This window comes from Megalops cyprinoides, chromosome 7 (assembly GCF_013368585.1).
Source record: "Megalops cyprinoides isolate fMegCyp1 chromosome 7, fMegCyp1.pri, whole genome shotgun sequence".
NCBI classification, from domain to species: domain Eukaryota; kingdom Metazoa; phylum Chordata; class Actinopteri; order Elopiformes; family Megalopidae; genus Megalops; species Megalops cyprinoides.
The window spans coordinates 37333754-37405842 of NC_050589.1; the positions used below are offsets into that span (position 1 = coordinate 37333754).

General features: G+C 44.0%; 2 protein-coding genes across 4 annotated transcripts in view; both read left to right on the top strand.

Annotated features, from left to right (window-relative positions):
* The first annotated feature begins 8923 nt into the window (after nt 1-8923).
* Nucleotides 8924-26198, top strand: zgc:153867 (uncharacterized protein LOC337226 homolog). 3 transcript variants are annotated; one of them, XM_036532476.1, is made up of 7 exons: nt 8924-9006; nt 13575-13819; nt 16459-16486; nt 20192-20335; nt 20561-20734; nt 21239-21316; nt 25593-26198. In XM_036532476.1, exons 1-7 carry the CDS (start codon nt 8961-8963, stop codon nt 25619-25621), a joined length of 744 nt encoding a protein of 247 aa, XP_036388369.1. In that variant the 5' UTR covers nt 8924-8960; the 3' UTR covers nt 25622-26198. The 3 variants fall into 3 exon arrangements, with proteins under 3 accessions (XP_036388369.1, XP_036388367.1, XP_036388368.1); XM_036532474.1 differs by lacking the exons at nt 8924-9006; nt 13575-13819 and adding exons at nt 15633-15742; nt 23443-23477; XM_036532475.1 differs by lacking the exons at nt 8924-9006; nt 13575-13819 and adding an exon at nt 15633-15742.
* Nucleotides 26199-43936: 17738 nt separating this feature from the next.
* The window catches only part of LOC118780847 (deleted in malignant brain tumors 1 protein-like), a 28498-nt gene continuing 345 nt past the window's right edge, over nt 43937-72089 (top strand). Inside the window, exons 1-13 of the mRNA XM_036533567.1 lie at nt 43937-44098; nt 44417-44764; nt 55926-56238; nt 57208-57529; nt 58135-58445; nt 60742-61065; nt 61960-62262; nt 62958-63002; nt 63148-63465; nt 64351-64668; nt 64951-65274; nt 66154-66471; nt 66754-66812. Coding sequence (XP_036389460.1) covers nt 43937-44098; nt 44417-44764; nt 55926-56238; nt 57208-57529; nt 58135-58445; nt 60742-61065; nt 61960-62262; nt 62958-63002; nt 63148-63465; nt 64351-64668; nt 64951-65274; nt 66154-66471; nt 66754-66812 — 3465 coding nt within the window. The remainder of the gene's footprint in view (nt 44099-44416; nt 44765-55925; nt 56239-57207; nt 57530-58134; nt 58446-60741; nt 61066-61959; nt 62263-62957; nt 63003-63147; nt 63466-64350; nt 64669-64950; nt 65275-66153; nt 66472-66753; nt 66813-72089) is intronic.

The following is a 72089-nucleotide window of genomic DNA, read 5'->3' on the forward strand; positions in this document are numbered from 1 at the left end:
TTAGACATTTATCGTTGAAAGACACTGGAAATAATTAAAAGTCAATAGCTGTACCAAATTAAAGAAAAACGTGGCCTATGGTTAAGGTGGTCTGTTTCCCCATTGTGTATATTGGGCTGGCGTACATCTGAAGATAAATTTATATTATCCCTGCAGAACGAGGTACCTGCCAAAGGTAGAGCACTCGCGCTGTGTTCAAGATTGGGATCAAAGCAAAGAGAGACATCCTACAGTCTCCTGCAAATAAAGCTGGAAGCAAATGACTTAATGGTCCACTTCAACTGCATGTCCATCCAGTATGTCACACCAAGAGAACTAGTCCAGTAACAGGAAAAGTAGTTAATTTCTATGCCGCTAAAAGAGGTATATTTCACGTTCTGAAGTGTATATGGATTTCTCTTCCAAATATTTTATTAAGTTTACTCCATGGTTCGTTTCTTTACCAATAACCAATAGGCCTTACCCTTTTTGATTTTTTACAGTTTGAACAAAATATCGTTTTAATGCAGCTCGGGTAAATTTGACTTAGGTTTGCGACAGAGTCAAATTTTGTAGTTCACTTTTGGGCAATTATTGCCTGAGCAATCCTGACATCTAGTGGTGTAAATTAAAATGGCCATATTTACACGAATGACGTCAGAAAGTGATGGGGGTGTTGTTGCACGACTACACCTATGTGCGATTCGAATGATGGAACAAGGACTGGTGTTGACATCAGAATGCCTCTGGTGTTATGTTCTGCCGTGAGCCGAAGCAGCACCGTCTAGCCAGCTACAGTTTGATTTCTTGTGGAGTATTTCGATTTAAAATCTACAGCCACCGTTGACAAGTTCATGTATTACAGTTTTCTTTCAATTGCTTAAGCACAATTTTGAAAACAGGGCCCGGTTTTTCAAAACACTTCACACAATTAGCACAACACTACACCCAAGTAGCACAACACCTCAGATCATTTGCAAAATGGAACCCTATTTTCTTGTCATAACATAAACACATCCATCATATGGTCTGCATGCCTGGCTGACATCTCCAAATGGATGACATCCCACCACCTGAAGCTGAACCTCAGTAAAACGGATCTCCTCTTCATCCCAGCCGGCCCTTCCCCCCTGCATGACCTTTCCATCACCTTCGATGGCACCACAATACCATCCTCTCGGACAGCAAAGAGCTTGGGCATCACCCTTGACAGTAACCTGGACTTCAAGGAGTACATTGCTCGCACGTCACGGACCTGCCGATTCCTCCTCCACAACATCAGGAGGATTCGCCCGTTCCTAACCACATACGCGACGCAGCTCCTTATCCAGGCCACAGTTCTCCCTCGACTGGACTACTGCAACGCTCTCCTTGCAGGCCTCCCAGCATGCACCACCCACCCTCTCCAGCTCATCCAGAATGCAGCTGCCCGACTGATCTTCAACCTCCCCAAATTCTCCCATGTTACTCCCCTGCTGAAATCCCTCCACTGGCTTCCTGTCGCTGCCAGGATCAGATTCAAGACCCTGACCCTCGCCTGCTCTGCAGTCAACAGGACAGCCCCTGCCTACCTCCAAGAACTCATCCAGCCCTACACACCAGCCCGACCCCTACGCTCAGCAGCAACTGGACGCCTTGCTCCCTGCATGGTCAAGGCAGGAGGTGCTCGTTCTGCCAGACATCGGCGTTTCGCCTACATCGCTCCCCAGTGGTGGAACGAACTCCCGGTCTCGCTACGGACAGCTCCTTCACCCCAGTCCTTCAGACGGGGCCTGAAGACGCACCTCTTCAGACTCTACCTGGACTGACCCAGCACACAATTGCTGCCCCCCCCCGCCCATCAGTGCTGTCGTAAATTGCTGTGCTTTTTAAACTGTGCTTTTAAATTTTGTCTCTTGTTGCCGCCTTTACCCTGACGCTCATTGTGCCGTTTGAAGTTGTTGAAGTTTGCCGTTCGAAAGTATATTGTACTAATTGCCCTTTAGGCTGTAATTGTAAAAATCTGATAGTACTGCGTCCTCAAACAGACCTTGCTCTCAGCTGAGAACTGTCTCATTGTGGAACTGTACACATCCTGTCCCCGTACTGTCGCTCTACCTACTGTATGCACTTTTGTAAGTCGCTTTGGATAAAAGCGTCTGCTAAATAAATAAATGTAAATGTAAATGTCTGATTCTGTTTGAATCAGTTAAACACTCCTGTTCTCAACCTTTTAGCATTATTTTAGCACTTTTAACATTTACACAGAGAAAGTGTAAAAATAAATTCAACACTACATGACACCAGTTGTGCAGACCAATGAAAATATTTATTTCTTTTCATATACTCAAGTCAGTCAATACTGAACATTTCTACGAAACATTCATAAAACATTTTCCAGTATTCATACAGTATTACTGAACATACCATTGTACTGTAAGCTTACAGTAGTACTGTAACAAATTACATATCCAGTTCAGTACTGACAAAAAAAGAAAACTAAACATCATCTCTCCGCCTAGCTGGATCTGGCCACAGGGCCTTGTCAACATCACAGGGTATATTTTCATTTGCAAGGCAACGTGGGAAGAATCTTCTGGAGTGACGAATCCACCCTTGTATTGATGCTGCATCAATTTGATCACATGCTTCCTCCATAGCTTGAATGAGGGGCATCTGAACATAGGGCTGGAGATCATAAACCTTCCACCGCCATGCTGAGAAGAACTCCTCGATGGGGTTTAGGAAAGGGGAGTATGGTGGAAGGTATTGAACTGTAAATTGTGGGTGTTGATGAAACCAGTTTTGGACCAGAGCAGAACGATGGAAGGATACATTGTCCCAGACGACAATGTATTACATCTGGTCCCTTTGGTTTGCTGCTGTGATAATATCGTGTAATCTGTCTAAAAATGTAAGAATGAGGCCAGTGTTGTAAGGACCCAAGTTGGCATGGCGGTAGAGGACCCTATGGCAGCAATGGCAGCACAAAGGGTAATGTTACCCCCACGTTGCCCTGGTACATTGGCAATAGCCCTGTGGCCAATGATGTTTCTTCCCCTTCTCACTGTTGTCAGGTTAAATCCAGCCTAATCAATGTATATAAACTCATGCAGGACTTCCTCCTCTTCCATTTGCAAAACTCTGAAATACAGCAAAAGATCACATTGTGTAGATCAATATACTGTAGGTCTGCTATACAGTAAAATTGCATGCACAGTAAAAAGCTTGTGTGCGCAGTACACAATACTACAGTCAGTGAACAAAACTAACCTTCACATATTCATGCCGCAGGACTTTCACCCTGTCTGAATTTCTTTCAAATGGCACTCTATACAGTTGTTTCATCAGAACTTGATGTTTTTTAAGGATACAGAGACCTGTTGGACATTACTGAAAATTGTGTGATCATTGACAATATGGGTTTGAATTTCTCTAAGTCTGATTGCATTATTGGGCAAAACGAGGTTTATGATCTCTCTTTTGCTCCTGTGTGAATATGGGGCCCCTCCCTCCTTGGTGTTCTGGACGTTCAATCCTATGTAACCCAAACAAAATACATGTAGCTTACTGTAAAATGATACAGGAATAGATACCAAAACTGTTGATATAGTACATGCAGTAAGCTATGGATTTTCTGTTGACAGAAGATAAGTTTCTCACCTGTGCTCTTGATGAAATGGCCAAACTATTGATGCCACCGTGTACCTGCTTAGGTTAGGCTGTACTCTCCAGCCTCCCTCAGTGTTAGTCCGTGGTTTATTACATGGTCCACAAGTGTAGCACGAATTTCATTCGACAGATTTGGTTGTCTTCTTCTTTGTGCACATCCTAGCCCTCCTCCAGGTCTTCCTCTCCCTCTACCTCTTCCTCTTCCTCTTCCTCTACCTTGGCCTCTTCCTCCACCTTGTTTTCTCCGGATTCCCCCTCTCATCTGCACTCTCCCTCTTCCTCTGACACCGTCCATTTGACAGGTGAACTTACCTGTTGCCTTTTTATAGTGCTTAAAGCTGACCGGTGTGTCTACAATTAAGCACCTGTGTGTGTGCAAACCTGGTGGCTGTGTTTAACCAATTTGTTCATGGGTGTGTTCATTTGAAAGCCTTTGCTTTGAAATTGCAAGGAAATGGCATCATGATAAATTTCTGTGTCAAATGTATACAAGTGTGTTTAGTGTTTTGCAAATCACTGTGTGTAGTGTTTTGCAAAAGTGTGAAGCTGACAATGTGCTTACAGTTGTGCAAATCTGGGCCAGTGTTTTGCTCCTTGAGTGTAAGGTTTTGCTAATTGTGGGAAAGTTTTCATTTTAGTGTGTAAGCAATCGTAAAAAAACATATTTGCTGTTCTGCAAGATCCATCTTACCGTGTTTTGTGACTTTTTTATATTTCCAATGCCACGACAACATGGACATTTAAAGTAACACTTCCAGATCACACCTGTGGTGACATTTTAGAAGCAATGCGAGCGAAGGCCAGCAGGGGAGTGGGGAGAGGGGAAAATCGTGCTCGGGCACGGTACACTACCCTATCTGTTATTCTTATTCGATGTCTCATTCTGTGCATAAAACGTTCCATGAAATTAGTTGTTTTTATTTTATATGAGAGACACATAACATCTTGTCATTGTTTACGAAAGGCGGCTTAGTTGTAACGCCGTGTAACAACTAACCCCGCAGTATGGAGGCTGTACTTAAGCCTAGCTAGCACTTGCTGTGAGCTCGTCACATGTTTCAAAACGGTGCTACGTTGTAGGCTATGGAGGACAAAAAAATGATATATGCATAAATAAATAAATAAATTGTGGGAATGGAAAAGGCAATTTCTGTATTTTTACATTTATTTATTCATGCATTTCTACATTTATTTATTTATTTCGGTATTTCTACATTTATAGAGTACCGAGGTGGGTACGTCATCACTGGTTCTTCGCTGGTGTCAGAACTAAATTCCCAATGGAAAATTAAAATGGGCTTCGCACACTATCCATCTTTTCTCAAGTTCGGATTCATTTCAGGAGCTGACTATTTCCTGAATTAACCTGTTCGGTGTGAGGATATATTTGGACTCATCAAATGTTTCAATATTTTCCGAAAATGTTCAGATTTAAGACTTGTAGTTCGAGTTGTAGTCCACTTTTCGAACGACATATCCAATGGAGCAATGCGGGGGGGAATGTCCTGACAAACCGTTGGCTCTGAACCCAGCTAGGTTAGCTTGTGGACGACGACCACATGCATCTGCAACAAAAGTTGTATGTTTAATATAAACAAAACTAGCTTTACATTATGGAAGCCGTGAAGGTTATCTCTGTAAGCACACCATCAGAGAGACGTCTATCAAATGTAGCTAACTGAATGTGCATTTTCACTCAAATCGAGTAACCAAATCTACACAGTAAAAATATCCAGCTGTATAAATGGATAACATTGTAAAGAACTGTAACCTATGTAAGTCGCTTTGGATAAAAGCGTCTGCTAAATGAATAAATGTAAATGTACACGTACAAGCAGAATTATCTTTTGCTCAAACATCAAGGTGTTTCTGACTCTGTAGATATGTCTCAAAGGCTTCCGGCGTTTTTCATCATTCAAAATCGTGGGCTAACAATCGGTCCACTTAGCAAGCTCGATGGGTGAGGATGTGGTAACCTGACTTTGCTAGCTAGCTAGCTGGTTAGCTATGCTACCTAACGTTACACTGGCCTACACTCACCGACACCCTGTTGGTCTTATCCCTCATGCTCACCCTGACCAAACCGGTGATATGCCCCTCAGAACAACTAAATTCTTCCACATGCCCTGATTTATAATGATTTTCGCCCCGCTGAAAACTTCGGGTCTCATCCTTGAAGAAGAGGAGAATATGGCTAAGAGGCACCATTGCTGCTAACGACGGGCTTGCTGATAGCGATGACTTCTAAGGACGAGCTTGCAAGTTAGCCGCTACAGCGATAGCTGATAGCGATGATTAGCCACACTCTAGCTAGCAAGGCCGGAGAGCGGGAACGAGAACGCTCCGTGGCTTCACGGGACGTGTAGTTTTTAGCCCGTGGTTGTACTATCATATAAGACAAAAAAATTAAATTACGTAAACTTTAGCTCGAAACAATTAAAATAAACGATATAAACCGCAAGTTCGGATCACAATATATGATCCGGAAATCGATGGCAAGCCATAAATCACTAGAAGTACTTTAAAGGTGCGTTTTAAAAAAAGTCTATGATAAAATGAATGGGGAATTTTACTTCCGACACCAGTGTGACGTAGTCACCTCGGTACTCTATTCATTTTTGCATTTCTACATTTATTTATTTATTTCTGTTTTTCTACATTTATTTATTTATGTATTTCTACATTTCCACATTTATTTGTTTCTGTATTTCTGTGTCCGTATGTTAATTGAGTGGGTGGTCCTATAGACATTAAGCTTTTTCCTTTATAATGGGCGTCAATGGAGAGGAAAACGCTTAACGTGAGATAACGACCATACTCCTAGGATTTCAGTTTTGATTTTTTGACAGGTGGAAGTGTTTAGGCCTATGACAAGAAATGTTCAAGAGAAATTTGGCGATCATTGATCGCTGTTTTGGAACATTAAGCCACGTTAAGCCGTTTCACGTAGGCCTAAGCGTTTTAGAATGTTGGCAAAAGCCTTGACGCTTGGTCGTAGGCTAGCCTGCTTCAAGGCGGGATTTGTTGGCGAAATTAAAGTGATGAGAACACCAATGGATATTCTGGTTGTATGTGGTTTGTACAAATATTTTTTTTATTTGATTACAACTTTTATTTGGAAAGCTGTAAGCTACACGTTTCGGTGCTTGGATTCCAGTGGTTTCTGCGAATTGCAGCGATCCATTTGCTTCCCTTTTCTATAGCTTTCGGCAGTCTGTAAAAAGATATCTCCGATTTCTTGTTGAATATATTTGTACAGTCAATCGCACAACAGCTCTTTCCCATATTGGATGTGTTTTTTGTTTTCGCAGCATTCAAGCTGAACGGTAACGCTGCCACTCAGTGGGTGGAAGCCGCAGTGACTCCGCGTACTGTGAGGTCACGTGCATAACCCCAGTCAAGTAAAGGCAGTAGCAGTAGATCCAATCGCACCGCTACAATCCGGCTTTAGACTGAGGTATAGGACCACCCACTCAATTAACATACGGACACAGAAATACAGAAATAAATAAATGTGGAAATGTAGAAATATAGAAATAAATAAATGTAGCAATGTAGAAAAACAGAAATAAATAAATGAATAAATGTAGAAATACAGAAATAAACAAATAAATAAATGCATAAATAAATACGTAAAAATAGAGAAATAGTCTTTTTCACTCCCAAAATGTATTTATTTTTCATTTATTTATGTATTTATTTATTTATGCTTATGTCATTTTTTTTTTTGTCCTCCATAGTAGGCAACAAGATGGTGATTAAAGTAATATAAGGTTGGATTTTGTGATTTACACACACAGCTCAGTAACTGAAAAATACATGTGATGGAAAAAAAAATACTTCCATGCCCTGAAAACACTCTTTGGCACAGATTTCTTCAAAACGCTTACGAATCTTTCTGAATTTTCGTGTGAGACCGTGGCTAGGAACTGTGGTAATGTGGCCAGAAGCACACGCTGCTTGACCTTGTATAACAACATAAAACGTCCGTGTTAAATTTTTTGCCTCGCGTGAAGTTGGCACCCCAAGTATTTAAAAAGTTCGAAATGGTATTACTGTTCGTTTGTGCCGGTTTGTGCCGTAAAATTTTTCGTTTGTGCTGCTTTGGTTTTTTAGATATAAACATTGCATCTTTTGGCGATGACGTCACCCAGCACCCCAACCTTGTCCGAATTGCTCCAAAATGGTCTCGTTCGTTAGTGCTACGTTTGTGCCGGTTTGTGTCGTAAAAATTTTCGTTTGTGCTGCTATGGATTTGTAGATATAAACATTATATTTTTGGGCGATGAGGTCACCCAGCACCCCAACCTTGTCCGAATTGCTCCTAAATGGTTACGTTAGTTTCTGCTACGTTTGTGCTGGTTTGTGCCATGATAACTTTCGTTCGTGTGGTCATGCTTTGGATAAACACTGTACTTCATCGCAAAAATTCTGTAACAACTTCCAGAACCCTGCTTTCTCCATAACGAAGAAAGTGGCTTCTACTGTGCAACGTTTTGCTGGTTGGTGCCCTGAAAAACGTACATTACATTATTTCCTGATAGGCCTATGTTAGATACAGGATATTTCATGTCATGTAATATTTAATATGTATAATAAACATAAGCCATACGTGTGTGGTCCTGCAAGTATACAGGTAATAGTAATAAGTTATCATGGCACAAACCATGGGGTGCTGGGTGACCTCATCGCCCAAAAATATAATGTTTATATCTACAAATCCATAGCAGCACAAACGAAAATTTTTACGGCACAAACGTAGCACTAACGAACGAGACCATTTTGGAGCAATTCGGAGAAGCTTGGGGTGCTGGGTGACGTCACAGCACATACAATATAATTTGTTATATCTAAAAAACCATAGCAGCACAAACGATTTTTTTACGGCACAAACGTAGCACAAACGAACAGTAATACCATTTCGAACTTTTTAAATACTTGGGGCGCCAACTTCACGCAGGTCCGTGTTGCTGGTCCGAACTCGAGTGCGATTATTCCCCCCTACCCCTGCCCCCGCTGGTCTCCTTTCTCATTAGCCTACATATTTTGGTTGCGAACCCTGGTCCGTTTACGTCATCAACACGTGAGGAACGTGCAGCTTTTATTTGCCAATGTCGCTAGGCAACGACGCAAAAGGGAGGCAAAATGGAAAGCCACACTATATTTTTTATATATATACTTATTCATTCTTTTGTTAATATGGTGTCAATGTCAGCACCAAAATAACCGTTTTCGGCATTTTCACTATGTTAAAAATGCGTCCCGCTGTCTGAGAGTGATGCGAGCTGCTCAGATAAGGAGCTTTTTGCGGAGACAGGCGGCAATGCGAAATGAATTTGCAGCTTTGCTTGCAGAGCATACACGCATACCCTCAAGGTGAGCGAACAGTGTGGCTACCTGCAATTATTTCCCGACTAGTTTTAGATGCGACAAGCGTGAATTGCCACGTAGCTGTCCTCTAGTCAATATTTTTGTCATCAGTAGCATTTACTTCCTGGTTTTAGATCGAATAGCTGTCACACTAATTGCGAACCGCACTGGAGTTCTGGTGGACCGCACCCCAGACCCCTGTTTTCTGGAGGACTCTGGGTACGGTCCCTGGTGCGCACCCAAGTTCGGAAAACAGCGCTCACGTCAACAAAACGAATCGAACTAACGGCTCACGCGGACTCCGGTCCGCACCAAAAGCTAGTGTGAGTGTAACGGGTGGTCTCTTGCGTTGTGTTTTAATGTGATGTTACGTGGGTCGGCGAACGAGCGAGTTTCGAACTGAGGTTCTTACTACTCGCTGCCAACCCCTTAAAGCCAGCGTCGTTGCCAGTTGAGCTAAAGGCAAATTGCCGTTAGCCTGTCGGCGACAACGCTACTTAACCAGGTCTCAGGGGGAGTGACGTAGCCGCTGCAACCACTCGGCTACCTGCTACCCACTACCTAAGGCTTTACGCAGGACTCACACGAGCTAATCACTTCAGCTCTGCTACATGAGCACCCTGAGAAACTGTCGTTGTATGTAAGACAGCACTTTTTTGTAGACAAAAAGGCCTGCCGACACATTGAAAGCTTTGAGTGCAAAGTTTTACATATAATACATTGTCAGAGAAGACCTCGCTTAGCGCAGCTTTTGTTCACTTTTTGCACTGTGACACGTGAATAATTGGTTTAAAACACTTTTATTGTAGTACTTAAGTGCGCGTACTTACGTCTCGGTAAACTCCGCCGGTTGTGTACGAAGGGGGATACAGAGTATACCATATGGTATTTCTGTATTGGTTGCCGCGGTGGTGACCATCTTGCCAGCTGGCAATAGGGGAAGAAATGTGACAGTGGCATGCGTTGCATGGCGGTTACTGTGAGGTACCCTATTTTTTACTTTTGTTGTTTGTTTTGGTATATTTTGTTATATTGTCTTTTGTTGTAATTTGTGTTATTGTCTAGCTTATTGATTTATTATCTGTTGGATGTTCCAGGGGGATGTTCTATAGCTATTGTATGGCTGGGATAGAGCATCTCAGGGAGTGCTGGAAGGGAAGACTTGTGTTTGTTGTATGTTTAGGACCCAAGACAGAGCATAGCATATATCCAGGCATGTGCCACATAAGATAATGTTTTATCTAGACTCTAGAGTGTCATGACTACAGACTAAAATGTGACGACATAGATGGGTATCCCTGTCACGATTTCTGGAACCTGTATTTTGAGGAATTTTACCTGTTCATCAAGAAAAAAATATAATGATAAAAAAGAATCAGCATTGAAGAAAATAAACATAAAAGTATATGAAGTATACTTTTATGAAGTAAAAACTTCATAAAAGTATCTTGACATAACTAATTTAGAGTTATTAGCAATGATATTTCAGAATGAGATTGTATTGAGCATTACAACAGCCCAGACTGTGAATGTGACCTGTATGCCGCACCTACCCTACTTATATTTGTTGATTAAGATAGTTGGGCATCACATTTTGAAAACAATTCTGGTAGAATTGAAACTTATCAATTTATTTTTCAGCTATATGTAACTCGACAGCAAACAATTAAAATACAATATCTCGTAGTATAGTTTACAATGTGTTTTAAGACAATATCATCACTCACTTGCAGTAAGTAACCAATTTCATTCTACCACACCACATGCAGCTTGCTAGTCACATGTTAGGTAAACGCCTGTGCACGACTTAGCTACTGTGTAGTCAGGTAACACAATCAATAGTTAAAGGGAGGATGCATCCTAGCTTGGTTATAGGGTCTCTCACTAGTAAGGTCTACATGTTGTGGCTGCCATTACAAGCATGAGCTAATATAAAGCAACGTTACTTTGGCCAATCAGCTTAGCTACGTTAAAAGCACTTTGAAATGGAGGGATTCTTGCCTACTCAGTGATCAACTAATGTTAAGGGGTAATGGGACACCACCAGCAGCTAAAGAGCAATAAGGACAAGAATGGCTGACTGAACAATGATTGATAACATTCACCCAAATACATTGGTCAATCATCTCCTTCCTGTAATAGAATTTACATTTGCCTACACTACTTTAATGTGTAATAAATGTATTGATAAATCTAAGGACAACAAAAACGATCATCAACCCATCTGTGTCAAGCACTGTATCTCACAATGCCGATTGGGGTAGGTTATGCCGGGTTCAGACTACACGAATTTTTTGTCTTTCACGACGGTAACCATGTCAGACTAGGTATTCATAATGCCATGAAATCTTGCCTCGTCTTGGTCGGGAGACTGGCAACACTACAAGTTTGACCCCGACCAACCATCCTTCACGTCCTTGCATGTCGTCGGGGAGGTGGGTCAAGAAAGTGTCAAACATGGCTACAGAAGCGTTATGTGTGTTCGCGCATTAACGTTACACCGGAGAATTTGCTATCAGCTCCTAAATCGCAGATACAGAATGTGCCTCGTTGTCTCTAGTACACGATTTCTACAACTAGTGTAAGTGTAGTTGTAAGTTTAACAAACATGATAATAATAATACTGATTACTGTAACTCCATGCAACTGACAGTTACTGTAACCCTTTATGTGTAAACACAATTAAAATAATATTACCCACGTTTAATAATAATACACTGTTACTATTCCTAATTTCCATGTTTGTAGAGAGCACGCTGTCATCCTATTGATCAACTTCGGAACACGTCGTGGGAGATTCTCAAAAAAATCCGACATGCTAGACTTTTCGTCGGGGTGTCGTGGGGCGTCCGAGACGCCACATCGCTGTTCGTCGATTATGTCACATTACAAGACCCGTTCGTCGTTCGGCGTCGTTTCCGATGTTCACATTCGGGCCCGACGCTGGAAATTTGTCAGCTACGACAAAATCGGGCTGAAATCGTGTAGTCTGGACCCGGCATTAAGAAACAACAACAAAAAAAACATGGTAGGGGTGTACAGTATAGGTGCCATTCCGTTTCTGAGCAGGCCTACCTGGCTATTATGCTGTGTTGATAGAGAATACCTATTTTATTTTTTACATTGCAATGGAAAGAGCAGGCATGATGGCACCAATTTTAACCCATTTTCATTTCAAACCTGTGTATGGTTAGAAACAGGGATCAAGACAGGAGAGAAAAACAGCGAGAAAATTGGTATTGGTATCTTTAAAATGAAACAAAAACACCTTGCAATAGAAGGGTCATTGCCTGTGCGTTGTTGTCTAAAAATCTAGGGACCAAGATATGACAGTTTGATGATGAATGCATAAGGACAGAAATTTTCTCTGTATTAATTATCGTCATGGCCGTTGCCCTCATTTTTTTCGTATTGACAGGGGACTTGAGGTTCCATTTGAATCAGCTGCATTGTAATAGGTTGAGTAGAGTGATCTGTGATGTCTTTATTAAATTTGGACGCTTGCCTGTTCTAGAATTTAGATGACACCCCTACATATCGCCGTGGTCTATAAGTGCAGCTCTGCTGTTATAATTTGGTAACAAACTAGGGTTCTCTCTCCAGGACAATGTTAGGGTGAATGAATTACGATTGCTCCTAGTGCACCAGGGCTGAAATTATACTTTTATTAATCAACACTTTTTTTGCGTGTGACACTTTTATGCAATGGAAGTGCCTCTTTCAGCCAAAATACAACCCTGCCATTTTACAGACAGTAAAAATTTTCAGATGATGTTTAGGCTAGATATCACTATGACTCATCTAAGGAGGATAAGCTTTGACATTCACAGCACAAAAAGTCAGGATCATCTAAATTTTATTGAGGAGAGCTGTTTCTTCTGACATGGTCTGACCCATACAGATACACCCACTTAATGGTCTGCAGTCGTCTGTTGTGTGTGCATCCATGTGTGCTTTTAACCTATCATATAAAATGCGCCTGCAAAAATGACTTTCATAAGATGTTATTCCAACATTGTTTTATAGTGCAATGATAAAAAAGCAAATTTATGAACAACTTAATGAACAGGCCTCTGTGTGTGTGTGTATGTGTGTATGCATGATTAGACCTCAGAATCAGCACAGGAGACACAGAGCAACGAGGGAAAGAACATCTACTACGCCAGAAACAAAAATAGAAAAACCTATATTTAGTCATCAGCTAACCATCCCAGCTCCCTCTTCCCTCTCACTCTCTCTTTATTTCTCTCTCCCCCACACACACATACACACATACTCCTGACCCACATGCAAATGCATGGTAGGTGTCATGTAATCTGGCTGTCTTTCAGTACCCCCCAGCCCTCACTCTTCTTTCTTTTATCTCCCCTCCTACACACCCTCGCATGATCCTGTACCTCCTCCATCTCCACCTGCCTATTTCTGAGGCAGTTCTATTTCAGCAGCCCCCTCTCTGAGGGCTCCCATCACCATTTCCCTCTCCGCTTTCTCTCTCCCTCTCTTCACTTTCTCTCTCTCCGCGTAGATCTGACACACTTTCTCTCACAGTTTTGCTTCACATTTGCTGTGTGCAGCGACAGAGTCAGTCAGTTCTCCATCACGGGAGGCAGCAAGAGAGTGGAAGACATTCTGTGCCGAAATCATGGCGCCCAAACGAGAGCCATCACTCAAGAAGTCGCCGTCGACTGGAACTACACCCAGGCTGGGTCCGCCCTTCCCCTCACTTCCACCAGCCCCTGCACCCCCAAGGTCTGTTCCAGAGTTAAAGCCTCGAATGCTTCGTCCTTCTGATGGACCCTTTGACCCCAGCACAGTGGAGGTGAGTGGACATGTCCCAGCATGCAGCTGCAGTGATGGGTCTATTGTGGGATGCTCCTTAAACTGCAACAGTTAAGTATATATTTTTCCAGTATTTTTACCCTACTGGACGGTAATTGTCAGACAATTGTAAGGCTAAGAAACAGAGATATATTTGAAATTACAGATGACCCCTCTTAAGAGTGATAAGGAATTGTGCTGAGTCTCAGTCATATGGTGTCACTGTATACAGTTGTTATATACCTTGTTACAGCATGATCATTACTTGCAATATAAGCTGTACTTCACACATTAAATTGTCCAGCATTCATACAAAGTGTCTATTTTCAGTAATTTAAATTCAGTATGTTATGGTTTGCCTGCTGATGGAGAGGAAGCGATAGACCACAGAGTAGAGATGTCATGAATATCAGTAACAAAGCCCATGGTGCCCCCTTAATTTGCTTTTCCAGTAGAAAGTATATCCAACATTTAACGAGAGAAAGATAGACATAGATAAAATGGAGTCATTCTATATATTATAACCAATAGGAAAAAAATCTAGTTCTGTGCATTGGCATATTTGGTCAGCATGGGTGTACCTGACAGCAGTGCTATGGGCCCCCTCTGTGGTCTGCTTGAACTAAAAAAACGGCCCCACTAGGGAGTTCAGGGGGTCAGCAGTGGACCAGATTTGGGGGGAGGCATAGAATATAAGGCCACATGGGGTCAGAGATTTGTTTTGGAGAGGTTAAACTCTTCATTGGTGATATTTTTTATGTATTGTTGTATTTTTGTATGGCCATTTCTGTATCATAGCTATTTGCTTGATCTGAGACTCCCACACTAGGCTTGACACTGTAATTTTCTTATTCACAGCTGTGCTTTCATAGTCACTGTGGAAGTCCCTCATTAATTAATTCATGGACAGACTCATTCAGCTCACAAGAAAATGCATCTACATGCTTGCAGAATACGTTGTGATTGCTGTGATGTGCTTTGTATGACAGATGTTGAACTGCATATTGTTCTGTAAGGATCTCACAGTCCTTTTAGTTAAACTTGTTCTTATGTAGCCAAAATGATTTTCCTAATCTAAAAGTTCCCTTTCAACGGAATTTCGGGTATGCACCAAAGCCAGTGAATATAACTGTCAGTCTCTCACTGTCTTGACCCGTTGATGGCAATTAAAGTTGTCAATGGCGAGATTGCATGTTTACCGTTACCGTCTTTCTCGACGAATTTGGTCCTTTCTCCTTCTTGTTGCCAATGTATGCCACAAGGAGGCGCTCGATCGTTAGCAATATCTGTACCAGAGGGCATTTTGCAATATGGATCTCATGTTCGAGAATCTCCCCGCACGATTGTTGGGGCCGCGCTCAACTGCATTACCGTAATGTTAGGGGTGGAGAGTCATCACTACGATACAAAAATAGGATACTGTCATAGTATGGATTGTCGGACGCAGTAGCTAGTGACTTGTTTTAATTATAGTATTCATAACTGCAGTGTGTACCCATGTTATATGCTGCAACAGAAATCTAGTAAATTATAAAATATTGTTTTAATAATTTACAAATAAGCTCCATTCGATCAGTCCGATAACTACAGCCTTCTACAGCAGCATTTTTTTAGTTGAATGAAGAATTCTAGAACCAGGGGAACCTATGAAGAATGAAGAATGTATATCAGTGGTAATCACCACTTTGAGAACAAATCGGAGGTCTGTGATGCTAGTTTGGAATGTAAGTGCGCATCACCTTCGCTATATACGGTGAGGCAAAGTGAGCAGACGCCCTAAAAGGGCTTGCCGCGTCCTTCCTCTGTGAAAAAGGGTGACGTTATACAGTGAGTGTTCCATCGTTCCTGGTAGATTGTTCGACAGTCTTCACATTCCTGCCGCTGATCCTGATCGCATAGGATATACACAACAGGGGTAGACATGGTAGGTCGATGACTGTATTTATTTTCGTCAGCGTTATTCGGTATTAAGACTACAGAAATGACTTTGTCGCCGATTTGGTTAAAATAACGAAGCTGGTTAACTGTATAATCGCAACAGAATAACTGTTCCGTAGTGATCACACTGCGGTAGCCACCTATCGTGGCTAAAAAAGAAACTAATTATTTGTATAGCAAGTTAACGGGCCTTGTTGCAAATGATAGCTGTCTTTCAATCTGGCATGCCTAGAGACTGAATGTTGTAATGCAAGCCTCGGCCCAGATCTAGCAAAGTGGCTATAGCTAGGTGCAGACGCAAGCTAATGTTGTTAGTTGGCTATCACCTGCATGGCTAGGTAATCAGCTACCTATATTATGGTATATGCATTATTGGCGAATGCACCAGTAATGTCGGTATAACGGAATGATACGTTTATAGCCCGCCAGTTAACTTGCGTGATATGTTTCCGTGTGAAACATTGCTTGCGATTTGACAAGCATGTGAAGACGTCTGTTCAAAGCTACCTGGGTTAGCTAGCTGTTCTTGGCCAAGGGTAGAGGCCCAAGATAGACAAGACAGCTTGCTAGTTTGTCAGTTAAATTACAGAACTGAGTTTCTCCTGTAATATCACTAGATATCGACTGGCAGCTAATCTAATGGTTAGGCAGGTTGAATATATTGCCTGAGGCATTTATCAATACTATTCTTCTCTTGAACAGTCTGACTTCACGGAAGACCAAATCCTCGGTAAGTGCAGTTTCCAACACATTTATACTGGTTCCAGTCAAATCAGCCATTTTGCGTAAACACAGGCGGCACACACCCATCTGTTTAACTGTCCATTATCACCTGCTTATTGCTCTGTCATTCTTTTTACTTTGCGAGATCTCTGAAACCCCTTTCCTCCCTTTCTGTTCTTATATTCTTTGTGAAACTACTTGTTCTTCCAGATTGAATTTAAGCCGGATCAAATACACGGTGAGTTGCCTGAATCCGGCATCTCGGTTTGTGATGGGGCATAAACACTGAACCCATCAAGTTTTTAATGGTCTGTTTGAACTTGTGCTTTGTGGATGAGGTACACCGTGTGCTGTGTGAAGTTTGTGCGTCCGTTAACTCTGTGTATATTATAGCCTACGCTGAAGGGTTTCTGCCCGTATAGTAGTATGTCCTCACCAATTTAACACTTATCGCTAGCCATAACATAATGTAACGTTAGCGCAGCAAGGTTAGCCAGGTAATCCATTATCCGAAATATAATTGCTAAAATGTCCCAGTGGGATGCTTGTTCAGTGTAGGCAGTTGGGTAGCTACATACAGGCCGATAGTTAAATGAACTATCTAGCTTTTGTCAGTGGTCCAGTTTCTTTGAAGACATGGTTTACCAAACCGTTATCCTCGGAAATGGCTTCTCCACGCTTAATGGGGCCCTGTCTACCAAACTACATGCATTTGTGTGACAGCCTAGCTGGACGGCCACAATCAAAAACTGTAAATGTCGGCTAGCAGGCTACCTTACTTACCATCACCGAGCCATAACAACCTTGCTTTACTATATTTATTTGATGCTGAAATGATATATGGAGCGAACTTAGTAGTTTTATTTCTGCTGTAGACATCCATCATTCTTCGCTAACGTTAGCTAGCAAGACCGGGAAGGGAGTGTTTCCCGGAAGTGAGTGCGATTTCGCGCAGACAAAAATAATCTTACAAAGTCAATTGATCGCTTTTATTCTTGTGAAAGCAACCGTAATATACATCAAATACATACATATGTATTTGACAATCCTTTCATATCAGGAAATTATAATACTTCAAAATTTGCAACTGAAGTGTTTCTGCATTGGGCGGCCATGGACGGGCTAGCGAGGATGTTGGCTAGTTAGGTAGCAAACTGACGTCTTAGTAGTTCCTGTTTGGACATCTTCACCTTTAAGGTCGTCTGTTATGTTTGGTTGTGTGTTTGCTGCTAAAAGACTACACCCTCCCCAATGTTTCCTTTTTTGGTGTTTGCCATTGCGGTTGATGGATTTCCTTTGCCCCGTTTATTTGTATAAACTAAGATGGTTGCCGGATTAGGACTCTCCCTCCCTCGCTCACTCTGAATGCCTTATAAGGCGAAAGAAATGTAGTTTCAGCGCAGCCCCGGGACTCGTCGCATTCCAGCGCGAAGGAAAATAACCAAAATAACTACCACGCAACCCCTTTTCGAGACCTCCAAGTACCAGTTGTCCAGGTAGTCGTTTGTCGTTGATTTATTAATTTTGTCAAACATATACATTTATGTTTTGAAAAAGCAATCCATATAGCTGTACACAATAGAGTGCATAATACTAAGGACAAATGAGGAATAGCCATATAACCAGCTTATAGGTAGAAGAGCGTCATATGAATGGGGAAATTGCTTTATTAAATACGTATGCGTCTATATAATGAAAAAATGCACATGGGGCAAATTGTTTGTTTTCCTGTCACAGGTATAGTTTTTGATGCATAGATTTGAGAGAATTTCACAAATTGTCTATGGTGTAGCAGAATTATTTTTTTCAAAAACTAATTTAAGTGAGTGAGTTTTTGTGATATTTAGTGTTAAATCCTTTGTTGGATGTCACCACAGGATAGTGAAGATTTAAGACAGGAGTGCTTCCTGTAGTTGCCTCTGGAACCGATGTATGAATATGGTTTATGAAACTGAGTTGTTAATGTGGAGTTAACAGACCCTAGAATTGTTTAAATCAGATGGTACAGTAGGCAAAGGCACACAGGGAGTCTGTGTGATCCATGGCCACCTTTGCACTGTGTTGTAAAATGTGGCTGTGAGGCTGACTTTTGTGATACCTGATTTCAAACAGCTTAAGGAATATGTCTCTTTGTAATGTGTATGATTGCATGCACTTCTGGGCCTGAATATACTATGTATCTGTTATTTTGTAATAGGTCTTGCTCATACCATATTACTGATCAAAATTAACGGTGACATGATTTCTGAAACATGGGTCATTATTCACTTGACTGCTTGAAGCAAAAAGCTAAACTGACAAGAGGAGCCTTTTGACTCACTGCCTTGTCTTAAAAGAATAATTTATATACTAATATCAATATGCTAATTCTGCATGAAGGCGTGCAGTCTCACACATATTCAGCATGTCAGCCTCTCTCAACTTAGACTCTGGGAAGTCAAAGTTCCCAAAATTAAATGGGGAATTACACCAACTACATTAGACTAGACTGGCAAATGCTTGTGTTCTCCAGCCAAAATGATGAAATATGAATGAAATGAAATGGGCCCTTGGGTTACGAAATGGTGTGTCATATTACATGCATGTAGCTCTCCCTAGGTGGGTGTCAGTTGTTTTTGTGTGACTGAGGCCATCACAGCACCTGGCTGTACAGTTTGCACACTGCCACATGCTGTTCTGCTCCACTGACCCATTCACTGGTGTCAAATACTAATGTGGAAATTAGAACATCAGACTAAGTAATAAGTGTAGACGGGATCAAACAACAGCAGAACACAAGCTGTTCTGTTCTCCAAATGCCCAACTCAAAAAAACCAAAAGCAGCCATTGTAATCAGGATGATGCTTTTCAGTTGAGACAGGCTCCACCTCAGTGTAGTAGAGGTCCTGCAGTTTAATTTTTCTTGAATGTGACACACAGCAACAGTTATGTCCACAGGTTAAGTCAGTTGCACTTGTAGTGGATGTTTTTGAATGTGCTTTTTTCTGTGTTTTTTTTCCCCTCAGGTGTTATGTTTTGTTCAGGCCCAAATCCATGACAGAACTAGATGTAATTTTTATTAATGGGGTGGTTGTGATTCCTGCTTGTTTCCCTTTCAGCTAATTGCATTTTCCTACAATATAGGAACAGGAATATAGGAAACACAGTCAGGGCATCCATAGCCTGCAGTTCTAGTCAGGGTTTTGTCATGCAGTGTACTAACCTAGTTATAACAATTGAAACAAAAAAAATCAGTACTGGTCCATCTCACATGAGATATGTGGTCCTTGGTTGTGCTTTTCCGTGTGCTCAGATGTCCTTGTCATTTGTGTAGCATGGTCATGTTGGGGTTTTGCCATGTTGTGGATAAGAATGCTTTTGCTCATCTCAGTCAGAAGAATGTGGGGGCAGTGGACATGTTAGCTTTCGCTGGTTCCTTTTAAATTGACCAATTATTGTCCAGTGCACCACTCTTCTGTCTGCTGTCCTCTTTTCTCCTCATGTGCTGTTTTCCTCCTTTAGTCCTCTTCTTCCTCCTTTCCTCTGTGTCCTTCCTGTCATGCTGCACTACTCAGTGCAAATTCTTTACCACATTCACACATTCTCACAAATTATTTGCACACATACACATAACCACAACCTCAAATGTTCTCATACTTTCATAAATACATGCACACACTGCCACATGTTCTCACTCACATTTTCTCCCTCTCTCACACCTCCCTTCCCTCAGAGTTCAAGGAGGCGTTCCTGCTGTTTGACCGGACGGGCGATGGGAAGATCAGCTACAGCCAGTGTGGGGATGTCATGCGGGCCTTGGGCCAGAACCCCGTCAACGCTGAGGTGCTCAAGGTCCTGGGGAACCCCAAAGCCGAGGGTGAGTCTGGGAGCAGATGGTCGATATTTTTGCTTGCATTACTGTCAGACTCACTGTGCTTAATCCACTACACTAAACACTGACCCAAAATGCAGCCTTATGTGGCTTGGTTCATTTCCTGGTTCATTTTGCCCAGAAGGCATTGCATGCATATTCACATGTGGGGAAGAAAGAGCAGGTAATTGTGTGACTTGTACCTTCACCTCCCTGCTTTGTCTGTCACAGAGATGAACCACAAGATGCTGGACTTTGAGCAGTTTCTGCCCATGCTGCAGGCCATTGCTAAAAACAAGGACCAGGGCTCCTTCGAGGACTTTGTGGAGGGCTTGCGTGTCTTCGACAAGGAGGGCAATGGCACAGTCATGGGTGCTGAACTGCGCCACGTCCTCACCACGCTGGGTATGCTCCTTTACGCTGTGTTCCACAATGATAATAATCGACAGGTGCCAGAAACATTCACATTTGTTACTTTTGCACTGTTGCCCTCTTCCCCCAGTGCATTTGTAAATAAAAGATAGAAGATGAGCTCTCAGTTGTTTTGCATGTGTTTCACTGAATGGGCAAGTGATGAAGCAGTTGGTTATGCCTCAGGCAGAGCCAGAACACAAGAATGCAAACAGAGACTGGTACCACAGACAAGACATGTTGCACCACAGCAGACTCTGATGCTGGCAGCCTGTGTGTACGCTGGTTTTGGTTGGCTTAATTAGACTAATCAATTATTTGACCATATACATCAGTCAGTGCATTTCCCTAAACAGACTGTTATAAAATGAAGATTGTAGCTAAAACCAGGTAGACAACCCTATAGGAACTGAGTTTGACACAGTTGTGTCAGTTTTTTTTATCTGATGTATCTTACAATGCATGTAATACATCTTTGTGTGAATGCTTCTCTTTTAGGGGAGAAAATGACAGAGGAGGAGGTAGAAACACTTTTGGCAGGACATGAGGATGCCAACGGTTGCATCAATTATGAAGGTAATGAAAAGTATTGCAAGCACGGCAAAACTGCAAAATGATGTTGGTGGTAATGCCACTGTATGAACTACATTTCCTGTGGTGCAACTTCAGGTCCCTCCATAACAATGGTACAGCCTTAGTCTGTAACAACTGAATATAAAAGCATTTACTTCATTTGCTGAGATTTTTTTGAAATTTGTGAACAATGATCACTCAGGAATACAGAAACATGGAACATCAGAGAAAACAGGCAAGTAATTTGTGTCTTTAAATGAGAGGTGGAGACATTGGAGCAATTCCAAACAACTTGTCCCACAAACTGATCAATTATTCACTTGACAGCATGAATCGAATTGAACTAATTGAATTACTGAAATGGAAAGCCATTGACAGGGTTTTCCCTAGGTTTTCAGAGGGCTTAGGTGCTGTCTGGGTTCCGGAGGGTGGTGGTGGTTGGGGGGGTTTGAAATTATTCAAAGGAAATTTGAAGTTATTTTAAGTTTTTTTCACATTGTTTTTGACCATTATCCTTACCATATTTGTGAAAGAAAGTTGGCAACACGTATTGTACTTATAGTCAAAAGTCTATTCATTTCACCAAATAACATGCTTGAAATTTAATGAAAATACAGGTGGATTTCCTTAACTTGTACACAAAGGAGAATAAACATGGTGAATATACATATTTAATTATTTTGAAAAGCAACCAAAGACATAAAGGAGACAAGAATTTCCTGATTTATTTCAATATTTATTTGAAATATTTGCAAATGTTGCAGCCTTCTTTTGAACACTTCAATTTCCTAGCTTTGTTGGCCCTGTAAAATCTTCTAATGAATCTTTTGTAGTCCAACAGCCTGTTTCTCAGTGGGGTCTTGACCTAAAAATGAAACTGATTTTAAAGGTGTAGTCCTCAATCCTGGCTAAAGATTGTTGATGTCTGAGCTCGACAGCCAGTAAAATACACCAGACCACTAAATTGTGGAGTAAATGGTATGGTAACAAAGGGCGCTCTCAACTGCATTATGGAACAGTGTTTTTTTTTTTTATATATATATATATATGAAAAAAACGCTTTGACCATTGGTTTTCATTAGAAAAAGACGTTACGTGTGAACACAGCCTAACTTAGTTTAGCTACCAAACCACGTTAGATACTAACGTTAGTTCAGTCGAGGTATCTTTATATAACGTCAACTAACTAGCTTCGCTGGCTAACGTAACTTAATTCAGTACATGAATATCTATGTAAGTTAGCTAGGTTAGCAATTTTTTTTAGTTGTAAAATAGGCTACATTAGTTATATCGTCTCTCTATCTGCTATCGCAGTTGTTAACATCCACAAGAATTACTGCCTAACAAAAAAGTTTATACTTCATTTATTCTTTGTTGAGGCGTACCTTGTCGATGATTGTAAGTACCATCCCGAGTTGACGGTACAGTGAAATATCCAATCAGCTCTTTGATTAGCTTGGCGATGAGCATCTGTCACACACCAGTCACACAAACGTTCGTACAAACACTGTTTGTTGATTGGCAGGTCATTCCTGTTGCCAGCTTACCTTTTCGTTTGAGATCAAGCCACCTCTCGTTATTTCTTTTTTATTTTATCAGCGCATAGAACTCGCACCGTTGTTTTTACATTCATTCTGATATGTCGCCTAAATGCCTTTTTACGTTCATTCAGCTTATGGCGCTTCCGCAAAAACACTTAAGCGCAGCGCCTAAGCCTTTCTATGATAGGGAAAACCTGGCCATTGAGTAATTGATCACTTTATGAATTGAACAGTTGACCTGCACAGCGCAAGTAAAATAAAAATGGGGTTGAGAAAACATATGACCCTGCTGGTAACACACAGCAGCCTGGCATTCCTCTTTGGCTTAGGGGAAGTGTCTGCAGTGATATAAAGAGCTATACTTGTCATGTGATTTTACTCCCTTGACTGATCAATATCCAAGGCATTGAGCGGTTTAGTAGCTAATGCACCAGGGCCCTGAGGGTCATGATTTTAATCCTGCAACCTGCACTGTTGCAGTGTGTTCTGTAAAGGTTTAACATTTAAGCCTGGCGAGGTGGAAAGAGGCATTGCCCTGGTGATGCCCCCTGGTGTTCATGTTGTGTAACCTTTGTTCCTTTCCCACAGCCTTTGTTCGCCACATCATGTCTGGCTGAGCGTCGGTACGGGCGTACACCCTGCTCCCTGCCATCAGCACGTATACCAGCAGAGGGCGCCACACAGACTTTCCTTCTGATCACAACACAGGAGGCAGTTACCCCTGAACAATATTCATGCAGTTTACTTTACATCTCCGATAGTTGAAAACAGAGTCACACTCTATAGGAGATGTTCAGGTAATACAAGGTGATGTTACCACATTGATACCCTTTTATTTTCAGCTGTAAAGTTAACCACAGCCCAGTTTTTACAATCAGATTCTAATTATGTTAAGGAATCCTACTTAGCTATTCAGGTTAAAAAATTATAATGCCTTAAACTATTGAGACAAGGATATTAATGTTGCACTAGTTAATGTTCTTTAATGTGGATTGAACCAAAGTAAAGTGTCTGACTTTCTGATAGTGCCCTCAAGCACCCCTGTGTATTTCGAGGGTATTCGTAAAATTGGATACTACAAAGGGGTTGAATAAGCTTTAGTAGAAGAGCTGAACTTTGAAATGAATGGAATTTTTTGCTCCTGTAAACACAGCCCAGAAAACCCCACAATCATGAGTGTGGCATGCTTTGTTGCACAAAGAGTTTAGGTTGTCCCTGTGACAGCACTCGGTGATCTGACAAAGGTGTCAATGCGGCCTAACAATAGAGGAATTGGAGCTGTATGCCTCAGGAAAGGTGCATAGCCTGGTTTGCTTCTGTACATTCTATTGTAAAAATGGTTGTGTTTTTAAATACAGAAAATACAGAAGATGGTTGACCTACTGATAGCTAAATTTTTAGGTAAACATCCTGCACAGCACATGTATGTAGATATAGGGCCTCATACACTGGGGTGACTGCCAGTATGTGCTGCTGGAAAGCTGTGTGGTGCCACAATTGTTTGGATTTGTTTTTTTTCTCCTTTTTCATTTTTGGTGTTTTTTTTTTCCTTTTAACTATTTGATGACTCTTATTTTTCTCTCCTGCAGCCCTCTCTGTCGCCCCCTGGCTGCAGCATGCTGCTCTGCATGTGTTGGGATTTCCCTTTCTTTACCAAAGGGACCCCAGCGTTCTGAACTGAGGGGATGGGGGTGGGCAGGGAGGGACTATTTTAGATGTGAAGGGGGTAACTCTTTGACTCTGAGCTGGGGAGCTAATGGTGTCTGGAGTTTGGCATCATAACATCACTACACAAAAGTGTAAATTCCCCATTCTGATTCTGCATGCTATAGACGCCTTGGTCATATTTGCTGAGACCAGGTTTACAGAAAAGGACTTTATATAAGATTAAGTCACAAACTGGTTTATGAAACAGTTGATCTTGTAGTGTCTTCTCCCCAGCTCTATGAAAGTACATCAGTCACCCCTGTTACTAACCTAGGAAATGCAGTGAATTCCTTTTCTTGCTGGTGTCTTTTTTTTTCCCCTGTTGAAAGCTGATAGTTGCTGGGCCTTAAGTTCTCTCTCTCTGTAGTTCCTCCATACGCCCTTCCATTGCCCCCCACCCTTTCTGCCTCTTGTAGAAAAGCAAAACAAGGAGGACAGCTAATCTAACTGATCCCTGGTTTCACAGCCTGCGCAAATCTTTAGCTGTGGCTGCACAGGAGATAGATCTGATGCCCCTTGAGCGCCCCACCTCATCCCACCAGACCCCCTTCTTACACCAGCTCGGTCTTTCCACTAGGACACTCTGAAACTGGGAATCAACCTCCAACTACAGCATCCTACATGGGCAGAGCAATTGAGAGGCTCTCAATTGTAATATACACCCAGTTATTGGTAACTGATCAAAAGATTCCTCAGACTTTTTAAATCATCGTTATAGGGATATTTGTAAATCTCACTCATGAAATGTCACATTTGTATATGTAGTAAGCCTTTCAAGTGGGGAAGATGCAGCAGTAATGGTCTGTGGCTTGTTACAAAGGGCAGGTCCTAAATTCAGGGGCACTGAAATACAGGAATATTGTTCTCCGAGACTGAGACTGCTACCTTAGATGCTGTGGTTGAGGTTTGTTCCCTTTGAGAGAGAAGCTTGTTCCTAACGTGTTCCTTTTTTTTTCTCCTCCGTCCCCCTCTCAGTTCTCATAATCTCTCCCCTTTATCTTTCTTTCTCTCTTGCTATCTCTTTCACACAGAGCTCGTCCGGATGGTCATGAGTGGATGAAGATATCAAGAACATGCCTGATTTTTTTTTTTTTTTTTTTTTAAATCATAAGATTTTTTTTCTGTTGTGTTTTTTTTTCCCCTCTGCACTGTAATCTCCTCTATATATCAAGCCCCCCCCCCCATTTTGTTCTCATTACAGTTTTATTTTAAGAAGTGCCTTTATCTGCTTGTGTAGAAGTCCCCCCCCCCCCCCCCCCCCCCCCCGATCTTGTCCATTGATCCTTAAACCACAAGCATGCATGAACAGAGCGCATAAATGGGGATCCAACCTGCAATAAAGTTCAACTAGTTATAACATCCCCAACTCAATGCACCGGTGTAGGCTATATATTAAATGGCTCATCTGCGCATCATCAGACTGCTGCCGAGAATGAGCTGTAGAGGGGTAACTAGTGATTGGCTGAGACCATTGCTTCCCTGTGAATGGTAGAGCTTTGAAGTCAAGCTATCACTCTAAGCCAACCTGTCAAGAATTAAAAGTAGTGTGGTCAAATTCCTTTTTTGGTTATGATTTTTTCCTGTACTTTTGTTGCATTGTTCAGAAACAATAAATATACCCAGTTCCTGGAATTTGATCCAATGTATGTCAATGTCTTTATTCCATACATTACTGTGATGTATTATTAGTAGTAATATTGCTTAATGAGATGCTACATAACCCCTTTTGGGGAGACAGTGAAAGTGTAATTGACTTTAAAGGTCTATAAACCTCCTTGAAATAAGTAATCCTGATTTTTTTTTTTTTTTTTTTTAAATGATGTCACATGTAGACAAACATGCAGGCCAAGTCCCACTTTGTTCATTACCCACAAGCCCTTACTAAGATGACAAGCAAGAAGCTACAGACATGAAAGCTTTGCAGTTGTTTTGGGGTTTTAATGAATTGCCAACATATAACATGCAACATATATGTTTTCATGAACTCGTCACTTACCCACAAGCAACAAACCGTATGGCGTCAGATTCATGTCGAAAGTTACTGTGACAACTCTGAAACTAACCTGAAAAATGTCAGGTTTGTTTGAATTAAACCCAACCACGCCTGCAGTATTTAAGTAGCAGCGAATTCAATCATCCGTTTCAATAATGTTGTGCCCTTTCATTGAAGGTCCAATTGACATGGAGGCTCAAATTATTCACCGAGAACGAGTTATTAGACCTCGTTGTGATATTTTGTCATTTTCAGAGGAGTTTCTTTTGATCACGGTCCATAATCTACCTCAACCTTTTTAAACCTCACATCCTCGAACGTCACTCATCATGGATATGCGCTCTCATCGTTACAAACTGCATTGCCCATTGCACTTTTTTTTTTTTTTTTTGCCAACGTCAGCTTTCTATATCGCACTGGAGATGCTGAACACATCGGGAAAGCAACAGTGTGCAGATTCATCCGAAAAGTGTGCCTTGCACTGAAGCACTTTGCACATTTTCGTTGTTTTCCCGGGACGTAAAGCAGTAAGGGTTATTAAAGAGGAATTCTACAGAATAACAGGTTGGTTAATCTTATGTAAAAAATCTATACTGAGTACTGGTACTGAGCTGTTTGAACAATGTGTGACGGAGTGCCCTCACTACGGTTGAGTATGTGCCCTTCGCTACACAATGAATAATCATTATCTAACATTTCAAGATTTTCAAATGTAATTGGCTGTGTGGATGGAACACAGATTCCTGTGAAAGCTCCAAGTGCCAACGAAGGAGATTATGTGCATCAATGTGCAGGTAATGACAAAGGTTTAAGTGTCTAAGTCAAATCTTCATTTCAGATAGTAATGCAATTCATTCTCTATTGTCAAGATAATATGTGATGCCACCCACATCATCACAAATGTGGGAGCCAAATGGCCAAGGTCTGTACATGATTCAAGGGTGTTTCGTGAGTCCACCTTGTACAATAAGTTTTAACAGGGTAAGTTACCTTTCAAATAGTGATTGATGCTTAAATTCTTACTTTCACAGTTTTGTATGTTAAGTGTATAACCTATGGTTACATTTGTCATGTGATTATAGGACAATATGATGGTATCCTCCTTGGGGACAGAGGCTACCCCTGCCTACCCTTTCTAATGACCCCCTACCCTGACCCTGAGCCTGGAGCACAGTGCCGCTACAACCTGGCCCACTGCAGGACAAGAGCCAGGGTGGAGATGACCATTGGCATTCTCAAGGCCTGCTTCCAGTGCCTGCGTGGGCTCAGGGTCACTCCAGAGAGGGCGGGTGACATCATTGTGGCAACTGTGGTGTTACACAATATTGCCACAATAAGAGGAGAAAGATGCTCTCCTGCAGTTGTAGACCAAGATGATGCACCCCCCTGCCACCTTCCTGACAACCGAGATGGCCGGACTGTGAGGGACATGATTTGCAACAACCACTTCAACTAAGTGCAACATCACCCCAACTGCAGTTTTGTTTAAAAATTCATTTATTTTTTGTGCATGCTCAATGAATAGAGCATTTCATTTCCTCTTTATGTCCTGCAAATGAAAATGAAAGACCAAGCTTTAATTTATTAACACCATGCACACCAATGGAAAAATAAAATGATTTTATAAACCCACCTTTAACTTGTGCTCCAATAATTCAATTTCAAGTTTTGTTTTGTTTTTTGAAGCTGTATGTGGTCCATCTGGAGGTCACATTTTTTAATCTGCTTCTTGAGATGGACTTTATATAGATCTTTTACTGGCATCTGGGAAGAGAGATGACATTTTGTTAGAGGAGGTTATAGTGTTCTTATTTTATGATTTCAGTTAGACACATGGGTGATAGCACAGTAAGAATGGCTTTTCATATGTCGAAGATGTTCTCTGGAGTTGGATGGGGATTCCTCCACAGGGGAAGGGGAACAGCCAGCTGTGGTCTGACAGGACAATGACATGGCAAGATCCTAATCTGTGACCAAATTAGAAGTTACCCCTCTCAGAATTTAAGGTATACTTCCACAGGCCTCTCTGTAAATGCTGAGAGAGTCTCATCATCTTCATCCTAGAACACAAAATGTTTAAAATATAGGCAACTTGAAACCTATGCATCAGGCAAAATCTGTTGAAAATGAGCCACTTACTGATGGTGGAATGTCCAGAAGATTGAGGACTCCTGGAAAGTCACTGGAAATTAAGGTGGTTACATGTAAGTGTTAATCAGTGATCAGCCTTTATTCAAATATGATAAACCTACCATTTATATAGGCACTTGTGTCCTGGGGAGTAGTTGGCCCTGATGAGCTTCCCCCTGGAATGCCATCCATAAATGGCCTTTCTGCATTCTGCATTCAATTTACAATTGAGGAAACAAATTAGCAATAAAGCAAATGAAATATTACCTGATTGAATTATGTTTTTGTACTTGACCTTTACCTGCTGCCAAGTGCATTTCACACCACTGGGGTTACATCTGATTCAAAAAACATAAAATGCATTCAGTATTATAGTGTACAATGCAGGCAAAATTACATCCAAATTCTCAAAAGTTACTTTAAATATTGAATGCGACGCCATCTCCCTTTCCTTTGCCGCTGTCACCGTATTGCTTCTGTTTATGAATATTTGCCGGTAGTCTTGGTATTCTGTCATTATTACTTCTTGCTCTGCTGCCGTGAAAAACGTTACACGTGGTTTCTCCCTGTCAGAATCCATCATTCATCACATCTTCAGTGTTCGACTGATGATGGCTTTTAAAGTTCGCCGCGAACGCGCACAATTCAGACTCAGGCTATCCGAGATTGAGTGAACTTAATTTCCGGAATTGGAATCATCTGTTCTGGAACCAAAAATTCAGCACGTGTGGCATTTCTTTAACTCAAGTCCGAATTCGAGTTAAAGTTTAAGTTTTTTCAAACCTGCTTTCTGGAACACACCTCAGGTCATTACTGGGAAACGCTCTTCTCAAGAGCATCAATGAGGTGTTCAATACTGCTTGTGTCACTTTGATGCCTGTGAACTCGCCGTCAACAAACTCCCGCTTGAAGTCCTGCAGCCGGTTGCACCAGCAGAGCGTAAATTCGAGCTCAAACGTAAATCGTCACTACGTTCGAGTTTACGAACAACTAAAAGTTATACCGTTGCACCAAATCACATACGTTCAACGTAGACTTAAGTTATATCTTAAAACTTACACCTAACACTAAGTAGGTGCAACGTCTGCCGTAAAAACGTCATTAAATTTGAACTCCAACAGACACTTGTGAATATGTTAAGCAGGCCTACTTTATTTTATTGTAAAATACACCGCCAACCATGTAAGACACACACCTAACGGGGTACATTCATGTAGGGCAGCCGGGCAGCTATCAACAGGCTTGTATGAAAGTTTAAACAAGGAAAAAATGTCTATGATAATTATTACAAACTTGACACTCTGAGTCGGAAGGCTGGAACAACTTAATCAGCACAATGACACATGCAGGCTGCTTTGCATAGCAAATATCGAAAATGCCGTATTTCCTGTATATATTGTATGGTACCGTTTATTGGCTTCAAACGATAGTAACGTCATTAAATGCGACAATATTTTGATTAAGGATCGCTTTACGCACTACTAGTTAAGTCTTAAGTGATCGTGGTGCAACCAAAATTCAGTGCGGCGCTAGTTTGAAACGAGCTACTCCGAACGTAAGGTTAAGATGGACTTTACACCCGAATTTACGATCGACCTTCTGCTGCAGGTCCTGACAACTCAGATACCACCATCTCATCCGGGCATTCTGGGATCTTCGGTTTAGAAAACCGTTGGCTCTGAGTTAGGTTTGCCAGTGGAAGACACAGTTGCAAAGACGACGACAGTTGGTAGTAGCTAGCTAACTAACAACCGTAATCGTTGTAAAATGGTTCAGTGCTTTGTCCCGGACTGCAGCCACCGTACATATGTCAACGACTGCACATTTTTCAGTTTTCCGAAATGCCCCACAGCATAGTTTCACATTATGGAAACCGTGAAGGTTATCTTTGTAAGCACACCATCAGAGAGACGTCTATCAAATGTAGCTAACTGAATGTACATTTTCACTCAAGTCGAGTGGCCAAATCTACATGTGTAAGATGAATTATCTTTTTGCTTAAACATCAAGGTGTTTCTGACTCTGTACAATGTCTCAAAGGCTTCACGCGTTTTTCATCATTCAAAATCGTGGGCTAACAATCAGTCCACTTAGCAAGCTCGATAGGTGATTATGTGGTAACCTGGGCTTGCTATCTAGTAGTTTGGTGGCCCATCGAACAAAGGTGAAGTCTTTTACAGATTCTGAAATACTTAACATGATTAACATCTGATTAACTTGGAAAAAGTAACTTATCTAGTGGCTAGTTATTTAGTTACACGAGCGATAAGGGACGCGAACGATCTATGACGTCATATTGCCTTAAACGTGTGTCCCGATTTCGTTGCCTTTGGAGGTCCCTTTTCCTTTACCTTATAAGGGAGCTCACTTAAGTGTGCAGGCAGCTGACCTAGTATTTTTATATATATTTATATAGCTCTTGCCAGGTATAATACTTCATCAGGGTGGGGCTCAAAATTTTGAAAATATAAAATATATTTGTCTAACCCAATCCTAAATATATTCCATTACTTATTTCGATTTCGATTATTTTATAATCTATATTGTTTTTATTTAATCAAATAAACTCACGTTTCTCTCATTTGCCGACAACTGCAGTGCATGATGGGTATATCTCTGATCTTCGAAGATCATCTGACGTAGGCTAGCCATTTAGTTCAGACAGACAGAGAGGGGGGGGCCCTTGACCAATTTCTGCCCCAGGGCCCTTTGTAAAGTTGTTCCGCCACTGCTTGGAGTACTCTCCTGCCCAGTCAGCCCGTGCTTGACATTCTGACAGGAAAGTTGCCTGTCTACAGCGGCTTGAAAAATAGCTAAATGGATGTAAGTGTCAGGAGTTTCTCCTGACAGCGGTGAATGGTTGCGCTGCACTCCCTGGAAGAGCGAGGGGGTTCGCTAATTCAATTCAATTCTTCCCCCGGTGTGGAAGAGACTCACCATATGAGTGGCTCTGTTATGAATTTTGGATGTACCCTTTTTTGTGTTCTGTAAAAATAAAATGTGCTTATCCTACTCACCTTGTCCTGGTGTCCTTGTGGCGGGAGGATCCCTAGAAGGGAAACTGGTTGGGGCGGGGCTGGGCATTTTGTCAATCCCCGCTGGGACACTGCTGCTGTACCCTTGGGCAAGGTACTTAACTCACAGTTGCCTCAGTAAATATCCACCTGTATAAATGGATAACATTGTAAAGAACTGTAACCTATGTAAGTCGCTTTGGATAAAAGCGTCTGCCAAATGAATAAATGTAAATACAGGGGGGTATACTATACCAGCATGCTGTTCCGCAACTGTCTGTCATATGTATGTGTATGTGTGTATATATATATATATATATATGGATGAGATGGAACGGTTCATGGAAAAAATCCGTACTGTTTAATTCACTTGTCACGGTTCGGGTCATGCGTGTATTGTTCAGGTCAGGTCATGCGCAGCGTGAATTGTTTTTTTCTTTTTTTCATTTGGCACGGAGGCGGATGTTAGTGTAGCGGAGCTGAAGTGATTAGCTCGTGTGAGTCCTGCGTAAAGCCTTAGGTAGCGGGTAGCAGGTAGCCGAGTGGTTGCAGCGGCTACGTCACTCCCCCTGAGACCTGGTTAAGTAGCGTTGTCGCCGACAGGCTAACGGCAATTTGCCTTTAGCTCAACTGGCAACGACGCTGGCTTTAAGGGGTTGGCAGCGAGCAGTAAGAACCTCGGTTCGAAACTCGCTCGCTCGCCGACCCACGTAACATCACATTAAAACACAACGCAAGAGACCACCCGTTACATTGGTGCCGTGACCCGGATCACTGGCTAAAGCACAGCTTGGCCGCCAGTGGTCGCTGAGGAGTCAGAGGAGGTCAAAGGGGGGTGAGTGTAGCGGAGCTGAAGTGATTAGCTCGTGTGAGTCCTGCGTAAAGCCTTAGGTAGCGGGTAGCAGGTAGCCGAGTGGTTGCAGCGGCTACGTCACTCCCCCTGAGACCTGGTTAAGTAGCGTTGTCGCCGACAGGCTAACGGCAATTTGCCTTTAGCTCAACTGGCAACGACGCTGGCTTTAAGGGGTTGGCAGCGAGCAGTAAGAACCTCGGTTCGAAACTCGCTCGCTCGCCGACCCACGTAACATCACATTAAAACACAACGCAAGAGACCACCCGTTACATTAGGAGTGTCGAGTGCAGCAGGTCAACTGCAGAAATGGCAAGCGGAAAAGACAAAGGCCCAGAGTTTTAAGAGGATGCACTGACAGTATTGTTTCAGTCTGCTGTGTGGGAGCATTTTGGATTTAGTGCTACCTATGATGACGGCGGTAAGAAAGTGGTGGTAAAACTGCAACAGTGTGCAAGCACTGTGCAACACTTCCAATATGTTAGCTCATCTGCGGAGACATCACCCCAGTGTGTCAACTGACAGCGAAAGGAGAGAGTCGGGTAGGAAAGAACTTCTACTCCCCGCAGCATTTAAGCAATCACTCAATGAAAAGTCAGACAGGGCCAAATCTATAACAAGAGCACTGGCTGTTTTTATAGCGAAAGATATGCAGCCTTATGCCATGGTGGAGGGTGCAGGATTTCAGAATATGATCAAAGTACTCGAGCCGCGGTATAATATTCCCTCCCGCAAACACTTCAGCAACGTGATAATTCCCGAACTGTGTGAAGAGACACAATGAGTAATTGTCAAAGAATTGTCCGAAACAGCCTACGTAGCTCTTACTACAGATGGATGGACCTCCAGGGCCACTGAAAGTTTCCTAACTGTGACTGCACATTATATTACTTCGGAGTGGGAGATGAGAAGCGTCGTTTTGCAGACCCGCCCCCTTTATGAGAGCCACACAAGTGAGCACCTCTCTGAAGCACTGACACAAGCAGTGACAGAATGGAAACTGGAGAGGGGCAACAGCACAATCCCTGTGACTACAGACAAGGCAAAAAACATAGTGAATGCAGTCAATGCAACAGCTGAACTGGGGCCACAGATCGGGTGCTTTGCACACACTGTTAACCTTGCAGCCAAAAATGCAGTCTCAATAAATCAGGTATCCAGACTCCTGGGGAAGATTAGGAAAGTTTTTTTCACCGAAGCACAACAGCTTCCCATGCCCTGAAAACCAAGCAGGAGATGCTGCAACTACCTGTTCACAAACTAATACATGACGTCACAACTCCTGACAGCAGGCTGCCATCTTTTCTGCCATGATGGACAAAGAGGTTAAAAAAAATGTCAAGGACATTGCAGCCTTGTCAGACACAGAGGCAAAACTGGCAAAGGACCTGATTAACACTCTTAAACCCCTGAAGACTGTAACAACACTCATGAGTACTGAAGCATCCCTGTCCGTGTCAATGATCATCCCTATGCAAAAGATGATATTGAAATCCATGACACCTAGTGATGGGGACAAGATGCGAAGGCAGCCATCTCTGAAGACCTTGAAGGCAGATACAGAGACCCTGATCTTCAGGGCTATCTGCACAGAGCCACAGCACTGGACCCAAGGTTCAAGTCCCTGCCTTACCTGGAGGAAGCCTCTCTTCAGAAAATCTACAATAATCTCACCACAGAGGCAATGGAAATTGAAGAGCAGGTATTGTGTTTTTATTTTGTATATAACTAAATTTAATGTAATTTATCATCATTACCATTGCTGTATATTTCTTAAACTAAACCCAGCATATTTGTGCCTTTGTAAAAATTTTTCCCCACAGCCCAGAGAATAAGTTTAGTGTCTTTGCTGCCATGAAAGCATTTTGTTGTTATTAATATTTTCGAGACTATTATGCTGTTTGTCGGTTTACTCTACAGGGTCAACCCAGTGAAGTCCAGGTGGCCAGTTCATCCTCAGCAGCAGAGCCAGGAGCATCAGTGACATCATCTCCTCCCAGAAAAAATCTGCCATGGCAGAGCTATTTGGAGAAATCTTTACAACAGAGGAGAGAACCACCAGCCTTTGTCCAGCATCATTCAGGAAGAAGTCACCTCCTACAAAGCCGCAGGCTGCATTTCTGTAGATGCAGATCCCCTCGCATGGTGGAAAAGCAACGAGCCTAAGTATCCTTACATTGCTAAATTGGCACAGTGTTACTTCGCTGTCCCAGGTACATCTGTACCAAGTGAGAGAATTTTCTCTACAGCAGGGGACATTGTCACTGCAAGTAGGTCTCATCTCTCAGCTTAAAATGTGGACAGACTGATCTTCTTGCAAAAGAACATGAAAATAGAATGAACAGAGCAATGTTGTTTTGAAACAGTGCAGTGTGTGTTTTGATACGAAATCCAGCCATATTTATTTGTTTGATTTTATTTCAAATACTGCACTTTCATTTCAAGTGGTTGTGTTTATTTTAAAGAAAGGAAAGTATTGTGCTGGTTGAGCTTATGTTTCACTTTATGTTGGTGGCCTTTGCCTAAATATCATTTTTCTTCTCTTCATTTTAAAAGATTCATTTTTCGTAATAGCCACTGCAAAGTTAACACTGATAAATGTAGCCTACATATTTCAGTCAGTTCAGTCTTTGTGTGCTATCCTATTCTTTTAATTTGACAAATGAATAAGTGTTTTTGTTCTCAGCTAGAAGTTTAAGGCCAACAGTTGTAAACCTTTTTTTCCAAATAAATGAAAAGCCCATTGAAATTAGCAACATCTCCCCTCTTACTGTATCAGATTCTCACCTCGGTTTAATTTATGATTCTCAGTGTCAATAATGTGTCTATGCCTAAGATCAAGTTGCCTCATTCTTTCAGTTTATTGATTACATGACATGACCTTGAGAATAACTTTTTTTTTTTAATACTGTAAATGGTGGATTATTAAACTATATATTTTATGCTGATGTATGGTATTTCTGGAGTGTTATAAAAGTAGAAAAAACATCAACAATGTATACAGAATCTGACTGAAAACCTTGACCACAGAACCGTGATACAAACTGAACTGTGGATTTTGTGAACCATTCCACCCCTAGTACCCAGGATGTTGGTGGGGGTGGGAAATAATTCCTTTAAAGATCAGTGTTACCATACCATCAGGTTTCTTTTATCTCTGTACTTGGGGAGAAGATCCACTAGTTCCTCTACTGTATTAAAGAAACTATTCGAGAAATGGCGAAATGAAGTCTGAAGCCTGCATTCATTTTCATACTCGGGAAGTACAACACCCGTTTTATTTCTACAGTATGTACTGCAAAATGATGGTGTACCCTTAATGAATCGACACAGGAGAAGTTGAGTCTTCTGTTGAACCACTCAACCACTTCTGTTGAACTCCCTCTTGAACAGGTATTTCAAGAGGGAATTGCAACCTTAACCCTTTTGCATATACGGTCACACCGATGTGATTAGCCATTTAGCACGGACAGTAAAACCATTTTTCCAACATTTTTCCAATCTAGTGTTCTAGTAGAACTCTTGATTGGAAGAATTCTACCTAATGTTATCTTTGAGCAAACAGCAATTTAACGTTAAAAATGTGGCAAATGTGGCTGTGAAAACTATGAGAAGCTTAATAACGCTTATGAAAACATATCGAACCATGTAACGTAACACGCACGCTACATAGCATAAAATAAGTTACATGCGAAAGGGTTAACACATGAGGGCACAAATAGCAGTCAAAGAGAATGTACAGCCCAAATTTCACAAAGCTCATCCTGTGCCATATGCCTTGCATCGAAAGGCTGAGGCAGAGCTGAAACGCCTAGAGAAGCAAGGAAGTATGTCAAAAGTCGAATGGTCAGACTGGGCAACACCTATCGTGCCAGTGGTGCAAAAGTAGTACACTACGCATTTGTGATGATTTTATAGTAATTGTAAATCTTGTGCTCCATGCAGACCAGTACCCACTGCCACGCATAGAAGATACACTATATGGACAAAAGTATTTGGCCACACCTGTTTTTCAGGGTTTGGACTAGGCCCGTTATCTACAGTGAAGGGCAATCTTAATGCTTCAGCATACCAAGACATTTTGGACAATGCTATGCTTCCAACTTGGTGGCAACAGTTTGGGGAAGGCCCTTTTCTATTCCAACATGACTGTGCCCCAGTGCACAAAGCAAGGACTATAAAGACATGGTTTGATGAGTTCGGTGTGGAAGAACTTGACTGGCCCGCACAGAGCCCTGACCTCAACCCCATCAAGCACCTTTGGGATGAACTGGAACAGAGATTGCGAGCCAGACCTCGTCCAACATCAGTGCCTGACCTCATAAATGCTCTACAGAATGAATGGGCACAAATTCCCACAGAAACACTCCAAAATCTTGTGGAAAGCCTCCCAAAAAGAGTGGAAGCTGTTATAGCTGCAAAAGGGGGACCAACTCCATATTAAAGTATTTGTATTTGAATACAATGTCATTACAGTCCCTGCTGGTGTAATGGTCAGGCGTCCGAATACTTTTGTCCATATAGTGTATCTTTGCATCATTGGCAGGTAGGTAGCGTTTTTCAAAGATTGACTTTGCCCAAGCTTATTTGCAAATGGAGATTTGTCCAAAAATATATCACAATAACACCCAGTACAATAGGCTTGTTTTTGGAGTGGCATCGGCCCCTGACCATTGTACAACAGGTCAAGTTCCAGCTGTGATATTCACGGAAAGATGTCTGAGATCACTTTTGGACCTCTTAAAGCCTGATCTATCTATGTCGAGATGTGACTATGGCTGTTTTCACACTTGGTCCGTTTTGCTGGTCCGAACTCGAGTGCGATTATTCCCCCCCTCCCCCTGCCCCCACTGGTCTCCTTTCACATTAAATTTTTTGGTTACGAACCCTGGTCCGTTTATGTCATCAACACATAAGGAACGTGCGGCTTTTATTTATCAATGTCACTAGGCAATGATGCAAAAGGGAGGCAAAATGGAAAGTCACAATAGTTTTCTTATTCATCTTTTTTTAAATATGGTGTCAGCACCAAACTAACTGTGTTTAGAATTTTCACTATGCCATAAATGCGTCCCGCTGTCTGAGAGTGATGCGAGCTGCTCGGAGAAGGAGGTTTTTGCGGACTGCGGAGACAGGCGGCAATGCGAAATGAATTTGCAGCTTTGCTTGCAGAGCATACACGCATACCCTCAAGGTGAGCGAGCAGTGTGGCTACCTGCAATTATTTCCAGAATAGTTTTCAGATGCAACAAGCAAATAACAAATTGTATGTCATCAATAGCATTTATTTCCTGGTTGTAGATCGGATAGTTTTCACACATACTGTATCTTAACTAGAACTAAATACTTTTAGCACATTACCCCAGTTCTAGCTTCTCTCCATTGGCTACCCATTAAATACTGGATCGATTTTAAAATACTCTTACACACATTGAAGGCTTTAAATGGGCTTGCCCCTCCCTATCTTAAGGACCTTCTTCACCCATACCTTCCACAAAGAGCCCTTTGTTCCCAAAATACCTTTTCATCATTCCAAGAGTGGGCAAAACTACTATAGGCAGTAGAGCCTTTTCCTATCAAGCCACTCTCCTGTGGAACAGCTTACCCACCGAGGTTGAGGGAGCAGACTCTCTCTCCACCTTTAAGTCTAGTCTCAAAACATATCTATACAGTTAATCCTTCAGCTGAGGGACATGGCCTGGTGCTGCCATGGATCTGTCACGGCTCAGGCAAGGACTCAGTCGCAGACCACAGGAGCGTCAGCTTCCCGGTGAATTTATTAAATCCACAGGCAAGATCGCAATCAGAAAACAAGCAGGGTCAAAACCAGAAAGGCAGTCCGTGGGCAAATCCAGGTTCAGGCAACCAAAGCAAGCAGGGTCAAATACCAGGCAGGCAGAAATATCGGGCGATCAGGGCAAAGCGGCAGGCAGGAATCAGGTCAACAACAGGCAGGTTGAAAAACGGGAAACAGCACACAGATGAGAAATGGAGGGGACGAAACAGGCGGAATACACACTGCTACGAACTAGCAACAGGACAGGGACACGCAGGGAACATATAGGGCAGGGCTGACGAGAGGATGGGAAGCAGGTGTGCAGGCAATCAGGCGGGTGGAGACCGGGCGGGGAGCGGGGCAGGGCTGGAACACAAGGAAAACAAAAACACATGGACAGGGAAAAACAAAAACACAACAGCTAGGGGGAGGGAGCACTGACAGGATCATAGAGACTCTGGTGGACTAAGTGGTCATTGGCCGTGATCTGGTGTTGACAGCCTTAGGGTTGCCCTCATGACTATGCCGGTCCCTTGTCTCCTGTCCCCTAGGTATGCTGCCATAATGTTAGCCTGCTGGGGTTTTTTTTCCCTTGTTGCACACTGACATCTTTTTCCCTGCCCCTCCTCTCCTGCCTCTCTGCTGTACATTCCTGCCACTCTTATCATCTACTAACCTATGTTTTTCAATTCTGTTTTCCCCACCTGGCTCCGGGTTCCTGCCTGGAGCTGTAACTCAAGCACCACTTCGGGACCCCCAGCTCAGCTTCCTTGCCGTCATTTCTGTGGAGCCCTCCATGTATCAAGAACTGGACCCTCAAGGACTACATGCCATGTATATTCTGCTGTATAACTTTTAAGATTTAAGATTTACAAAACTCATTGTGTCTTACGCACCTACATTGCTGTGTCTTACTACCTACATGTTTCATCATAGTGACCACAAGGACTGTGAGGAGGTGGTCACAGGAAGCAAATGAGACTCTTAAGGGGTGTTTTGAGGCCACAGACTGGGATGCACTCTGTGAGCCCCATGGAGATGACATTAACTCCATGACTGACTGTATAACAGAGTACATCAACTTCTGTGTGGATAACACCATCCCCACCAGGACAGTGGGATGCTTCCCCAATAATAAGCCCTGGATCACCAGCTACCTGAAGGAGCTGCTGAATAAGAAGAAGAGAGCCTTCAGGGATAGGGACAGGGAGTTACTGAGGAGTGTGCAGAGGGAGCTGGAAGTGAGGATGAGAGAGAGAAGGGAGGCATACAGACAAAAGCTAGAGAACAAACTCCAGCAAAACAGTGTGCGGGATGTGTGGTCGGGAATGAAGAAGATTACGGGCTTCAGGGTGAAGGGGGATCAGGCGGAGGGAAGCCGGGACAGAGCCAATGAGTTGAACATGTTTTTCAACAGGTTCAACACAGGACCCTCAGTTGCCTCCTCCCCTGCCCCCAGCCACACAGACCCCACACCCTCTCTGCCCCCACAGCTGCTTCCCTCTTACATCCCCTCCAGTCATCAAGACCACAGACTCACATTATGCCTCTCCTCACCCCCCAACCCCCATCAGGGACTTCAACACAGCCTGATCAACACCGTCCCCCACGTCAAGAAACACTGAGCCCCCCTCTACCTCCCCCACCTACCTGTTTGTTTCCAGCACTCAGGTGAAGAGGCAGCTAGAGAGACTGCGACAGAACAAGGCTGCAGGTCCGGATGGTATCAGCCCCAGGGTCCTGAAGGCCTGCACGGACCAGCTATGTGGGATTCTACAGCACCTCTTTAACCTTAGCCTGAGCCAGGAGACATCCTGCCTTGTTCCAGTACCTAAGAAGTCTTCTCCAGTTGCTCTCAATGACTATAGACCTGTTGCCCTAACATCTCACATCATAAAAGTCCTGGAGAGACTGATATTGGACCATCTCAGACCTCAGGTAAGTACTCCTCTGGACCCACTGCAGTTTGCCTACCACCCTGAGGTTGGAGTTGAAGACGCCATCATCTACTTGCTTCAGCGAGCCCACTCTCACCTGGACAAAGCAGGCAGCACTGTGAGGATCATGTTCTTTGATTTCTCTAGTGCCTTTAACACAATCCAGCCTACACTGCTGCGTGAGAAGCTCCAAAAGATGCAGGTAGACGCCTCCACAACCTCCTGGATTATTGACTACCTGACGGACAGACCACAGTTTGTGCGGCTGAGGAGATGTGTGTCTGAGCGGGTGGTTAGCAGCACAGGAGCTCTGCAGGGAACTGTACTCTCACCTTTCCTCTTCACCCTGTATACCTCAGACTTCCAATACAACTCGGAGCCCTGTAATCTGCAGAAATTTTCAGATGACTCTGAAGTTGTGGGGTGTGTCAGTGGTGGACAGGAGACTGAGTACAGGGAACTGGTGGACCGCTTTGTGGCGTGGTGTGGGAACAACCACCTCCTCTTAAATGTGACCAAGACAAAGGAGATGGTTGGGGATTTTAGGAGGACCAGGAGTAGGCTGAACACTGTTTCTATCCTGGAAGAAGAGGTGGAGGTGGTGTAGGGCTACAGATACCTGGGCGTTCACCTGGACAGCAGACTGGACTGGAAATGTAATACTGAGGCTGTCTACAGGAAGGGACAGAGCAGACTCTACGTCTTGATGAAGCTTAGATCCTTTAATGTGTCCAGCAAGATGTTGCATATCTTTTACTAGTCTGTTGTGGCAAGTGCAATCTTCTTTGCAGCCATCTGTTGGGGTAGCAGCATCAGAGCCGGTGACTCCAGGAAACTTAACAAATTGATAAAGAAGGCGGGCTCTGTGCTGGGGACTGCTCTGGAGCCCCTAGAATTGGTTGAGAATTGGTTGTGGAGAGAAGGATGTTGCACAGCATATTGAACAACAATACACACCCCCTACACAACCTACTGGTTGGACAACAGAGTGTCTTCAGTCAGAGGCTCCTCCAGCTCTGTTGCAATAAGGACTGTTACAGGAGGTCATTCCTGCCCACTGCAATAGCCATCTTCAAAGGGGTATCAGGCCTGAGGGGGTATCAGGCCTGGAATACCGATGTAAAGCTGCTTTGTGACAACTCATGTTGTAAAAAGCGCTATATTAATAAACTGAATGGAAATAAACTGAATGGAATGGAACACCAAATGTGAACTGCACTGGAGTTCAGATGAACCGTACCCCAGGACCCCGTTTTCTGGAGGAGTCGGGTACGGTCCTTGGTGCGCACCCAAGTTTGGAAAACAGCGTTCACATCAACAAACCGAACTAATGGCTCAAGCGGACTCGGGTCCACACCAAAAGCTTCAGTGTGAAAGCACCCTCAGAAGCAAAACACCTGAGCTGAAAGATAGCCTCCACTCAGAACTTTTGAAGTTGGGCAACAATTGCTTGCCAGAGATTATCGTCATTCCAATCAGAAATGGCAGCATGGTGAAATTGTATCCAAAATAGGGCCTCTGTCATACACTTGACAGAGGCCCTATTGGCCTCAGGTTGGGCATGACATGGTCTGGCACAGACATGTTGACCAATCGCTAAATGCAACAGTTCAGAATGCAGTCATAAAGAACAAAGCGGAAGCTGGAAGTTGCTCAGAGGACCCTGATGAGGATGCTTCCATAACACCAGAGCTGCCTCATGTTGTTGAAAACAACCATACGTCCAAGACTGTCAACCCAAAAAGTTCTTAGGATGCTGTTCCAAACTCCAGCTTAAAAGAGAGATGCTATCCTGAGAGAGTTGGCCACCTGCCTCAAAGATTGGAATAACAAAAAAAGAACAGTGTTCTTGTTAAAGGAAAAGATCTCTACACTGTCATTGTTGTGTGTCTATTCAATTTATTGACTGTTTGTTAACATCTGCTGAACAGTCAGGTGCAACAGTAACAAAAAGGATGTGGACAATTCACAGGCTATATGTTTACTGTTTGACTTTAATCCACATCAGTGCTGGAAGGGATAAAATGTTATGTTTATAGGAACTACTTTTCTGTTATAGTACATTGTGACTATTTTATGTTGCAAACCACTATTGCATTGATCAGTTAGTAGGCTGCACATTGATACAGTGATTCTTTAAGATGCCCTGATGTGTTGAATGAGCAGAGACACAATAAAGTCACAGAAAACTTTATTTGCTGTGCAGTGTTGTTGTGTAAGTGTAAAAGTATAAATGGATAAAATTATAACCTATGAAGTGTCTAACTATCAGGGAGGTATCTGACTACAAACACACACTGTAGCTGGACTACTAGAAGATGTGGATATTTCAGCTCAAATAGTAAAGTTCAACCTGGCCCCAGGACTTGGGAATGGGCCTCGATTAACTGTGAGGTTCTCATACTAAAAACACATCATCCCTATCTCAGAAGTCATTAAAGGAAAATTGCAAATTTGAGTAAACTGGAAAAGGAAAATTGCAAATTTGAGTAAAGTGATTGCAGTACAGTGGTATTTGTTTAACTAGTAAGTCACATGTCACTACAGAGTAGCTAAACCAGCCAATTTCCATTGCTGGCTCTGGCTTCTAGGTATTGTGAGCTGAGCATAGTATGGGATGTTGCTGGCTCTCATCCCCTCAGGCACAATCTCTAATTCACAAAATTTGGTTCTTTGGTGTATACTGTACACTCTAGTAAAAGTAGCTATTTTGAGTTTACTACAACTGTAAAGAGACAAGACAGCTGATTGCTGAGTCCCTGATTTGCAGCTAAAATGTACTTACTGCACACCAAAGTAAGGAGAGGAAAGATCAAAAGAGAAATTCATTATACAAAGACCCTCTTAAAATTGATCTTTGAACTAGCATGTGTAAGGAAAAGTACTAGATGGACCCCAATGTTCTCGGATGATGATTTGAATACAGACAGACACTGTAAGTGCAATTATGCATACAAGGGGGGTAACAGCAATGGCCTTTCAAGATGGCACCACCAAAGTGATATGGAAGTGATTGAGCATATGGAAGGAAAACTGATCAGCTTCCTTCACACCTATGACTGAGACATCCTGTCAGTCCTGTCTCAAGCCCAGACCAACTCCAGGAGATGACCCCTTATGAATGCAAATTCACATACACACCTTAACACAAAGGTTCTTTGATGGGGAGGGTCTCATGGGGTATAAAGAGAGGTCATTATTTCCAAGCTCTTGGTATTTGATCTGCTATTTGATTTGATTATACCCAGTGTATCCGTACACTGTGAGCTATACTACTATACTACTTTTGCTTTGCAATAAAACATTGTTTTGCCAGAATCACCTTTTTGTCTTGCAAGTTGGAATTCTTATACACAAAAGCTACACATAGGGACCATGTTTTGAAGACAGACAGGCTTATCAGTTTAATATACATCAAAATGTAAAGACGAACTACAATCATTGCCAGAGAGCTGAGAAGATTCCAGATCGATATTGCTGCACCCATTGAAACACGACTGGCTGACGAAGGGCAGCTCAAAGAGGAGAAAGGGGGGTTATACTTTCTTCTGGAAAGGAAAACCAGCTGATGAGCCAAGGATCCATGGTATGGGCTTTGCCATTAAAAACAGCCTCATCTGCGACATTGCTGAGTTACCTGTGGGCATTAACAAATGCCTAATGACCATATGCCTAATGCTTGCCAACAACCAAAGTGTAACTGTTATTAGTGCCTATGCTCCAACATTTGACTCACAAGACAAAGCCAAGGAGACCTTCTATGCTGACCTGGACAAGGTCCTAACCAACATCCCCAAGGAGGATAAGCTAATCCTGCCTGGTGACTTCAACGCCAGAGTGGGTTGAAACTACAATCTGTGGAGAGGTATAATTGGCAAAGAAGGAGTTGGCAACATGAATTCCAATGGAATCTTGCTGTTAACAAAGTGCTCAGAGCACCACCTGACCATCACCAACACACTCTTTCACCAAAAGAACAAATTCAAAAAATCCTAGAGCCATCCTCGCTCTAACCTTTGGCACCTTATTGACTATGTAATCGTCCGCACAAAAGACCGCTGTGAGGTTCTTCACACCAGAGCAATGACCAGTGCAGATGACTGCTGGACTGACCACCGTCTTATCCGCTCCACTATGTCCATCCGTCTCCAACAGAAAAGAAGGGTGCAGAAAAAGCAGAGCTGCCCAAAGCTCAACCTCGAACGGCTGGGTGACATCAGCACTCAACAACAGTTCCAAGCAGTGCTCAGTGCTGAACTGCCCAAGCAGTATCCAGCACATACTGAAACGCACTGGGACATGCTTAGGTCCGCAATCATCGACACATGTAAAAACATCCTTGGATATAAAACCAAGAAACACCAAGACTGGTTCGATGAGAATGACCAGGAAATCCAGCTCATCAACATCAAGCGGCAAGCCTTTATCATCTGGCAGAATGACATCCACTGCAGAAGAAAAAGAACAGTCCGTGCAAAAGCAAAGACAGCTGTCCAAAGCCGGGTCAGGGACCTAAAGAACCAGTGGTGGATGAAGAAGGCCCAAGGGATCTGGCATTGTGCAGACTCCGGGGACTCCCAAGGCTTCTTTGATTCCACAAGAGCAATATATGGGCCCAGTTATCAATGTCTTGCTCCCCTGTGTTCCAAGGATGGGCTAATGCTGCTGGAGGATAATGACTCAATTTAAAAGCATTGGAAAGAGTACTATAGAGACCTCCTTAACCGGGATTCCACCCCTGAGATGGAGGCTCTTCGCCAACTCCCATAACGTCCAAGGAGGAGGACATGGCAGCCCACCCAGTCTGAGTGAAGTCCAGATTGCCATCAGGAAGATGAAAAATCACAAGGCTATTGGCCCTGATGGAATCCCAGCTGAAGTGCTAAAGGCAGGTGGACCAGACCTCCTCAGAAATATCCATGACCTGCTATGTAAAATATGGGACAAGGAGGAAATCCCTGCACAACTTAGGGAAGCCCTATTTGTCTTAATTTTCTAGAAGGGGGACAAAGCAGACTGGAAATTTCCATGGCATTTCCCTGCTCTCCACTACAGGGAAAGTTCTGGCTAGGGTCTTGGCCTCCTGCCCCTGTCTGAAAAAACACTACCAGAATCCCAAAATGGTTTTCGTCCCAACAGGAGCACCATGAACATGATTTTCACTGCTCGCAAACTCCAAGAAAAATCCCAGGAACAAAATCAACCACTGTTCATGGCCTTCATAGACCTCACCAAAGCCTTTGATTCTGTAAACCACCAGGCCCTCTGGCTAGTTCTGGCAAAAATTGGCTGCCCTGACAAATATATCAGAGTATTAAAACTACTACATGACAATATGTCTGCCAGAGTACTCAGCAGGTGTGGAGATGAAACAGAGCCCTTCAGGGTCAACACTGACGTCAAACAAGACTGTGTCATCGCCCCTACCCTGTTCTGTGTCTTCATTGCTGCCATCCTTTACCTCATAGGTACAGATCTGCCTTAGGGAATCAAAATAATGTACAGAACCAATGGAAATCTTCTGAACATCAACAGATTCAAGGCTAAAAGTAAGACTACCACCACATCCATCATGGAGCCGCAATATGCCGACAGCAATGCTTTAGTGTCCCTCTCAGAGGAGGATTTACAATGCTTTCTGGATGCCTTTGCAAAGACATACAAGCAACCTGGTCTGGCCCTGAACATAAAAAAGACTCAGATCCTCTATCAACCACCACCCAACAGGAGCACACCTACTCTTCCCCCAACTATCTTTGCTAACAACTGCAGACTCGAAAATGTGGATCAGTTCCCATACCTCTGCAGCCTTCTCTCCTCCAAACCCAACATCAAGGTTGAAATTCATCACCGCCTCAGCTGTGCCAGCAAGGCCTTCTCAAGACTCAGACCTTCAGGCTAGGACTAAAATTCTGGTCTACAAAGCAGTAGTACTACCGATCCTACTGTATGGGTCAGAAACATGGACCACATACAGCAGGCACCTGAAGGCACTTAAGGCGTACCAACAGAGGTGCCTCAGAAAAATCCTGAGGATCAGCTGGGAGGATAATCACACTAACACCAGTGTCCTCAAGGAGACTGGTCATGTTCTCCGTATGCCTGACTCTTGTCTTCCAAGACAAGTCTCATACTCACAGCTTCTGACAAGATGCCGTGCCCCTGGAGGTCAAAAGCAGAGAAAAAACATACAAACATAAAAAGTTCCACATCAACCTTAACTCCTGGGAGCAAACAGCGAACAACAGGGAGGCCTTGGGAATGCTTGTCCGTAAGGGTGCTGCGCTGTACAACAGTGACCTCCACCATGCTACCAAAAACAAACGCAGACTCAGAAAGGAGAGAGCTACAAAAAAGGCCCAAAACATATCCTCAAACTCCTCCTACCACTGACCACACTGCCCCAAAATATGTGGTTCCAGGATTGGCCTGTACACCCACCTGAAGACCCATAAGGACCCAGAAGGAGAACAGTCTTACTGGACTTCGAGTGACCACTGATGGTGACATCAAAATGTTACTCCAAACATACACCATACTACTACCATTCAATGAAGACCTAGTAGATTGTGATAGTTTACCGTACGGAAAAGGACAATATGATAAGTAACTTTTAGCAAATAAGCTGTTTTCAGACAAATAAATTGTATTTGCTCAGTGGATGCTTTTATCCAGAGATTTACTTTGTTTCCATTTTGACACAAAGTCTATTTTACAGTTGGAGATGGCTACACCTTTTATTGAGACAATTCAGGTTAAGCACGTGGCCTAAGTGAACAGCAACAGCCACTGGAAATCAAACTGTCAACCTTTCGGTTATGAACCCTACTCCTTATTACTATGTCACACCAATTCCCCAATCCTTCTTTACCCAGCTGACCAGCTGCCCGTGTAATGTTTTTATATACAGTGCACCTACTTATCACCATGTAATGCTATTAATAGCTACCTTCAGCATGTGTCCTCATTCTGTCAAGGATAAGCTGAGCTTGGTCTGTCCATGGATTTTGGGTATGAGACAATAAATGGCAATAGTAACCTACCTTATGCAATCAGTGGTGTGATATAAACTCTGACACAAAAGCATACGTGGAGCATTTAATGACTTTAAAAAGAAAGTATTACCTGTTTGAGTAAGTAAGTAAACTCCTATACACACCAAAAAAAATTCCAGCAGATTCCCATATTGGGCCTGTGTAAGCCCTGAGTCAGCTACCCATAGTGGGTCGATGTGGGATGCCCATTCTAACCATGGGGACAGCTTGCTCCGGACCTTTGTTGGCAGCTAAAGCATTTGTTACTTTGCCAAATGTGAGCTGGCCATATTAGGCTATATATATATACACTGATGAGCCAAAACATTATGACCACTCACAGGTGAACTGAATAACATTGATCATCTCCAAACAAGGGCACATGTCAAGGTCTGGGTAAGTGTTATTATATGGTAAGTGAACAATCAGTTCTTGTAGTCAACGTTGAATGCAGGAGAAATGGGCAGGAGTAAATACCTGAGCAACTTTGATAAGGGCCAAATTGTTATGGCCAGACGACTGGGTCAGAGCATCTCTGAAAATGGCTTGTGGGGTGCTCCCGGTCAGCAGTGGTGAGTACCTACTGACAGTGGCTCGAGGAGGGACAAACCACAAACCGGCAACAGGGTGTTGGGCGCCCAAGGCTCATCGATGTGCGAGGGCATTGAAGGCTATCCCGTCTGGTCTGAACTGACAGAAGGTCTACTGTGGCACAAGTCACAGAAAATTTTAATGATGGTTACGAGAGGAATGTTATTCCAATTGTCTACCGTCCAGTTTTGGTGAGTCTGTGGCACTGTAGGTTCAGTTTCCTGTTCTTAGCTGACAGGGGTGGTACTCGGAGGGGTCTTCTGCTGCTGTAGCCCATCCACCTCAATGTTCGACGTATTCTATGTTCAGAAATGGTTTTCTGCATAGCATTGTTGGTAACGTGGTTATTTGGGTTGCTGTCGCTTTCCTGTCAGCTTGGACCACTCTGGCCATTCTCCTCTGACCTCTGTCATTAACAAGGCATTTTCGCCCACAGAACTGCCGCTCGCTGGATGTTTTTTGTTTTTCACACCATTCTCTATACACTCTAGAGACTGTTGTGCGTGAAAATCCCAGGAGATCAGTAGTTTCTGAGATACTCAAACCTCCCTGTCTGGCACCAACAATCATCCCACGGTCAAAGTCACTTAAATCAGATTTCCTACCCATTCTGATGTTTGGTCTGAACAGCAACTGGACCTCTTGAGTTTGTCTTCGTGATTTTATGCATTGAGTTGCTGCCAGATGACTGGCTGATTAGATATTTGCATCAATGAGCAGGTGTACAGGTGTACCTAATAAAGTGGTCACTGAGTCTATATATACAGTGTTTCTGAATTTCTGTTCATGTTTACTGGATTACAACCATTTACACAGAACTATAACCCTGAGTGTTACTGATGGGAAGTAAATTGAAAATTACGGTATTGAAAATTATGTTCGTATTTAAGTGCTGCCCCCAAAACTCTATGGAGCTTTTTCCTGTCAAAATGAAGAATAAATAAATATAAACATGAATGTGGAAATAGATGAATTAATAAATAAATGAATTAATTAATCAATAGATATATATGTTGATATATAAATTGAAAAAAAAAACTATTTTGTGTATTTATTACTTACTTATTACTCATTCTTTGATTTCATCTACATATTGAATGTAACATTTTACACCAATAAACATTTTCATTTACTTAGCTGGACTAGCTTGCAACCTACAGGGGCAGAGAATAAACACCTGGTTACACTGAATGCCCCAACAACATTTTTTCTTCTTTTTTCCCCTTACCTGATAAGACAATCATTCAAGTGATTACACTTGCCTGACTGCCCTGGGTTACCAACAGTAAGGTCCTCTGCATTTTAGATGTATGGATCAATGTATTTATCTGCACTTTTAGTTATTTATTCATTCTTTTGTTAAACAATCCACAAAATATTTGTTTTCACAATTAATTGTGACCAGGTGGTGGTAACAGTCAAAGGTCTTGGCTCTAGGGTACTCGACTACGCCACCTGGGGACTTTCGCCCCAAGAAATGCTTACGACTTAGATTCCTAAGATGTAGTACAGAGACTAGAGGGTTCTCACATGCAGGTAAGGTAGCAGAAAAGACAGAGACGTGGTATTTCAGTTAAATACAAAAGTTTATTGAACAAATAAATTAAATAAAAAAAACAAACCTGCCCTTATTGCTACAACCTCTTAAAAAAACAGGTGGGAGGGTAATAAGGGCAAACAATGCTGCCAGAGGACGGGGTAATGGCTGCCACCAGAGACAAACTATTGACAAATGAGGGGATGATCAGTTCAGTTCAGTTCAGTTTACTTTATTGGTACCCGTGGGTAAACTGGTTTTGCAGTTCAAGAGAGAGATGGGTATCCTTAACATGTAAGCTACAAAAAAACACATGACACATGTAACATGGAATTTAAAACATACAATATACACAAAAATAAATATTACAAAGACAGTGCTGACATATGACCTATAACATATATGACATGCACACACACACACACACACATAAAAAGGTTAAAAATGTTGGAGCGTGTGACTATGCATAACAGTTGCCCTACATGACCTTACTGACTTATTGTTTGCATAGTATAAGTACAATAAACATATCTTACAGTGCAAACTTAGGTGCAATTAAAGTGCTTAAGTGGTTACAGTACATACAGTAAACCTAAAGTGCATTATGCAATTGTAGAGGTAAACAGCAATCTAGATTTACATTTTGTTTAGCAGAATAATTGCAGCAGGAACAAAGCTGTTTTTAAATCTATTTGTCCTGCAACCTGGTACTGCCAGCCTCCGTCCAAGGGGGAGGTATTGGAACTCACTGTGCAGGGGGTGTTGGCTATCATCTAGGATAGCCATTGCTATCCGCTGTAGTTGACTTGTGTATAGAGAAGAAGGGTGCAGCTGCGACTCACCAGTCAGTTTACTTGACCACTTAACAATTTGATATAGGCGATTCTTGTGTGTCAGGGGAACATTGCCAAACCATGATGCAAAACAGAAGGATATGACTGATTCAATAAAAGTGCGATAAAATAAAGTCATCATGGTCTTATCAACATTAAAGTGGAACAGCTTCCTCAGGCAATGTAACCGCTGTTGTCCTTTCTTGCAGACAGCTTCACAATTCTCCTGGAAGTTTAATTTGGAGTCAATGATTGTCCCTAAGTATTTATAGGATGTGACTTGTTCCACTGTTTCACCTTTCACAGTAGTGGCCTCATATCTTAGGTTTTTTCCAAAATCAATATGCATATCCTTCGTTTTGGATATGTTCAGCTGAAGGTGAGATTCCTCACACCACTGGACAAAATCTTCTATTATTGGCCCATGGCCTCTTTCATTCTTCTGCAGCAGGCTCACAATCACAGAGTCATCAGCATATTTCATAATAGTTCTATTGACATATTTGCTCTGACATGTTCGTATACAGGATGAACAGAAGGGGTGAGAGGGCGCACCCTTGTGGTGAACCTGTGGAGGAGCAAAGCTGACCAGACATGACTCCATTTACCCTGACTTCCTGTGTCCTATTTGTTAAAAAGTCCAGAATCCAACCAATAAATAAATAAAACTTAAATCAAATTGTGCAAGAAGACGATTTACTAAAATGTGCGGTTGGATTGTGTTAAAAGCAGATGAAAAATCAATAAATAGAATTTGTGCATGAGACCCACTTCCTTCAAGATGTTTAAGAAGCACATGAAGTAGAGTAAGGGTGGCATCTTCTACTCCTCTGTTTGGCCTATAAGCAAACTGCATGGGGTCCAGTGCATGTTCAGTGTGCCTTAAAATTTGTGACCTTACCAACTTTTCAAAATTTTTCATTACAATTGAGGTTAAAGCGATGGGTCTAAAATCATTCAAAGTATTTGGCCTACTACATTTGGGGACAGGGACCACAACAGCATGTTTCCAGACCTTGGGTACATGTTGTGTCTGTAGAGATTTGTTAAAGATGAAATGGAATATCGGGCTCAACTCTCTTGTACATAACTTAATTACACGCCCACATATATTATCTGGTCCATGACTTATTAATTTTTGTCCTGAGGAAGACATTTTCAACATCTGTACATGTAATGTTGGTGTACTGATTATTTTTAAGTTTATATTGAAGTTCTTCAACCTCCTGACTGAAATCAAACTTATCAAAACGGTTATAAAAACAATTCAATGCATTAGCAAGCTCATTATCAGATTTAAAACCCTCAAGGGAGATATGGCTACTGTTACTCTGGTTCTGAATACCAGCTATAGTTTTCATACTGGACCAGGCAGAGCCAAGGTTGTTCTCAGCCATTCTTTGTTCAAGTTTGGATTTATATCTTTGTTTGGCTTTGGATATCTCAGTTTTCAGCTCTTTGGTGGCTGCATGTAAATCAGTAGCAGTACCATGTTTCTGGGCCTGCCTTTTTTTCCGCAGACAGTTTTTTATAGACCCATTCACCCATGGTTTATTCTTAGGATAAATCTTGATTTGTTTACATGGGATGATCATATCCCTACAAAAAGCCACATATGAACACACCACATCAGTGAGTTCATCCAAGTCATTACAGGATTTCTTAAAAGTGTCCCAGTCTGTGCAGTCATAACACTCCTGAAGGCACATAACTGATTCTTCCGTCCATTCCTTTGCTTCCTTGATTTGCACTTGTTCCCTTCTCAAGACAGATCTGTACTTGGGGATGAGTTGAAAACAGTTATGGTCCGCAGAGCCCAGCGGGGGCAGTGGAATTGATTTGTAAGCGTCCTTCACTGTACCATAGCATAGATCCAGTGTCTTTCCCCTCCTGGTTGAACAGTTGACATACTGGTAAAGGTCTCTCATTGACTTTTTCAGAGTAACATGGTTAAAGTCACCTAAGATAAAGTTCGGAGCGTCGGGTGAGAGTGTTTGTAATTTTTGGATGACATCAGAAATAACATGGCAAGCAGTGGTGACATTTGCCTTTGGGTGAATGTACACAACTGTTAGAAAAACTTGCGGAAATTCGCGTGGCAGATAGAATGGGCGAATTGACACGGACAGGAGCTCAATGTCGGGTAAGCAGATGCTTTCTCTGACAGTCACAGAAGTACAGTAGCGTCTATTAAGATATACACATACCCCGCCACCGAGCGTCTTCCCCGTTACGTCGGCATCTCTGTCCGTCCGGATAGGTGATCCGAAACCGTTGATCCACAGGTCTCGGTCCTGGTCATGGCCAGACAACCAGGTCTCCGTGAAGGCCAAAACGCAGCATTCCCGAAAGTCCTTCTGCAGCTGGACATTTCCCTGCAGTTCATCTAGTTTATTCCTGAGGGACTGTACGTTTCCCAAAATCATTGTGGGGAGGGGGATCCGTTTGAGACTTTGCTTCTTCAGGCGTAAACGAACACCTCCGCGTTTGCCCCGTTTCCTCTTTTTTCTCTGCCATGCTGAATGTTCAGATTTGTGATCTTTCCTTATACAATCTGATAACTGTAAAGCCACATCTGGTGTGCTATGCACGCTCTCATAGCGGAGTTGAAGCAGCTGATCTCTGCTGTACACAGTTCTTGTTTGAGAGGCCTGCTTTGTGTCTCGGGCAAACAGCAGGCACGTCAACAGAGTCCAGGTTAAAATCAGATAGAAAAGTTCCATTTTTTGTTATATCGTCAGATCGGAGTTAACTGACTTGGAGAAACTTTAAAACAGACTTCAGACAAACTTTGGGACATTCACGACTTATGAAACGGATAAAAAACAAACATATCGGACGCCACCTCACTCGCTGCCAGTCGCTGCGTGCGCAAGCGCCTTGACCGAAACTTCGTCCTGCTGATCGCCGAGGAGGTTACCTTTTCTGGGAAGGGGAGAGATCGACACCACGCGTGCCCTTGTTCGTGGTGCCTGCTAACACACACACGTACATATACACACGCACAGCAAATAGTGACCACAGCAAATAGTGAAGTGCACTTTACCACTACCACACTGCATGCAGTGCATGAAGGAGGGGACCCAGGTCCAGCGACCCACCCTGCAGACCAGCAGCTACACTCCCTGATAACTATATAAAGGGAAGGGGAAAAAAGGGGGACGATTAGAGCCCCAACCAGTTGGTTAAGGGCTAAATACAAAGTTAATATAAAAATGTTGAGCGCAAATAGTTAAAAAGCAATAAAATAGAAAAAACACTGCGGCAGCCAGTACGCCTAAAATCCGTCTGCCGATAAAAATCACGCACAACAAGTGGCCAAACACACCAACTCAGGCCACTTGTCTAAAAACCTCGCAAGGCAAAAGCTAACTAAAATTACAGGAGGCAAAGCAGCAGTGGCAAATCTTCCTCTACGTGCCTTCCGGTGAGCGAAACTGGTGCCTACTCGGCGTCTCCGGCACAGACCTTCAGTGAAGCACATACACACACCACAGGACGCGTTGGTAGAACCACGAATACCTTTTCAGCATTGATAGCATTACGTACCAGAAAGCAGTGAACTAAGGGACTCGAACTGCCGTACCTGACGAAGCGGCCATATATATACACAAACGGGTACCTTGGCTAATTAGTGGTTAGCCACCCGAGTGCTACTAGGGGGCGTGGCCAAGGGAAGGAGCTACGGTGGCTGAGAGGCAAAAGGGCAACTCTGCCGGTCACATAATTTTTACAGAAAAAACAAATGTCTATTTTTTAAGACTAAATGTAAACGATTCATGTAACTATAGAGAATGCCTATGGGTTTCACATTGTTAAAGATAAATACCCTACAATAAATAATGTAGGTTTAAATGTTAACCATTTAACCCAGTAACAATTTAAGAGATTGTATGAATTATGATAAGAGATTGTATGAATATTAATTAAAATATCTAAAATAGTATCTTAACATAGCAATTACACACAGACTATCAAACACTGACACATTACGATACAGTGGGTGCTGAGGCCTGCCACATAATAGGTGTGTATATGCTGCATTTTGGGCTTTCAGACAGTAATTATGACATGGAATTATGTACAGGAATTATGACACATCACCAAGCCTTGTATGTACCTTTTAAGAGAAATTTTCTTGGTTTGATGCTATGTCTAAGCTAAAAAGGCCACGCTGGACGAGCTTGTTTACCTGAGGTTCCACACAGCGATAGATCTTACACAGATACCACTAACTGTAACTCTTCCTCTTTTTTTCTTGTCACGTGCTGAGTTTCTGTTGTGAGACAGTAATGGTTTACTTACAGGCGTGACTTAAATCCATTCATACTTAGCACAAAGTATGGTGAAGGAACAAAAGCTTAATCCTTTCAGAGTTTTAGGGCAAACCTAATGCTTCATGAGAAAAAAAAACAGTTCACCATTTATTGTCTCATCAAACAGTGGCAGTGGGGTGTCCAGTAACTATTGTAACTGTTGTTCACTGTCATCTTTTGATAGGTATCAGTTTTCTGGTGACACCAAAAATAAAAAGCCAACTAGGGGAGTGCACACAACACATTTCCAGATTTTTGTCTAACACGGGTTAATATGAAGCAGATATTCATTAAGTGGTTGAATTGTATTTGGTTGCTGGTTACAGGTAAGATTATAATTATTGTGATTATGGATACGATTATAATTATGATAATGATTGCTATCTTTAGTATTTTTTTTTCTTTATTTTCTTAAATGGATTACAAGAAAGAGCAACTTGTAAAGTGCTAGTATGAACATTTACCCTCAACAGAGCCAGAAGAACATAGTGGCTAAAAGCATTGCAGGCGACAGTTGTTTTATTTAATTACATGTGATTACTCTGATCACTTTTAGTAGCTCTGGCTTTGTGTCTCAAGCTTTATGTCTGTGTTAATCTTAATAAAAAATCACCTCTGCAATTCAAGTTCAACATCAAGTTCTCTTGAAAAAAGACTGATGATTCCAGTAAGCCACTCCAGATTCTTTAATGTATTTTAACATTGTTGCTGGCTGTGAGCTGGAATCCACTTTTCATCGATTTCTGTGTTACTGCCTTACCTTAGCCTTACCAATCTTCTCTCTCTTTCTCTCTGTCAATTTTCAGTCTCTGTTTCAAGATGCTTTAACAGCATGACATAACACAGTTTTGTTGAAGCAGAGGTGATAGAATACATGCTACAAATACCTATGAAAGATAAACTCACAAACTCAAAAATATAAAAACTATATTATTTATTGTAAAAGGTCTCTTCCTCTCAGTGTGCTCCTCCCTGTCTCTCTCCTTCCCTCTTCCTCCATCTCTGTCCCTCTACCCCTCCTTGTTTTCTCTACCTTCTGCACACTTTCCCTCTTTTCTTTCTTCCGGTCTGCTTCTAGCCTTCTTATCCATGTGTTTATGTATGTGCAGGTGTGTGTGTGTGTGTGTGTGTGTGTGTGTGTGTGTTTGTGCTTCTGTGTATCACTTGCTTTCACTTTCTTTTTCCAGGAAAAGGAAAAGGATTTTTTTCCTTTGGTTATGTCTTCCAAACTGTGTGTTTCAGATGTTTGTTTTTCAGCTCATATTAAGCAGCGGTATGACAGTGAGCCTGTAACTTGCAGGGGTTCACACTGCTGAACTGGTGACTAACCCTACTCCTTCAAACCATACACAGCGCCCCCATGTGCGCCTGGTTGGTGGTCCCAATAATTGCTCTGGGAGGGTGGAGGTGTATTATTCAGGGCAGTGGGGGACAGTGTGTGATGATTACTGGGACCTGAATGACGCCCAGGTGGTGTGCCAGGAGTTGGGCTGTGGAGCAGCCTTGAGGGCACACCTCTATGCACACTTTGGAGAGGGGGCAGGCCCTATCCTGCTGGATGATGTTGGGTGCACAGGGAGTGAGGGGGCGCTGCTAGAGTGCCCATCAACAAGGATAGGTGTGCACAATTGTCGCCACCATGAGGATGCCGGCGTTATATGCATGGGTGAGTCATGGGAGACCCCCACAGGATAAAGTTGATACTGCACTGTACCTAATGTAGTGACTACTGCACACAGCGTTCATTACATTCATTCTTACATATTTTTTCATTCTTAGCATTTCTTACATAATTTTACAATTAATACAGCTGGATATTTATTTGAACAACTTTGGTTAAATTGAGTGGCTTGACAGTACAACCATAGCGCATTAGACATAACCTAGCATGTAGTTACACAAGTTTATTCTACATTTGAGATGTTAAAAAGGGACACAAAAACTCAAAAAATCAAAAAGAGAAGCTCAAAATGAATCAATTTTGTCAGTACAATGCAAAGTTTTTAATGCCAAACCCAAAATGATTCCACAATAAGAAAAGGGTGTCATTTTTTGACAACAAAAAAATAAAATACAAACAGTGTTATACAGCTCTTGCTGAAGTTTTCAGGGGTGATCATTATCAGAGGATGCTATTTACCTCATAATTATTCTTCCTTTTCTCTTTACTTTGCCTCTTTTAACACGGTCTATATCCGATGACCAGGAGAGAGGAGCTCTGAAACCAGCAGTAAGTTCTTACAATAATTGTAAAAATAATTTTTTTAAAAATGTAACCGATGTAAGTCACTCTGGATAAGGGTGTCTGCTAAATGCCAATAATGTAATGTAATGATTGTGTGGAATCTTTGTTCAGTAGAACATTTTATTCTAAACATAGTAAATGGGTGTGTGGCCTATAATTTCAGTGAGGTTGATGGGTAAACAATGAGCAGAAATTCTGTACATTTTCTCATTTTATTCTCTATGTAAGATTTGGTCTATGATGTCTGTTATCAAAATGCACATAAATAAACATATCAGAATACCCATCTAAGGTCTGAAAACATGAAAATATAAGAGGTCTCAGTCTTTTTTTCATCGACTCAGACACTCCCTAACTGAGTCTGGTCTCTGTTTCCTTGTCACTCCATAGACAATCTCCCAGTGCGCCTTGTCGGTCCCAGTAACTGCTCTGGGAGGGTGGAGGTGTACAAACTGGGCCAGTGGGGGACAGTGTGTGATGATGAGTGGGGTCTCAGAGATGCCCAGGTAGTGTGCCAGGAACTAGGCTGTGGGGCAGCAGTCGATGCACCCAGGAGAGCCTGGTTTGGGATGGGACAGGGAATCCCAATTCTATTAGACAATGTGCAGTGTGCTGGAACAGAGGGGTCACTGCTGGACTGCCCCTCCCTTCCTATGGAGCAGCACAACTGCGCACACCATGAGGATGCAGGTGTAGTCTGTGCGGGTGAGTCTGGATTACAGGTGTGACATACAGAAGAAAACCACTATCATTGATAAAGTTCTGCATATGACAGCATTAGGGTACTTGTATTTGTCTTAGTAACATATTCATATTCATGGTTTTGGCATATCATTGTCAGAAATGAACATACTGGCTATCAGTTATATTCTCCTTGTAAGCTGTATCAGTAATGATTCCCTGAAGAGCGGCAACAGTAAAATTCCATTATTAGTGTTGTCAATGATATTCCTCTTGTTTGTGTTATCAATGGCATTGCCTTTGTTATTTGCACTTGGTATTGTTTGCAGTAATGGCTTTATAAATCACTTTGAATAAAAGTGTCTGCTAAATGAATAAATGTAGCTGCAAATGATATTAATATAAATACAACAAAAGTTTATGTGTAATAACACTAACGTGTTGATAATGGATGAGGTTAAACTTTGTTTTCTCTCTTCCTTATGTTCAATTGGCTGTCCTCAATGTACTTGCAGCATCTGTGTCCAGTGAGTACAAAGTTTTGTAATGTTACTGTTACACAGCACAAACACAGCCCTGACCCTGTATTTTAGTGTCTGTTGATTGACTTAGTGTTGATTGTCCATGTTTAGATGGTCCTACACTCCGTTTGGTTGGTGGTCCCAGTAACTGCTCTGGGAGAGTGGAGGTGTACCAGCTGGGCCAGTGGGGGACAGTGTGTGACGATTACTGGGACCTGAATGATGCCCAAGTGGTGTGCCGGGAGCTGGGCTGTGGGGAAGCTCTGTTTGCCACTGGTGAAGCCAGGTTTGGTCAGGGTGTCGATCCAATTACTCTGGATGATGTGGCGTGTAATGGCCAGGAGGGAGCACTGGAAGATTGCAGGGGAAGGGAGCCGGGGACACACAACTGCATGCACTCAGAGGATGCAGGCGTAGTCTGTGCAGGTAAGATGGTTGGAGGGAGAGGGGCAGTAAATATCCAGCTGTATAAATGGATAACATACTGTAACCTATGTAAGTCGCTTTGGATAAAAGCGTCTGCTAAATGAATAAATGTAAATGTAAATTGCACATTGTCAATTTCAGGTTTAATCAAACAGGAAACACAGACATTTTGATGACCAACCAAGATTTGTGATTATATTATTTATGTATTTAGGAGATAAACATAGCATTAGATTCCACAAGTTGGATTATACTGTGGTATGCTCATGACATAATGTTAGGTAGCATAATTACAATATTCACACTTTCATAAGCAGAACATATGGTACATTTTTATCCGATAGAGTTCAGGCAGGAGCTAGCACTCCCGCTCTCCTCCAACCAAGGTGATGTTTCACTGACACTCCAGCAGGACCAGAAGTGAATCTATGTTAACAGCGGCATTAATCCTCAAGTCTTACTGACACTTGGAGCACTGGCCAGAAGTTCACGTGTTCACAAACCCACATATTGTGATCGGTGGATGTGTCATGATAAAGTGAAGTTCACCTGGGGGATTAAGCTCACTCTCTTCCACATAATCATACACAGACATTGTGAAATTGATCACCCAACAGTGTTACTGTTTAAAATACAGTCCTCATCTTATAGCCTAAATATAAAAAAAAACAGCTGGGCACATTATGATTGCTATTCTGCAAGCTTAAAACTTTGATGTTTCCACTTGATGTGAATAGAGGATAGGGCATCTTTTCTTTAATTTAGAGCAAATCCATTATTTGCATTTAATGCAGTTTGCAGAACATCATTAATCTACAATGTGTGAAATTAGTGAACTAGTAACAATGGTATGCTTATTATTATTTGTATGTTGAACACACTCGTTTGACCATAAGTGCAGACTGCCAGAATTGTAACTTAGCTGTTATTCAATGTTTTGCAAAGAGCACAAACATATTTAACAACATAATGACACAATGTCTCTATGGTAGTAAAGATTGCATTTATTAAGTTAAGATGTGTTCTGTGTTACAGGTTAAGGAGACATAAAACCATAGACATTCAGAATGTTCAGAAAGAGAAAGCTGGTTGCTCTGACTTCCACACATCAGTCACTGTGGGGTGGAAGGTTTGAATGGCTTGACACAGTGAATCTATTTAAATACAAATGATTCAAATGGTTTATCGTGTCAAAGATTTGTTTTCCCCATCAATATTCTCTTCTCTCGCAAATCACCTCTCATTTTATTACCTGGTGGGAGTGACTAATACATTGAACAGTTCAACCAATTATCCAAAGCTTGTCGAACACACACATTCTCATGTCCTAACTGACAAAGATGAAGCTGGTGGGAAAGGTTTGTAAGGTTTGTAAAATGATTTTGCTCGCGAAACAGCGCAGATTGTCTGTAGTTTGTGTGCTTGCGAAAACTAAAACATGAGATTGTTTAATTAACAAAGATGGCATTTATCAATTTAAATTACGTTAAATGCTCATGACACATCACAGCTTTTGTGAGGACTGTGTTACTTAATGTTATTGTTCATTGTACTCAACCTAACCTAAAAGTTTACTCTAAACTAACTAAATTTAGCTCCATTTTGTAATTTGAATTTCATAAAACAAGAAAGCTATAATGTGGAACATTTAAGAGAAAGCTTTGGGATTATGTGCCACTGAATTATTTAAATGTCAAATTTTGACAACATGAACGTAGTAAAGATTGGAATAGAATAAGTGAGTAGAATGAAATAAATTCATTGTTGTAAAGTCTGAAATGGTTATTTACTTGAACATCTGTGTATGCAATATCAATGGAATTAAACCAATACTCACGTACCCACTGATTTCTCTGCGGCAGTGTTAAAAGTGATTGAATTGGTGACAGGTTAACCAATGAGCCATAGCTGGAGTTCGCTGATCCTTCTGACTGCCAAGCATTGGTCAATGACACTGTGATGCAACCTTGCCAAACCACAGTTTGTCACTGAGATCCTTTGTTATTCTGAACAAGAACATAGTCAACATAGTCTTATATGTAGTGATTTTAAATGTTGCTTGTTTTACTTCAGGGGGTGCTCTGTTTAACTATGTGTCTTTCACAGGCAGCTCTGCCAGCACCCAGCCTACGGAAGCGGCAGGGTCTTCCAGTGAGTAAATTCAGTTTTCATTATAGAGCCAAGGGGGGCAGTGCTGTGTTTGCCGTCAGTTTGGAACACCAAAACATTTTGCAGTGCAATCCTTGCATTTTCTCTCCTTCTGTCATGCTCTCACAGTAGTGTTTGTCCGCTGCAGACATCTCCTTTATAGCGCGCCTGACGAACGGCCCTGACCGCTGCTCTGGAAGGGTGGAGGTGTACCACTCGGGACAGTGGGGGACGGTGTGTGATGACGGTTGGGGTCTGAGCGACGCCCACGTGGTCTGCAGACAGCTTGGTTGCGGGGTGGCTATAGACGCTCTGGGATCAGCCCGGTTTGGGGAAGGTAACGGCTCGATTGCGCTGGATGACCTGGCGTGTTTTGGTTCGGAAGATTCTCTGCAGGACTGCGGCCACAGTGGGCTGTGGATCCACAACTGTGGCCACCATGAAGATGCTGGAGTCATATGCTCTGGTAGGAGTCTCTGAAAACGTACATTCCCAGAAGATCTGTACTAGTTAGAACTGTGATGAGGCTGGCAGGTTTCTCAAACCTGCAGTAAACATAGATTAATAATCATTGACATGGATATGAGCAGACCACCCAATCTGATCCTATGCAAGGATCAATCAACCATCTGAAATCACCTGGCACTTTGTTACGTTTTTCATAATTTTTTGATTTTCAGAGACGTTATGGTATGCCAAAGTTTTGTTGCTTAATTCAAATTAATCTCTAGCATTGGAGGTAAACTTGGTTGTGATTTTTTACATGAAGGTAGTAAAGATTGGAATTGAATAAGTGAGTAGAATGAAATAAATTCATTGTCGTAAAGTCTGAAATGGTTGTTTGCTTGAACATCTGTGTATGCAATATCAATGGAATTAAACCAATACTCACGTACCCACTGATTTCTCTGCGGCAGTGTTAAAAGTGATTGAATTGGTGACAGGTTAACCAATGAGCCATAGCTGGAGTTCGCTGATCCTTCTGACTGCCAAGCATTGGTCAATGACACTGTGATGCAACCTTGCCAAACCACAGTTTGTCACTGAGATCCTTTGTTATTCTGAACAAGAACATAGTCAACATAGTCTTATATGTAGTGATTTTAAATGTTGCTTGTTTTACTTCAGGGGGTGCTCTGTTTAACTATGTGTCTTTCACAGGCAGCTCTGCCAGCACCCAGCCTACGGAAGCGGCAGGGTCTTCCAGTGAGTAAATTCAGTTTTCATTATAGAGCCAAGGGGGGCAGTGCTGTGTTTGCCGTCAGTTTGGAACATCAAAACATTTTGCAGTGCAATCCTCGCATTTTCTCTCCTTCTGTCATGCTCTCACAGTAGTGTTTGTCCGCTGCAGACATCTCCTTTATAGCGTGCTTGACGAACGGCCCTGACCGCTGCTCTGGAAGGGTGGAGGTGTACGGCTCGGGACAGTGGGGGACGGTGTGTGATGACGGTTGGGGTCTGAGCGACGCCCATGTGGTCTGCAGACAGCTTGGTTGCGGGGTGGCTATAGACGCTCTGGGATCAGCCCGGTTTGGGGAAGGTAACGGCTCGATTGCGCTGGATGACCTGGCGTGTTTTGGTTCGGAAGATTCTCTGCAGGACTGCGGCCACAGTGGGCTGTGGATCCACAACTGTGGCCACCAGGAAGATGCTGGAGTCATATGCTCTGGTAGGAGTCTCTGAAAACCTACATTCCCAGAAGATCTGTAATAGTTAGAACTGTGATGAGGCTGGCAGGTTTCTCAAACCTGCAGTGAACATAGATTAATAATCATTGACATGGACATGAGCAGACCACCCAATCTGATCCTATGCAAGGATCAATCAACCATCTGAAATCACCTGGCACTTTGTTACATTTTTCATAATTTTTTGATTTTCAGAGACGTTATGGCATGTCAAAATTTTGTTGCTTAATTCAAATTAATCTCTAGCATTGGAGGTAAACTTGGTTGTGATTTTTTACATGAAGGTAGTAAAGATTGGAATTGAATAAGTGAGTAGAATGAAATAAATTCATTGTCGTAAAGTCTGAAATGGTTGTTTGCTTGAACATCTGTGTATGCGATATCAATGGAATTAAACCAATACTCACGTACCCACTGATTTCTCTGCGGCAGTGTTAAAAGTGATTGAATTGGTGACAGGTTAACCAATGAGCCATAGCTGGAGTTCGCTGATCCTTCTGACTGCCAAGCATTGGTCAATGACACTGTGATGCAACCTTGCCAAACCACAGTTTGTCACTGAGATCCTTTGTTATTCTGAACAAGAACATAGTCAACATAGTCTTAGATGTAGTGATTTTAAATGTTGCTTGTTTTACTTCAGGGGGTGCTCTGTTTAACTATGTGTCTTTCACAGGCAGCTCTGCCAGCACCCAGCCTACGGAAGCGGCAGGGTCTTCCAGTGAGTAAATTCAGTTTTCATTATAGAGCCAAGGGGGGCAGTGCTGTGTTTGCCGTCAGTTTGGAACATCAAAACATTTTGCAGTGCAATCCTTGCATTTTCTCTCCTTCTGTCATGCTCTCACAGTAGTGTTTGTCCGCTGCAGACATCTCCTTTATAGCGCGCCTGACGAACGGCCCTGACCGCTGCTCTGGAAGGGTGGAGGTGTACCACTCAGGACAGTCGGGGACGGTGTGTGATGACGGTTGGGGTCTGAGCGACGCCCATGTGGTCTGCAGACAGCTTGGTTGCGGGGTGGCTATAGACGCTCTGGGATCAGCCTGGTTTGGGGAAGGTAACGGCTCGATTGCGCTGGATGACCTGGCGTGTTTTGGTTCGGAAGATTCTCTGCAGGACTGCGGCCACAGTGGGCTGTGGATCCACAACTGTGGCCACCATGAAGATGCTGGAGTCATATGCTCTGGTAGGAGTCTCTGAAAACGTACATTCCCAGAAGATCTGTACTAGTTAGAACTGTGATGAGGCTGGCAGGTTTCTCAAACCTGCAGTAAACATAGATTAATAATCATTGACATGGATATGAGCAGACCACCCAATCTGATCCTATGCAAGGATCAATCAACCATCTGAAATCACCTGGCACTTTGTTACGTTTTTCATAATTTTTTGATTTTCAGAGACGTTATGGCATGTCAAAGTTTTGTTGCTTAATTCAAATTAATCTCTAGCATTGGAGGTAAACTTGGTTGTGATTTTTTACATGAAGGTAGTAAAGATTGGAATAGAATAAGTGAGTAGAATGAAATAAATTCATTGTCGTAAAGTCTGAAATGGTTATTTGCTTGAACATCTGTGTATGCAATATCAATGGAATTAAACCAATACTCACGTACCCACTGATTTCTCTGCGGCAGTGTTAAAAGTGATTGAATTGGTGACAGGTTAACCAATGAGCCATAGCTGGAGTTCGCTGATCCTTCTGACTGCCAAGCATTGGTCAATGACACTGTGATGCAACCTTGCCAAACCACAGTTTGTCACTGAGATCCTTTGTTATTCTGAACAAGAACATAGTCAACATAGTCTTATATGTAGTGATTTTAAATGTTGCTTGTTTTACTTCAGGGGGTGCTCTGTTTAACTATGTGTCTTTCACAGGCAGCTCTGCCAGCACCCAGCCGACGGAAGCGGCAGGGTCTTCCAGTGAGTAAATTCAGTTTTCATTATAGAGCCAAGGGAGGCAGTGCTGTGTTTGCCGTCAGTTTGGAACATCAAAACATTTTGCAGTGCAATCCTTGCAGTTTCCCTCCTTCTGTCATGCTCTCACAGAATCGTTTGTCCTCTGCAGACATCTCCTTCATAGCGCGCTTGATGAACGGCCCTGACCACTGCTCTGGAAGGGTGGAGGTGTACCACTCGGGACAATGGGGGACGGTGTGTGATGACGGTTGGGGTCTGAGCGACGCCCATGTGGTCTGCAGACAGCTTGGTTGCGGGGTGGCTATAGACGCTCTGGGATCAGCCCGGTTTGGGGAAGGTAACGGCTCGATTGCGCTGGATGACCTGGCGTGTTTTGGTTCGGAAGATTCTCTGCAGGACTGCGGCCACAGTGGGCTGTGGATCCACAACTGTGGCCACCATGAAGATGCTGGAGTCATATGCTCTGGTAGGAGTCTCTGAAAACCTACATTCCCAGAAGATCTGTAATAGTTAGAACTGTGATGAGGCTGCCAGGTTTCTCAAACCTGCAGTAAACATAGATTAATAATCATTGACATGGACATGAGCAGACCATCCAATCCAGTGAGTAAATTCAGTTTTCATTATAGAGCCAAGGGGGGCAGTGCTGTGTTTGCCGTCAGTTTGGAACATCAAAACATTTTGCAGTGCAATCCTTGCATTTTCTCTCCTTCTGTCATGCTCTCACAGTAGTGTTTGTCCGCTGCAGACATCTCCTTTATAGCGCGCCTGACGAACGGCCCTGACCGCTGCTCTGGAAGGGTGGAGGTGTACCACTCGGGACAGTGGGGGACGGTGTGTGATGACGGTTGGGGTCTGAGCGACGCCCACGTGGTCTGCAGACAGCTTGGTTGCGGGGTGGCTATAGACGCTCTGGGATCAGCCCGGTTTGGGGAAGGTAACGGCTCGATTGCGCTGGATGACCTGGCGTGTTTTGGTTCGGAAGATTCTCTGCAGGACTGCGGCCACAGTGGACTGTGGATCCACAACTGTGGCCACCATGAAGATGCTGGAGTCATATGCTCTGGTAGGAGTCTCTGAAAACGTACATTCCCAGAAGATCTGTACTAGTTAGAACTGTGATGAGGCTGGCAGGTTTCTCAAACCTGCAGTAAACATAGATTAATAATCATTGACATGGATATGAGCAGACCACCCAATCTGATCCTATGCAAGGATCAATCAACCATCTGAAATCACCTGGCACTTTGTTACGTTTTTCATAATTTTTTGATTTTCAGAGACGTTATAGCATGTCAAAGTTTTGTTGCTTAATTCAAATTAATCTCTAGCATTGGAGGTAAACGTGGTTGTGATTTTTTACATGAAGGTAGTAAAGATTGGAATTGAGTAAGTGAGTAGAATGAAATAAATTCATTGTCGTAAAGTCTGAAATGGTTGTTTGCTTGAACATCTGTGTATGCAATATCAATGGAATTAAACCAATACTCGCGTACCCACTGATTTCTCTGCGGCAGTGTTAAAAGTGATTGAATTGGTGACAGGTTAACCAATGAGCCATAGCTGGAGTTCGCTGATCCTTCTGACTGCCAAGCATTGGTCAATGATACTGTGATGCAACCTTGCCAAACCACAGTTTGTCACTGAGATCCTTTGTTATTCTGAACAAGAACATAGTCAACATAGTCTTATATGTAGTGATTTTAAATGTTGCTTGTTTTACTTCAGGGGGTGCTCTGTTTAACTATGTGTCTTTCACAGGCAGCTCTGCCAGCACCCAGCCTACGGAAGCGGCAGGGTCTTCCAGTGAGTAAATTCAGTTTTCATTATAGAGCCAAGGGAGGCAGTGCTGTGTTTGCCGTCAGTTTGGAACATCAAAACATTTTGCAGTGCAATCCTTGCATTTTCTCTCCTTCTGTCATGCTCTCACAGTAGTGTTTGTCCGCTGCAGACATCTCCTTCATAGCGCGCTTGATGAACGGCCCTGACCGCTGCTCTGGAAGGGTGGAGGTGTACCACTCGGGACAGTGGGGGACGGTGTGTGATGACGGTTGGGGTCTGAGCGACGCCCATGTGGTCTGCAGACAGCTTGGTTGCGGGGTGGCTATAGACGCTCTGGGATCAGCCCGGTTTGGGGAAGGTAACGGCTCGATTGCGCTGGATGACCTGGCGTGTTTTGGTTCGGAAGATTCTCTGCAGGACTGCGGCCACAGTGGGCTGTGGATCCACAACTGTGGCCACCATGAAGATGCTGGAGTCATATGCTCTGGTAGGAGTCTCTGAAAACCTACATTCCCAGAAGATCTGTAATAGTTAGAACTGTGATGAGGCTGCCAGGTTTCTCAAACCTGCAGTAAACATAGATTAATAATCATTGACATGGACATGAGCAGACCACCCAATCCAGTGAGTAAATTCAGTTTTCATTATAGAGCCAAGGGAGGCAGTGCTGTGTTTGCCGTCAGTTTGGAACATCAAAACACTTTGCAGTGCAATCCTTGCAGTTTCCCTCCTTCTGTCATGCTCTCACAGAATCGTTTGTCCTCTGCAGACATCTCCTTCATAGCGCGCTTGATGAACGGCCCTGACCGCTGCTCTGGAAGGGTGGAGGTGTCAGTGCTCCGCCTCCTTAGCTGTTGTGTTTTTGTTTTTTCCTTTGCCCATGTGCTTTTGTTTTCCTTGTATTTTAGTCCTGCCCCGCTCCCCGCCCGGTCTCCGCCCGCCTGATTGCCTGCACACCTGCTTCCCATTCCCTCGTCTGCCCTGCCCTATATCTTCCCTGCTTTTCCCTGTCCTGTTGCTAGTTCGTCACAGTGTTTTTCGCCTGTTTCGTCCCCGCGTTTGCATTTTGCTTCTGTCTGCCGGTTTCTCGCTTTTTGACCCTGCTTTTCCCCAGACCTCATTTTTGCCTGCCTCCTTGTCTCGTTCGCTTGATTGCCTGCCTGTCCGGTTCCCGACCTTGCCTGCTCCCGTTTCCCGATCCTCGCTCTGTCCACGGACTGCCTTCCGGTTTTCGACCCTGCCCGTTTTCTGATTTACGATTCTGCCTCACGATTCTGTCAAAGACGCTTGGAACCCGAAGCTCCCGTGGTCCGCGCCTGAGTCCCTGCCTGAGCCCTGACAGCACGAACTAGCCATCATGGACTCAGCGGACCTACCCCAGTTGCGGGCTGCTCTGGAGCTGCAGGGCGCGTTGCTGGGGGGGCACCAAACCCAGCTGAGAACCATCGGCCGGTCCCTGGAGGGATTCGCTGCCAGCCTTGCCAGCATCACATCTCAGCTGCAGCAGTTGCAGCTGAGCCAGGATAACCGCCCCTCGCCGCCCGCTGCAGCCCCCCCATCTGCTCCTCCTGTACCCCCTTACCGGGAGCCCCGTCTGCCACCTCCCGAGTCATACACGGGGAATCCGGGAACCTGTCGGTCGTTCCTCTCCCAGTGCTCCCTGGTTTTTGAACTGCAGCCTTCCACGTTTCCCACGGACCGGGCGAAGATCGCCTATGTCATTACCCTGCTGACGGGACGCGCCAGGGAGTGGGGCACTGCGGTTTGGGACGCCGGCGTCCCTTTCTGCCATTCCTTCGCGGCCTTTGCGGAGGAGATGAAGAGGGTCTTCGATCGATCCAGACATGGTCGCGAGGCTGTGAGGGAGATGCTCTTGATTCGCCAGGGGCGTCGGTCAGTGTCGGACTTTGCTATTCACTTCCGCACTCTCGCTGCCTCCAGCGGCTGGAATACGGAGGCTCGATACGACGTTTTTCTCCACGGCCTTACTGAGTCCGTCAAGGATGAGCTGGCCACCCGGGAACTGCCGGCCAGCTTTGACGCCCTGGTGGACCTGGCTATCCGAGTTGACCAGCGCCTGGCGCAGCGGCGCCGGGAGAGAGGAGTCAGTGAACTGCCGAGCCCCTCTCGAGCACAACTGCCCACGCCAGTTGTGCACAGCCCTGCTATTCCGCCGCCTGCTTCCCCGGAGCCGATGCAGGTCGGCCGCGCTCGCCTGACTCGCCTGTCCCCTGCCGAGCGACAGAGGAGAATCAGCGCCGGGTCCTGCCTTTACTGCGGGCAGTCAGGGCATTTCGTGGCGACCTGTCCGGTAAAGGGCCCGCGCTCACCCGTAGCAAGGGGAGTACAGGTGAGCGTGACCCCCTTAAGCCAGTCCCCTGAGGTCCGCCCTCTTTTTTCGGCCGCTCTGCTCATCGGGGGCCAGCCCCACGCCGTCTCAGTGCTACTCGATTCGGGGGCTGATGGGAGTTTCATCGATGCCAGCCTGGCAGCCCAATTGCAGCTGCCCCGTGTCCCGCTGCGCTCACCGCTAGAAGCCCACGCCATCACCGGGGCCCCGCTGGTCCGCATCACTCACGCCACCCCTCCTGTGAGCTTCCTCATCTCCGGCAACCATCGCGAGGAGATCGTTCTACACATATTAGACACCCCACAAGCTTCCGTGGTCCTGGGCCATCCCTGGCTAGCTCGGCACAACCCCCACGTTGACTGGCAGGGCAACAAGATTCTGGGCTGGAGCCCATTCTGCCACTCCCACTGTCTTCGCGATGCTCTGGCTCCTGTGTCGCTAGACGCTCCCTCGCCTGAGGAATTCCCGGATCTGTCGGCAGTGCCGCCGGAGTACCTGGACTTGAAGCCGGTTTTCAGTAAGTCCCGCGCCACCTCGCTTCCTCCGCATCGCCCCTACGACTGTGCGATCGACCTCCTGCCCGGCTCCTCACCCCCAAGGTGGGGCCTGTACTCCCTGTCCCCGCCAGAGAGGGAGGCCATGGATCGCTACATCCGGGAGTCTTTAGCTGCCGGGATCATCCGCCCGTCCTCCTCGCCTGCCGGGGCTGGATTTTTCTTCGTAGGGAAGAAGGACGGCTCCCTCCGTCCCTGCATTGATTACCGTGGTCTCAACGCCATCACCGTTAAGAATCGCTACCCCCTACCACTCCTGTCCACTGCTTTCGAGTCGCTGCAAGGGGCCACCATCTTTACTAAACTCGACCTCCGCAACGCCTACCACCTGATCCATATCCGTGAGGGAGACGAGTGGAAGACTGCCTTTAACACTTCTTCCGGGCACTATGAATATCTGGTCATGCCATTCGGTCTGACGAATTCCCCAGCTGTGTTCCAGTCACTGGTAAACGATGTCCTCCGTGACATGCTGAACCAGTATGTGTTCGTTTACCTGGACGACATACTCGTCTTCTCCCGTTCCTTGCCCGAACACGTCCAGCATGTCCGTCGGGTTCTCCAGCGCCTGCTGGAGAACCACCTGTATGTCAAGGCAGAGAAATGCGAATTTCATCGGGACACCGTCTCTTTCCTGGGTTTCGTGATCACGGCGGGTAACATCCAAACGGACCAGCAGAAGGTGCGAGCTGTAGAGGAGTGGCCTCGCCCCACTTCCCGTCGAGAGCTGCAGCGCTTCCTCGGCTTTGCTAACTTTTACCGCCGCTTCATTCGGAATTACAGTACGATAGCGGCTCCCCTCACTGCTTTGACATCAGTCAACAGGGCATTTACCTGGTCCCCGGGAGCGGAGGAGGCGTTCCGCAACCTGAAGGGCCGCTTCACTTCAGCGCCCATTCTGACCCAGCCCGATCCTGCCCGGCAGTTCATCGTGGAGGTGGATGCCTCAGACGTGGGAGTGGGGGCAGTCCTGTCTCAGCGCTCTGCCACCGACAGCAAACTCCACCCCTGCGCTTACTTCTCCCATCGCCTCTCGCCCACGGAGCGCAATTACGACATTGGCGATCGGGAGCTACTAGCAGTTAAACTGGCGCTGGAGGAGTGGAGGCATTGGCTGGAGGGGGCAAAGACGCCGTTCCTGGTATGGACAGATCATATCAGGTCGGCTAAGCGTCTGAACCCCTGACAGGCCCGCTGGTCTCTGCTTTTTTCCCGGTTCAACTTTACTCTGTCCTACCGACCGGAAACCAAGAATGGGAAACCCGACGCCCTGTCTCGCCAGTTCGCACCAGCAGACGAGACTCCGGAACCCAGCACCATTTTACCTGCCCGATGCTTGGTTGCAGCGGCACAATGGGACATTGAGAACGTCGTCCACGCCGCCCTCCGGACCGAACCGGGTCCTAGCTCCTGCCCCCCTAATCGCCTCTTTGTTCCGCGTTCTGTCCGCTCTCAGGTCCTGCAATGGGGGCACTCGTCCAGACTCGCCTGCCATCCCGGCGCCAGACGTACAGCGGCATTCATCAGTCGGCGGTTCTGGTGGCCCACCATGAAGGAGGACGTCCACAGCTTCGTTTCTGCCTGCTCGGTCTGCGCCCGAAACAAGACATCTAACCAGCCGCCCGCTGGCCTGCTGCAACCCCTGCCAGTTCCCCGACGACCCTGGTCCCACATCGCTCTGGATTTCGTCACCGGTCTGCCCTCATCTGACGGTAACACCACCATCCTCACCATCGTAGATCGGTTTTCCAAGTCCGTCCACTTCGTCCCACTCCCCAAACTCCCCTCTGCCAGAGAAACAGCCCAACTGCTTATACACCACGTGTTCCGGCTACATGGGCTGCCCACAGACGTGGTGTCCGACCGGGGCCCCCAGTTCACCTCTCACTTCTGGAGGGCTTTTTGCAGGCTGCTGGGTGCCACGGTCAGTTTGTCGTCTGGGTTCCACCCCCAGTCCAACGGCCAGTCCGAGCGGGCGAACCAGCAATTGGAGACCGTACTGCGGTGTCTCACCTCCCAGGAGCCGTCAGCATGGAGCCAGCAACTGCCCTGGGTAGAATATGCCATTAACTCCCTACCCTCATCATTGTCGGGACTGTCCCCTTTCCAGTGCTGTCTAGGTTACCAGCCCCCCCTGTTCCCAGCCCAGGAGGAGGAGGTCGGCGTCCCCTCGGCAGCTGCCTTCATCCGGCGATGTCGCCGCACCTGGAGACGTGCACGGCTCGCCCTGCCTCGCTCCTCAGCGCAGGTTAAGCGGCTCGCCGATCGCCACCGTTCCAGAGCCCCCCGCTATCGCTTGGGTCAGCGGGTGTGGCTTTCCACTAGGGATCTTCCCCTCAGGACGGATTCCCGCAAGCTCACACCCCGCTACATCGGCCCCTTTCCTATTGCCAAGGTGATTGGTCCCGTAGCGGTTCGGCTCAAGCTCCCGCTCTCGCTCCGTCGGATCCACCCCACCTTCCATGTCTCCAGAGTCAAGCCTGTCGTCAGTAGCCCCCTCTGCCCAGCTCCGAGGGCTCCTCCGCCGCCTCGCCTGATCGACGGAACGGAGGCTTACACCGTGCGCCGCCTGCTAAAGGTCCGGCACCGGGGATGTGGATTCCAGTACCTGGTGGACTGGGAGGGCTACGGTCCCGAGGAGAGGTGTTGGGTCCCTGCCAGGGACATCCTGGATCCTGCCCTCATCAGGGATTTCCACCGCCAGCATCCTGGCGCACCCGCTGGGACGCCTGGGGGCGTCCGTAGAGGGGGGGGTAATGTCAGTGGTCCGCCTCCTTAGCTGTTGTGTTTTTGTTTTTTCCTTTGCCCATGTGCTTTTGTTTTCCTTGTATTTTAGTCCTGCCCCGCTCCCCGCCCGGTCTCCGCCCGCCTGATTGCCTGCACACCTGCTTCCCATTCCCTCGTCTGCCCTGCCCTATATCTTCCCTGCTTTTCCCTGTCCTGTTGCTAGTTCGTCACAATGTTTTTCGCCTGTTTCGTCCCCGCGTTTGCATTTTGCTTCTGTCTGCCGGTTTCTCGCTTTTTGACCCTGCTTTTCCCCAGACCTCGTTTTTGCCTGCCTCCTTGTCTCGTTCGCTTGATTGCCTGCCTGTCCGGTTCCCGACCTTGCCTGCTCCCGTTTCCCGATCCTCGCTCTGTCCACGGACTGCCTTCCGGTTTTCGACCCTGCCCGTTTTCTGATTTACGATTCTGCCTCACGAT

Coding starts and splice junctions, on each gene's coding strand:
- zgc:153867 (XM_036532476.1), top strand. CDS start 8,961: ATGAATTTGCAGCTTTGCTTGCAGAGCATACACGCATACCCTCAAG. Junction 13,820..16,458: donor TTGACCCCAGCACAGTGGAG/GTGAGTGGACAT, acceptor TCTCTTGAACAG/TCTGACTTCACGGAAGACCA. Junction 20,735..21,238: donor CCACGTCCTCACCACGCTGG/GTATGCTCCTTT, acceptor CTTCTCTTTTAG/GGGAGAAAATGACAGAGGAG.